Source organism: Anabrus simplex, chromosome X (assembly GCF_040414725.1).
Source record: "Anabrus simplex isolate iqAnaSimp1 chromosome X, ASM4041472v1, whole genome shotgun sequence".
NCBI classification, from domain to species: Eukaryota; Metazoa; Arthropoda; class Insecta; order Orthoptera; family Tettigoniidae; genus Anabrus; species Anabrus simplex.
This window is the reverse complement of record NC_090279.1, coordinates 150,853,016-150,908,895: the sequence shown is the minus strand read 5'-3', so window position 1 is coordinate 150,908,895 and position 55,880 is coordinate 150,853,016. Positions and strand designations below refer to the sequence as shown.

Genomic DNA, 55,880 nt, shown 5'->3' with positions numbered 1-55,880 from the left:
CAACAGTTTTTACTTTCTTCTTCTTCTTCATGTCGTTTGGATATCGTTGTTTCACCATGCTGGACACGACTTTACTAGTCAAGAGCAAATCATAAACTAACCGTTGCCTCTTGTTTCGTTTAATATATATATTACTATTACGTACTTTATGATTCAGTTATCATGAAGATTATAAAGCAGCAAGACACGCTACCTGTTACCGACATTGTACCACATCTCTTACCTAGTTCTAGTACAACTACAAGAAAACGTCATGGAACGTTGTTTCCTTTTACTGTTCGATGTATTATATCAGGTCCGTCGGGATGCGGTAAAACAAATCTTTTACTCACACTTATTACTTCTGTAAATGGTATACGCTTCGAGAATATTTACGTTTTCGCAAAGTCACTCTATCAGCCGCTATATACTATTCTACAAACTGTAATGCACGATCTAGTTAAAGATGGAATAAGATATTTTAAATTTAATTCACATGAGCAAGTACCATCACCAGACGATGTGCTTCCTAATTCTCTAATGATCTTTGATGATGTCGCAACAGAACAGCAAAACGTTATTCGTGCATTCTTTAGTATGGGTCGACATAAATATGTTGATTGCATCTATTTGTGCCAAACCTATTCTCGTGTGCCCAAGCAGTTGATACGCGACAACGCAAATGTTATTGTGCTTTTTCGGCAAGATGAGCGCAACATGCGACATGTGTATAACGATCATGTTAACACTGATATGACATTCGATGACTTTAAACGTATGTGTGCTAAATGTTGGTCATTACACCGTTACAGCTTTTTTAGTTATTGATAAAGAAAGTGATGTACAGCATGGACGATATCGCATGGGTTTCGATCATTTTATATGCATTAACACAGAATTACAGTAACTACTTGATTAAAAACCACCATCATGTTAACATCTAGCAAGGAGATCACAAAACATATCATCCAAGCTCGAAACAATATTCGACGGAAATTTAAAGAGCTTAAACGTATTCAAGCAGACACGGATTTATTTTTAAAAACACAACTAAGTACACCACTCAAAGAAATTTTTAATTCTACTTCATTACCGCAGTCTACTTCAAGTTTTGCTTCTATGCAAACATCATATCATAAAGAGAAGCATGAAGAAGAAAAGCATGAAGAAGATACGGAAGAGAAGAAGCAGGATGTAGATCAAGAAGAGGAAGATAAGGAAGAAGAAGAAGAAGAACTTAATGATGCATCACCATCTAAGCGTGTTGAGTTTTTAACTACAGATGTTATTGCAGAAACACCTACTACATCGACGCAAAATCTACCATCTTTGTCTGAGGTTATGATTACACCAGAGTATCGCAATCAGTTTAGAACTTTTATTCAAGATACCTATGGATCTCTCTTTGCACCTTATATAGAAAAACTTTTTACAGGACAAACTGACACTACCTATGGTATTCGCTACGAAGATGACTGTTTCCGGATAGGAAATTCAAATGTTAAGATTAATAGCAACAAACTCATTGTAAAAGGTGTTACCTATAAACCTACGAAAGGACTCTTAGAACTTCTTTTCTCACGAATACCTGACAAGGATATAATTTTACAAGATGATCTTAAAAAGTATAAAGCAATACTTTTTGCTACCGATGCAACACGACGTAATTACAAGAGAACAGAAGCTGTAAATGCGAATAAGAGTTACAAGTATCGTGAGTTTATTTCTAAGCTGTTTCCGACTGCACGTAGTCTAGACGTTATCTACAAGCCTTTGTTGCCGTATGTGGATGTAAGATACTGGAATGACCCAAACTTACTCGTTGAACGATTACAACTTTTAAGAGCATCGCAAGAGGCTGGTCACACTGGTCACGGATCAGAAATTCTAGAAATAGAAAGAGAACTACGTTATGCCGGTATTATTTTGTAATGGCTCGTCAAGAGAAGATCTCACCTGTAAAGGTAAACATCGCACATGAGTTACATAAACCAGCACGTCGCACCTACTGTCGCAGACGCGTTATTACACGAGGAAAAGATGATCTCTGGCAAGCAGACTTAGTAGAAATGATTCCATATGCTTCTAGTAATAAGGGCTATAAGTATCTACTTACTGTTATCGATGTGTACTCAAAGTTTGCTTTTGCACAACCCGTGCGTTCTAAAACAGCAGCTCAAGTTAAAGAAGCATTTAAACATATTGTTGAAGAATCGAAACGCTGCCCAAGGCTTCTTCAAACTGATCAAGGTAAAGAGTTTTACAACAAGGATTTTTCTTCTTACCTCAAATTACTTGGCATTCAACACTACTCTACGTTCAGTAATCTCAAGGCAAGTGTTGTAGAACGCTTTAATCGTACACTCAAAACAATGATGTGGCGAGAATTTACAGCGCAAGGTTCATATCGTTGGATTGATCTGCTACCTAGACTTTTATCTACCTACAACGATACACCTCATCGCACTATCGGAACAAAGCCACGTCTTGTTACAAAGAATACACCTCGTCTAGATGCTATTCATCTTGTAATCAAAACAGCTGATCCACGTCGCTATCGCTTTAAAGAAGGTGATTTCGTTCGCATCAGCAAACACAAGTCTATCTTTGCAAAAGGATACACACCTAACTGGAGCACTGAAATTTTTCAAATCAGAAGTGTTAAGCTTACTAATCCAGTTACGTATTTACTTCGCGATCTCAGTGGACAGCCTATTGAAGGAGGATTCTACATCGAAGAACTGCAGAAAACAAAATATCCTGATCACTATTTAGTTGAACGTGTTATTCGACGTCGTGGTAATAAACTGTATGTTAAATGGCTTGGTTTTAATAACAGCTTTAATTCATGGATTAATAAAGAGGATGTACTTTAAATCTTATGTGTGTTTTCTTTTAATCCTCTACGTTTCCTTTCTTCTAAGTCACTAGGACATGCTGTAGGATTAAACAACACCTGTAATATGTTTTGACAATTCATATTTATTTTAGACTATATACATACATTTTTATCCTTTGTTCATGTTACGGTCTTTGTCACTCAGTTTTTCGTTTTATTGCACCAACAACGACAAGTGCTGCTATATTCTTCTGAGCAGCTAAAGCACTAGGTAATAACACACAGCATAACTTTACGAAGCAGATTTTAACAGCTACACTCTATGCAGGCAGCATGTAACTACGTATCAGGCGAACGTGTTCTAGGGCCGCAGGGGAGATGAAGCACGAAGAAAAGAAGATCAATCACTCTATTGATGAGTCCACGCCCAACATGCTTCCTCATCTTTCTCCCAGCACGTTTCTTCACCTTTTCCTTGTTTACTCTCTCCACAGCCATGATAAGTGTTTATAAGCGAAGACAACTCGTTAGTTTTAGGTCCGTGATACAGTTTAATTAGTTGACATGTACGGCACTGTCTCACAGAAGGTCTTCTAACTAAACTCACGTGTTCATGATGTAAACTACACGTTTGAAGCTCTGACAAAACAGGATCTTGAGTCCACTCACGAGGCACCTTATCCCAAATCTTCTTTACAGCATTCGCAGCTACATTGACCAAAAATGCCTTTGGTAATGCATTTAACTCTTCTTCAGTAAAAGTGTTTAGTTTCTTTTTGCATGCATAAAACTTTAGATCGCCTTTTCAACTGCGTTACACTTAGTATCTGTTAGAAATGACATGATGTCTTTACTCTACAAATGTTTCTTTTACACTAAGGTTATTTCGACACTGCACTTTACATATGTTGTTCACTTCCCGGCATGCACTGCGACACAACCAATCAAAGAGCATGCATACATGTTGTAAAGACTGTTTAGTTGTTTCTCTACTATGCTCTTTCGGAAGAGTTTTAAATGATGGGCACCCCAATTCATGCATGTCGATAACTTCACATGATGATGGTAGAAAATCACGCAACCATTCTTTCTTTTCACAACCCTTTAAAAGAACAAGATCTGCTCTTGACAAATGTGCATTCATCATTAAAGGTAGAAAACGATAAGGTATTCCTTTTTCTTCCCACTTCAAACCTAAATTGTTTTCAATCCACTGAGTCTGCTTTTTATCTTCATCTGTTTGCAAACAGTAAGGGAACGGTGGACTAAATACTAAACTAACAAGTTTTGGTGCCCACAACACACAGCAATCTAACACAGCCACCTCTTTAAACACAAACTTGTTTCCGTTTACTTTAAAGCCTTGCACATCAACTATTAATGTTTTCGTCATGTTTGCACTCTACACTCTATCACTGTTTCCCCAAGACTAAAGCTTTTAGTCAACGAACGGGTTTAAACATGCATGATAACGTCATCACTGCAGCACGTGCTTACTCTAGCTTTCCCGATGCGTGATTAAACTTGTTCGAATTTACCGCCACCACATAGAGTGCAGCAGCGAGGTAAGCGATGTAAGATGGCGGTAGCTAAAGATGTCAGCACGGTGCTCTGTTGATTAAAGATGGCTGCTTGTCAAAAATATTTTTTCAAGTTATCCGCCACCACATAGAGTGCAGCACTGAGGTTTGCGATGCAATATGGCGGGTGACAGCTTGTCAAAGGTAAGTAGCTAAAGAGGGCAGCACTAAGGTTAGCAATGCAAGATGGTGGATGACAGCTGTGACGTAAAATATTACCCGCAAGATAGCACCACGATGCCCTTTTCATTAAAGATGGCAGCTAGAATTTTTCAAATTAACCGCCTCAAAGGTAAGTAGCTAAAGAGGGCAGCACTGTTCTCTCTGGATTAAAGATGGCTGCTGAATTTTTTTCAAATTATCCGCCACTACAAAGAGTGCAGCACTGTTCTCTCTGGATTAAAGATGGCTGCTGAATTTTTTTCAAATTATCCGCCACTACAAAGAGGGCAGCACGGTGCTCTCTTGATTAAAGATGGTGGATGACAGCTGAAGAGCGAGTAGAATTTGTTTCCAAATAAGAGCACGTAGAATTTGCCGCCACCACATAGAGTGCAGCACTGTTCTCTCTAGATTAAAGATGGTGGATGACAGAAAAGCGCATAGGTTTGTAAAGCACGTAGAATTTGCCGCCACCGCATAGAGTGCAGCACTGTTCTCTCTAGATTAAAGATGGTGGATGACAGAAAAGCGCATAGGTTTGTAAAGCACGTGGAATTTGCCGCCACCACATAGAGTGCAGCACTGTTCTCTCTGGATTAAAGATGGCGGATGACAGCTGTCAGAAAAGCACATAGGTTTGTAAAGCACATGGAATTTACCGCCACCACATAGAGTGCAGCACTGTTCTCTCTGGATTAAAGATGGCGGATGACAGCTAACGAAATTGCCCGCATGATAGCAGCACAGTGCTCTATTGATTAAAGATGGCGGATGACAGCTGTCAAAAAAGCACGTGGCTTTGTTTCCCAACAAGAGCACATAGAATTTTTCAAATTGCCGCCACCACATTTCAAAGGTATCTAGCTAAAGAGTACAGCACTGTGCTCTGTTGATTAAAGATGGCGGATGACGGCTGTCAAAAAAGCGCGTGAGTTTGTTTCCAAACAAGAGCATGTAGAATTTTTCAATTTGCCGCCACCACATAGAGGGTAGCACGGCGCTCAAAGATGGCTGCTGTCAAAAAAGCATTTTTTCAAATTATCCGCCACCACATTTCAAAGGTAAGTAGCTAAAGAGGGCAGCACTGTGCTCTATGGATTAAATATGGCGGATGACAGCTGTCAAAAAAGCACGTGGCTGTCAAAAAGCACGTGGATTTGTTTATCTCGAGCTAGTGAGGTTAAGTTGGTAGCACTAAGGTTTAGGCCCGCCAAGATGGCAGCACTGCCGATGACAGGTGACGAAAGAGGGCAGCACAGCGCTCTGTAGTTTAAAGATGGCGGATGGCAGCTGTCAAAACAGCACGTGGCTGTCAAAAAGCACGTGGCTTTGTTTATCTCGAGCTAGTTAGGTTAAGTTGGTACCACCGAGGTTTATTCCCGTCAAGATGGCAGTACTGAGGTTAGCGATGCGTTGTTGTCTGTCAAAAAGCACGTGGCTTTGTTTACAAATCTGTCAAAAAGCACGTGGCTGTCAAAAAACACGTGGCTTTGTTTACCTCATGCTAGTTAGGTTAAGTTGGCACTACTGGGGTTTAGGCCCGTCAAGATGGTAGTACTGAGGTTTGCGATGCGTTGTTGTCGATGACAGCTGTCAAAAAGCACGTGGCTTTGTTTACAAATCTGTCAAAAAGCACGTGGCTGTCAAAAAGCACGTGGCTTTGTTTACCTCGCGCTTGTGAGGTTAAGTTGGCACTACTGAGGTTTAGGCCCGTCAAGATGGCAGTACTGAGGTTAGCGGTGCGTTGTTGTCTGTCAAAAAGCACGTGGCTTTGTTTACAAATTCAAATTTCGCGCTAGTTAGGTTAAGTTGGCAGCACTGGAAGAGGCCTCTGGCTGAGGTGGAGGAGGCATCTGGGAGGCCACTGGCTGAGGTGGAGGTGGAGGTGGAGGTGGCCACTGGGAGGCCTCTGGCTGAGGTGGAGGTGGAGGTGGCCACTGGGAGCCTGAGGTGGAGGTGGCCGCCGAACTGTCCAATTATACTACTCATAACAGTTAAAAGGGATCGTCATAAAAGCTAATGGCATGGAAAATTATCTCTAATAGTCGATCAATTCGGACCATATGCACCACACACTTACCAGAGAGTGCTGAAAACATTTATTTATAAAGAGGAACATCACAAAATGAAATATGTCCTTAAAAATTTGTTTTAGCGAACAGAAAATCAACATTTTCAAAGTGATCCACTTTTTTTGCCGGCCAGTGTATTATAATCAAATTTAAAATAGGGCCTCCGTGACTCAGTCGGCAGTGTGCCGGCCTCTCACCGCTGTGTTCCATGGTACAAATCCCGAGATTTGTGCTTGACAAATAGGGGGGAGGACAGGGTTTTCTCCGAAGTTCTCCGGTTTTCCCTATCATCTTTAATTCCAGTATCATATCATTTAATCTGTCAGTCATTAATCATTGCCCCAGAGGAGTGCGATAGGCTTCGACAGTCGGTACAATTCCTGTCCTCGCCGTTAGGTGAGGGTTTTATTAATTCCATCCCTGACCTGTTCGAATGACTGGAAACAGGCTGTGAATTTTCATTTTCATTCCAATTTAAAGCTTGAAGAAACAATCTGTCTCTACCTAGGCAGTGTTGTGAACGCGAAAGTGAAAAAGTATCTACTGTATTTACTATGTTTACCATACTTGAAGTCCGCATCTCTGGACTCGATTCCTGGCTCTGCCAATGAAAAGTGGTACGAGGAGTAAAACGGGGTCCACTCAGCCTCGGGGAGTCAACTGAGTAGAGGGAGTTCGATTCCCACCTCAGCCATTCTCGGAGTAGTTTTTCGTGATTTCCCACTTCTTCTCTAGGCAAATGCCGGGATGGTGCCTAACTGCAGGCCAGGGCTGCTACCTTCCCTCTTCCCTGCCTGTCCCTTCCACTATTCCCATCCCCCATAAGGCCCCTGTTCAGCATAGCAGGTGAGGCGGCCTGGGCGAAATACTGGTCCTCCTTCTCTGTTGTATCCCCCGACCAAATGTCTCACGTTCCAAGACACTGCCCTTGAGGCGGTAGAAGTGGGATCCCTCGCTGAGATCCGGAGAAAAACCAACCCTGGAAAGTAAACGGATTACATATATTTTTTGAAAAATATTTGAAAATGAAAAACTCTGTAAAGTTTTAAAATTCTAGGAATTCATATTCATTGGTTTATTTCATATGTTTGCTTTCGTTGGCTTGTACTTTTTAAATTTAGAAAGTCCGTCTTAGAGACAAAGCTGTCATAGTACTATACACACGTCTGGCTCCATAGCTAAATGGTTAGCGTTCTGACCTTTAGCCCAACGGGTCCCGAGTTCGATTCCCGGCCGCGTCGAAGATTTTAACATTAATTGGGTAACTCTGATGGCTCGAGGACTGTGTGTGTGTGTGTTGTCTTTAACATAAGAATTCATGCCAGGTAGGACCCCATCCTCACAGATGCGCAGGTCATCTATAGGCGGCAATTCGGAGGATCTTCACCAGGCCCCTCTAGAGCCTACATGACAGTATTATTATTATTATTATTATTATTATTATTATTATTATTATTGACTCGTTATGCCCAACTAAGGAGTGTGTTTACTGGCACATTTATTTTGTTTTTCTTCTTCCCTTTCCAATATCTCTTCATCCTCTCGCTGTGTTCGTTTTTACGTTATTCAGTCCATCCTGTGTTTAGTCGCCCTGAAAATGGTTTTCCGTGGTTTCCCATTTTCACACCAGGCAAATTCTGGGGCTGTACCTCAATTAATGCCACGGCCGCTTCCTTCCCACTCCTAGCCCTTTCCTGTCCCATCGTCGCCATAAGACGTATCTGTGTCGGTGCGACGTAAAGCAACTAGCAAAAAAAAAAAGTGTTTAGTCGGGTGGGCTTTACAGAAAATTGTGTTTGTGAATTAAGATTCTGAATTTTATTCTATCTTGAATAGTTTCTTCATTAATGACCTTTAATTTAGGTTTTCAGTAATTTCTTTTAACCAATTATTGTGCACATGGTTATGAGGGTGTTTAGGGGTTGTAGTAAGGATGTAAAGGAGAGGGCATATAAGTCTCTGGTAAGACCCCAACTAGAGTATGGTTCCAGTGTATGGGACCCTCACCAGGATTACCTGATTCAAGAACTGGAAAAAATCCAAAGAAAAGCAGCTCGATTTGTTCTGGGTGATTTCCGACAAAAGAGTAGCGTTACAAAAATGTTGCAATGTTTGCGTTGGGAAGAATTGAGAGAAAGAAGAAGAGCTGCTCGACTAAGTGGTATGTTCCGAGCTGTCAGCGGAGAGTTGGCGTGGAATGAAATTTATAAAAGTAGGAAAGATCACAATATGAAGATGAAGTTGGAATTCAAGAGGACAAACTGGGGCAAATATTCATTTATAGGAAGGGGAGTTAGGGATTGGAATAACTTACTAAGGGAGACGTTCAATAAATTTCCAATTTCTTTGAAATCATTTAGGAAAAGGCTAGGAAAGCAACATATAGGGAATCTGCCACCTGGGCGACTGCCCTAAATGCAGATCAGTATTGATTGATTTATTGATTGATTGATTTTTTCATTGTTGAGACGAAGTTTAATATTTTCTTTGTGAGTCTGTTATTATCCATTCTATATAAGTGACCATAAAATTGTAATCACCGTTCGCTGATTGTATCTGTGATTTTTTCTGAAACTTGGTAGATTTCGTGTGATTTCTTTTTAATTCAAATACAATTTTTTCATTTTGGTCCTACGATTTTCCTGAGGATATTTTTTCTTGTTTTTCGATCATCTTTCCCAAGTAAATAAATTCAAATACCTTGGAGAAACCATTCAGACTTCTGGATTAAATCGTGAAGCAAATAAGGAGAGAATTACTAAATTACAGAAAGCATATCGAATCACTTGGAACACTAATAACAAAAAATCATTATCTCGGAAAACAAAACTTGGACATTATAACACAATAATAAAATCTGAAGCATTATACTCATTGGAAACCTTATAACACATATAAGATATAGAAAACCAAGAAATAAACATGTTACGGAAAATTTTCGGCCGAAGTCTGCACAGGGGGAGTATGGATGAAAAGGAAATCTCATGAAATTTATTGCCGTACTGAAAAAATCTCGCTCTCAGGAAAAGGAGGTTGCTATGGTCACATTCTCAGAATGAGCAATGCTAGACTGAGTAAAATAATTCTAAATCTTGCCCTCACACTGAAAGTCAAGAACAACTGGCTAAATGAAATATAATCACATCTTCAGGAAATCAACATCAACCATGAAACTGTGAGGAACCGATCTCCTTTCAGAACACTGCTTAATCATTGATTCGCGGAGCCAAAAGCTAGAACTAATAAAACCTGGACAGAAAAACGTGAGAAGAATATCATGAGAGGATGAAGAGATTTTGGGAAGAGAAATTATCAGCTAAATAAATTCAAGCGAGCTCATCAGTTAGTCATAACGATGTGAAAAATAATAATAATAATAATAATAATAATAATAATAGTAATAATAATAATAATAATAATAATAATAAGATATGGCCTTGTTTGCTGAAACAATGGAGGAAGCAACGGAGCAAGTCCTTCAGATAAGGAAACAAGCAGTGAAAATAGGTAATCACATCTCCTTCGAAAAAAACAAAATCATGACAACACAGCCACATAAATACCTCGAAGTCCAAGAAAAAAAAATTGAAATTGGAAAAGAATTCAAATATTTCGAAGAATGGATTTGTTGGCTTGGTGTGGAATGCAAAGTAATGGAACCGAGGAAAGTAAACTTGAATTGGCCTTCCAACTAACAAAAGATACACATCATCATTATACATTAAAGGCTAAGCCTTGCCGCCGCAACAATTCTTTTCTCAATCCTGCTGTTCTCTTCACTTCCTTGTAGTCTTTACATCCCATCAAGTATGTCTTCCTTGGTCTTCCTCTTCATTTCTTTCCTAGTATTTTTCCTTGAAAGACGTTTACTAGGAATTCATTATGTCTCAGGATATAACCAAAGGGTTTTATCTTCCTTCTTTCCATATCCTTTATGTCTCCATTGCTCATTTTTTCCTTTAGAACATCTCGATTCGTCTTTTTTTTTCAGTCCAGCATTTCTACGTCCTTTTCCTCCAAATCAACATTTTTCAGTTACTTCCAATCAATTTCTTTTCTTACTTTCAATAATCCAGCTCTCACAGCCGTAAAATAGCACACTCCGGACAAAGGATTTTAGAAAAGGACAATAGGGCCCAAGTAGATTGTCTAGCCTTTGCGGACGACATAGCTATAGTAAGTGAGACAGAAGAAAATGCAAAGACACAACTCTACAACTTAAGCAATATAGCCGGAAGGGTAGGACTGAGGATCGCCTACAACAAGACAAAGACATTGAATACCACTGAGGATTGGACAACCCCGGAAGGCACCGTGCAAAAGGTGGACAAATTCAAGTACCTAGGAGAATTTATAACAGGAAGGAATAGGGGAAATGAGGGAATAACAAAGAGGATAAAGGAGATGGGTTCAGCCTTCTGTATGACCAGAGATATATACAATAAAAAGAATATATCTACAGACGCAAAGATTAGACATTACAAGGCAACGGTGAGAAATGCTGTATTATATGCTGCTGAGACAATAGCACTAGGAAGAAATGGTGCGGAACATCTAGAGAAAGAGGAGAGAAAAATATTGAGGAAAATACTAGTCCCTAAGAGAGGAGGTGAGAGATGGATGAGGAGACCCAGGGAAGAACTATACCGGAACATGAGGACAATCTCAGAAGAAATCAAACTGAAAAGAGCAAGGTTTGGGGGACATTTAATCAGGATGAATATGGATAGAATGACGAAAAGAGTATGGGAAACAACAGCGAGGACACGAGGAAAGACAGGAACCAAGTGGGGCAAGGGGGGGCACTTGCCCCCCCCCCTGGAATTCTAAAAATGTTGATGTTCAATTGTTTAATATCATACTAGATTAGTTCATAAACTGAAATTACTGACAGTCAGCTAGCATATGTTATAACTGGAAGTTTCTGTAAACAATTTAATGTTGCTGACGTTATATTGTTTTTTATATTCAAGAAAATTCTTAATGTGCCCCCCCCCCCCCTGGAAAATATCCTGCGGGCGCCCATGGTTGTATTTCTTCATTCTATCTCATCTTCGTAGTCGTTCTTATTCTGAAAATATCCTTTTAGATGTTTCTCTTTTATCACTATTCTTTAATTTATTTTGTTTGATTTATTCTTTAAATCCTCTAGTGTTATGTCTAATTATTTTATGTCTTCTTTTTATTTCTTTTATCCAGATAGGCTGTTGTTTTTGTTTCCAAAGCCTTTCCTAAATAATGCGTATTAACCTGTCTTGAGGTGTTTTCAACAGATAACCAAAGAATGATATTCTCTTCTTTCTTATGGAATCCGTTATGGATTCTATTTTCTGATTTACTGATGCACTTCGGATGATACGCCATTCTCCTTACATTGTTTTGTTGTATCATCATCATCATCATCATCTGTTTACCCTCCAGGTTCGGTTTTTCCCTCGGACTTAGCGAGGGATCCCACCTCTACCGCCTCAAGGGCAGTGTCCTGGAGCTTCAGACTCTTGGTCGGGGGATACAACTGGGGAGTATGACCAGTACCTCGCCCAGGCGGCCTCACCTGCTATGCTGAACAGGGGCCTTGTGGAGGGATGGGAAGAGTGGAAGGGATAGGCAAAGAAGAGGGAAGGAAGCGGCCGTGGCCTTAAGTTAGGTACCATCCCGGCATTCGCCTGGAGGAGAAGTGGGAAACCACGGAAAACCACTTCCAGGATGGCTGAGGTGGGAATCGAACCCACCTCTACTCAGTTGATCTCCCGAGGCTGAGTGGACCCCGTTCCAGCCCTCGTACCACTTTTCACTGTTTTGTTGTATATCATTTAATATGCTACGTCAGAATTAAAACGCTTCACGCTATTTTTCACCGAAAATTTTCCGAATAACTTTTAGACTGATGTTTTACATTATGTCCGCCTCTGTGGTGTAGTGGTTAGCGTGATTAGCTGCCACCCCCGGAGGTCCGGGTTCGATTCCCGGCTCTGCCACGAAATTTGAAAAGTGGTACGAGGGCTGAAACGGGGTCCACTCAGCCTCGGGAGGTCAACTGAGTAGAGGTGGGTTCGATTCCCACCTCAGCCATCCTGGAAGTGGTTTTCCGTGGTTTCCCACTTCTACTCCAGGCAAATGCCACGGCCGCTTCCTTCCCTCTTCCTTGTCTATCCCTTCCAATCTTCCCATCCCCCACCAAGGCCCCTGTTCAGTATAGCAGGTGAGGCCGCCTGGGCGAGGTACTGATCATTCTCCCCAGTTGTATCCCCCGATCCGATGTCTGAAGCTCCAGGACACTGCCCTTGAGGCGGTAGAGATGGGATCCCTCGCTGTCCGAGGGAAAAAGCCAACCCTGGACAATAAACAGATTAAGGAAGAAAGAAAGAAAAGAAAGAAAACTAGTAGAATTAAAAATTACAGAAAATTCTTTATTCCATCGAGCAGCTACAGTAATATCTAAAGCCGGGCTGAGTGGCTCAGACGGTTGAGGCGCTGTCCTTCTGACCCCAACTTGGCAGGTTCGATCCTGGCTCAGTCCGGTGGTATTTGAAGGTGCTCAAATACGTCAGCCTCGTGTCGGTAGATTTACTGGCACGTAAAAGAACTCCTGCGGGACTGATGTTTTTTTACATTATAATTTGTTTAGTTTTATTACTTGATTAAAGGAAGGTTCATGGCCTTGTAGAAGACACACCCGATCATAGTTCCTGGAACACGGTGACATTGGCCTTACCTGATCTTGCATGCCATTAGATGTCGCAGCACGTTGCTACAGATTCCCCCTGGTCCGTGATTCGTAGAATTGTCCCTGGTGATGGGGCGGATCCTCTCCAGCAGTCATGAGATCTGTGAGTTTTTATCTCTTTCTGGGAAGAACATGCTGGAGAAGAGGAAATGCAGATTTTCTCGGAAGGTGGGATAACACGCGAATGGAATCTGAGGTCAACACGAGTGTGACAAATTATTATGCACGAATTAAAACGAACTCTTTAAGTTATTTGCACTAACTTGTCTTGGATAATCCATAACAAAGTGCCAACACCAGGTAATTACGAATGTCAATAATATTAAGTGCCAAAGACAGTGGCGTTGATAAGGTGTGTGTGTGTGTGTGTGTGTGTAAGGAGGACACTAGATGTGTGACAAACGGTTGTTTTTGTGTAACTGCTACATTTGTCATTGCTACAATAACGTAACTGCGAAAAGTAACAGTTAAACATAACGTCCAACCTTACTCGCCGTTTATTGGTCACAACCTGGTCACGGCTTCAAGCTTGTCTCCTTACAGCAGTGTTGCCGAAGACTTTCGCACTCCTTTGGGACATTGATTAATGACTGACAGGTCAAATGAAATTATATTGGTGAGTGTTGCTGGAGTGAAAGATGACAGGGAAGACCGGAGTACCCGGAGAAAAACTCGTGTCTCCTCCACTTTGTCCAGCACAAATCTCACATGGAGTGTTCGCGATTTGAACCACGGAACCTAGCAGTGAGAGGGCGGCGCGCTGTCGCCTGAACTCTTACGAGGGCGATATGAATAATAATGACAACACAAATAGCCTAATAAGTCACACTTTAAACGGATGTTTTTATTATTATTATTTAAGGGGCAATCAAATGAAAACCGAACACCCGCCATAACACACATTCTGCGCGAAAGGTGGCAACACTGTTGTTACGTATCGATACCACCATCGCTGTGGTAGAAGAACTGCATAGTAGAGGTATGACAAACGGTTATTTTTGTGTAACTGCTACATCTGTTACTGCTACAATAAAGTAACTGTGAAAAGTAACAGTTAATAATACCGTACAACGTTACTCACCTTTCATTCGTCACGGCTTCAAGCTTGTCTCGTTACAGCTGTGTTGCGAAGTCCCATTCATTCACTCGCACACGCGCGCACGCATCACTACACTGTTGAAAGTCAGTGCAGCAAACACACACATTGCTATTTGCTATACAGTTAACGAGAGGCAGACAACGGATGAAATGAGAAGACAATATAGTGTCTTTTCTGAAATCTAGAGGAGTGAGTTTGACAATGCTCTGATCAAGGGTAGAAAAGACAAGAAAACATGATGACCTGTCAGCCAAACCTCGATACAAATCGGTACAAGAGGATCAATGAAGTAAAATGAAGTAATGTCGTCAATAATATGTTATCTATAATATCAATAGGCCTATGGAAAGTGAGCATACTAATTTACTTATGGTACAAGAAAAATCATGCGGGTGAATGTTATAATACTATTATAATCTAGATATTTTGAGTCAACGATTACCAGATTACAGCAGCAGCAACTTAAACAAATACACTATAGTATATTTGACTTAAAGCAATCTCCTACGAACCGCTCTCACTTGGAAGACATGCGTACTATCTGAACTCTGAAGGTCACATTCTGTGTCTGTAAGCTGCTACTAGTGACAGTTACCACTTCTTAGTTACTCTTTTAACTAGTACGTTATTCTGTTGTCGTTACTCGGTAACCTGTTATTTTTTGTCCTCGTTATATTTGTAACAGTGACAGGCATGTAACAGTGACAAAGTAAGTGCTACGTTTCATTTTCAGCCATCTCTAGAGGACATATCACTCCTCCCCTCCACGAGGCACTGCTACTCATTATTAAAAATGGATACTAAAACATAATACAAGGGGCAGTCAAATAAAAACCGAACACATACTATAACGTTGCCATGGAATGGTTTTATTAAAAATAACTACTAAAAGCGTTAATACCTTTCTCCCGCTGGGAGACGAGACAATCAATTCCAGTTTTGTAGAAAGATGTAGATCACTGACGAATGCATAAACGCACCCACTCTTGCACTTCCTCGTGCGAATGAAACCAATGTCCACGAATGTCTTTCTTCAGGTCGCCAAATATGTGAAAATCACAAAGTGAAAGACCCGGGTTGCACGGAGGATGTTGAAGTGTTTCCCAACCAAATCGTTGAAGCGTAAACCTTTGGCCAGATTGGAAATATGAGGGGAGCATTATCGTGCAACAGGATGAATCCTTCGGAAAGCATTCCAGGGCATTTTGACTTTATGACGCGTCGCAGTTTCTGCAAAGTGTCTTCATAGCGCTGCGGGGGCGGATGACCTTCGATGTTAGGCCCCTTAAACCAACAAGCATCATCATCATCGCGCTGCCCATTGATTGTAGTTCCACGCTCGACGAAGTCGACAAGCAGAGGACTCCTGCAGTCAAAGAAGAAGGTCATCATGGGTTTACCGGAACTTGTGTGAACAGCTTTAGTGAGGGAGAATTGGGATGTTTCCATTGTTGGCCTTGCCGTTGCCCTCGGGCTCGAAATTGTGGCCCCATGTTTCGTCCCCTGTGACGATGTGGGACAGAAACGCATTCTCTTCCTCGTGGTACCGTTGCAGATGACTCAGAAAAAGTGACGCCATTCTGTCGATCTTTGGTCCGTCCGTCAGTTGATGCGGAACCCACTGCGCGCAAATTTTGCGGACATGCAAGTGATCTTTGATAATGGCATGCAGAGAGCCATGGCTAATACCGACCTGAACACGAATTCCTTCCTCCGTAATTTTCCGGTTTTCCCGGATAAGGCCATCAGTCCACCCTATCACATCAGGAATAATGGCTCATGGATCTGTCCTGGGTGCGCATCGTGAAGTGCACCCTTCTCGGAATCTCCTGTGACACTCGTACAAACTCATCATGGACATGCAGTGCTCGCCATACACAGCAGACATGCGGCGATGAGTTTCGCGTACTCCCGCACCCTCAGCCACCAGAAAACGTACCACACATCTTTGATTGCCTCCATTTCTACAGCTGGACGAACACACTAAACCAGTCCGCGCACCAACAAAGACATAACCCAACAACTGTATGCACCTGTGAGTTGTCACTATGTAGTAGAGATGGCTGAAAAATAACGTAACAGTTACTTTGTCACATTTACATGCCTGTCACTATTACAAATATAACGAGGACAAAAAATAACAGGTTACTGAGTAACGACACCTCTCTAAAGAACCCGAGAAACAAGAAAATGCCATTTGGTCCTTGTTTCAATGACGGTGAAATCCTGACATTCACCTCCCCGCGGTAGAGAGGGGGCAACGACTGCATGTAAAAATAATATTTTATATGCAGGCAGCTAACGAATGAAGGGACCGATTATCTCCCGGTATAAGGAGATACCCTATACCGAGTGCCAACAGTCTCTTGGAGAGTGGATGAGCGGGTATAGGTAAGGGCACTCTATTGTCCTGGGGACAAGAAATTGTTCCCAAAGGCGGAGGAACCAGTTTTGTCAACGGCATTAGGATGCAGAAGGCAACGGGAAACTACTGCATTAAAGATCCTGAGAGATATTCCAGTAAATCCACATGGCATGGCTGCAACGTCAAGATCGGAGCTGGCCGTGTGGATCGTTTACCTCCGTTTGGAGACGACGGGTTAAGAAGAAGAAGAAGAGTAACGACAACAGAATTACGTACTAGTGAAAACAGTAGCTAGGGAAGTGGGAACTGTCACTACAGTAGGGCCCACGAGAGTTGAAGTCTGACGTTTAGCGCCACCAGCGAGAAAAAGTTGACTAACGCTGTTCGAAAATGGCCTGTTGCTATGGCAACGATAACAGAGTTGCAACATTTTAGGACGCTATCACCACGTGGTTTGGCTTGCTCTCAGTCGTTTTTCTGATGTTATTCCGAATGGTACTGTGTTAGCTGTGCTAGTTGTTGCTGCTTAATGCGTTTGTTTTCAGAATATTACGTTAGGTGTTAGTTTAGTAGCCCCTTCTGGATGACTGACTGCTGTCGGCAAAGCAGTGAGTACTTTTTTTTACAAATATTTCGGTTCAGTGCTTTGTGTACATTACATGTCTGTACATTTTATTGCTATTTTCTGAGCAATTACGGGGGAAAGTCTAAATGTCTCCTTAATTCCATTATTGTCATTCATATTCTGACTGATTTCTTGTCTCGATGAAGTATCGTCTTCCTATTGTGTTTATTATACCGTAGTTTGTTTCTGAATTGTACAGATACCGTTAACAATCGGCGTTAAATAATAAAAAAAACTATCAGTGTGGGTAGTGTTGTTCTATACTGTAATTAACATGTGCATTTGTTGAGGTTATTGTCAGAAACTGATGTTTTTGTTAGTGATTATGAAATCTTTTATATATATCGATAATGTCGTGTTCTGTCTTAAATGCTGGAATTATTAACACTAGCTTAGGAACCGGTAAAGGGTAAATGAATTGCATTAGGCCTAGGCCTACATGTTTTATTATACACTCAGCCTGTCTGAAAGGGCGGTAGGCCGCAAATGGAGGGAACAATGACAACGCAGCGTACTTTGTAGTTACAGCTTTCGCCGCTCACCTGTCAGACTTCAACTCTCGTGGGCCCTACTATAGTAGCAGTTTACAGACACAGAATGTGACCTTCAGAGTTCAGATAGTACGCTTGTCTTCCAAGTGAGAGCGCTTTCGTAGGAGATTGCTTTAAGTCAAATACACTATAGTGTATAATTTACTCGATAGTGTATTTGTTTAAGTTGCTGCTGTCATCCGATAACTAAAGTGTAAACTGTTGTGACATGCGCATGCACTCTGAGAAGCCCTGCCATAATGGATGTGGCTGGCGTCCCAGATTGACCGGCGTCTTGGGTGGAAACGCGACCCGCACGGAACTTGTTGCAGCATTCCACAACAGTGGTATTCCACGGACATGCTGCCGAATACACAGTCAAGAACAGAATAACATCACGTTGGTCCTGTTTGGACGCATTTGGTAATAGCATCGCCATAGTTCACGGGGCCGCATTATAACACACGAACCTCGGCACGGTACGACTGCCTCACTAATGTCTTTGCCCACAGGTCCATGTCTATATACCCGCATCCGTGCCGCGCTGTGTTGCATGTCCGCTGCAACAACGCCCTCAAACGGAAACCTTTTGATCACGCCTTATATTTTCATAGAAGCGAAAAATACAACTATACAAATGAAAGTAGAAATGCTAACACAGTAGCGCAGTTGCGCAAATCAATACTGTAATAAAGTCGAACAACTCAAATTCAAAAAAGGTGAATTTTCTTGTTGACATAGGCCTAAATATATCTTAGAGCTGGAGTCATCCGAAAATTTGCGTAACGAAATAGTGTCATGTGTCAAAATGTGTGACGTGATGTTACCTAGCAACAGTACCTTGAGGGATGTACAAGTCATGGATCTGTATAAAGAGAGTTGTACAGGCCATGGATCCGTATAAAGTGGATCTGTCTAAAGAGAGTTGCATAAGCCGTGGATCTGTATAAAGAGAGCTGAACAAGCCGTGGATCTGTATTAAGAGAGCTGTACCGGCTGTGGATCTGTATAAAGAGAGAGCTGCACAAGCCGTAGATCTGTATAAAGAGGGAGCTGCACAAGCCGTGGATCTGTATAAAGAGGGTTGAACAGGCCATGGAACTGTATAAAGAGGGAGCTGCACAAGCCGTGGATCTGTACAAAGAGAGAGCCGTACAAGCCGTGGATCTGTATAAAGAGAGTTGAACAGGCCATGGAACTGTATAAACAGGGCTGCACAAGCCGTGGATCTGTATAAAGAGAGCTGCACAAGCCGTGGATTTGTATAAAGAGAGCTGCACAAGCCATGGATCTGTATAAAGAGAGCTGCACAAGCCGTGGATCTGTATAAAGAGAGAGCTGTACAAGCCGTGGATCTGTATGAGAGTTGAACAGGCCATGGAACTGTATAAAGAGGGCTGCATAAGCCGTGGATCTGTATAAAGAGAGCTGCACAAGCCGTGGATTTGTATAAAGAGAGCTGCACAAGCCATGGATCTGTATAAAGAGAGCTGCACAAGCCGTGGATCTGTATAGAGGGAGCTGCACAAGCCGTGGATCTGTATAAAGAGAGCTGCACAAGCCGTGGATCTGTATAGAGGGAGCTGCACAAGCCGTGGATCTGTATAAAGAGAGTTGCACAAGCCGCGGATTTGTATAAAGAGAGTTGCACAAGCCGTAGATTTGTATAAAGAGAGCTGCACAAGCCGTGGATTTGTATAAAGAGAGTTGCACAAGCCGTGGAACTGTATAAAGAGAGCTGTACAAGCCGTGGATCTGTATGAAGAGAGCTGCACAAACCGTGGATCTGTATGAAGAGAGCTGCACAAGCCGTGGATCTGTATGAAGAGAGCTGCACAAGCCGTGGATTTGTATAAAGAGAGTTGCACAAGCCATGGATCTGTATAAAGAGAGTTGCACAAGCCGTGGATCTGTATAAAGAGAGCTGCACAAGCCGTGGATCTGTATAGAGAGAGCTGCACAAGCCGTGGATCTGTATAGAGGGAGCTGCACAAGCCGTGGATCTGTATAGAGAGAGCTGCACAAGCCGTGGATCTGTATAAAGAGAGCTGCACAAGCCATGGAACTGTATAAAGAGAGCTGCACAAGCCGTGGATCTGTATAAAGAGAGCTGCACAAGCCATGGATCTGTATAAAGAGAGCTGCACAAGCCGTGGATCTGTATAGAGGGAGCTGCACAAGCCGTGGATCTGTATAAAGAGAGCTGCACAAGCCGTGGATCTGTATAAAGAGAGTTGCACAAGCCGTGGATCTGTATAAAGAGAGCTGCACAAGCCGTGGATCTGTATAAAGAGAGCTGCACAAGCCGTGGATCTGTATAGAGGGAGCTGCACAAGCCGTGGATCTGTATAAAGAGAGCTGCTCAAGCCGTGGATCTGTATAAAGAGAGTTGCACAAGCCGTGGATCTGTATAAAGAGAGCTGCACAAGCCGTGGATCTGTATAGAGAGAGCTGCACAAGCCGTGGATCTGTATAGAGGGAGCTGCACAAGCCGTGGATCTGTATAGAGAGTCTGCACAAGCCGTGGATCTGTATAAAGAGAGCTGCACAAGCCATGGATCTGTATAAAGAGAGCTGCACAAGCCGTGGATCTGTATAGAGGGAGCTGCACAAGCCGTGGATCTGTATAAAGAGAGCTGCACAAGCCGTGGATCTGTATAAAGAGAGTTGCACAAGCCGTGGATCTGTATAAAGAGAGCTGCACAAGCCGTGGATCTGTATAGAGAGAGCTGCACAAGCCGTGGATCTGTATAAAGAGAGCTGCACAAGCCGTGGATCTGTATAAAGAGAGTTGCACAAGCCGTGGATCTGTATAAAGAGAGCTGCACAAGCCGTGGATCTGTATAGAGAGAGCTGCACAAGCCGTGGATCTGTATAAAGAGAGCTGCATAAGCCGTGGATCTGTATAGAGGGAGCTGCACAAGCCATGGATCTGTATAAAGAGAGCTGCACAAGCCGTGGATCTGTATACAGAGAGTTGCACAAGCCGTGGATCTGTATAAAGAGAGATGCACAAGCCGTGGATTTGTATAAAGAGAGTTGCACAAGCCGTGGATCTGTATAAAGAGAGCTGCACAAGCCGTGGATCTGTATGAAGAGAGCTGCACAAGCCGTGGATCTGTATAGAGGGAGTTGCACAAGCAGTGGATCTGTATAGAGGGAGCTGCACAAGCCGTGGATTTGTATAAAGAGAGCTGCTCAAGCCGTGGATCTGTATAAAGAGAGCTGCACAAGCCGTGGATCTGTATGAAGAGAGCTGCACAAGCCGTGGACCTGTATACAGAGAGTTGTACAAGCCGTGGATCTGTATAAAGAGAGCTGGACAAGCCATGGATTTGTATAAAGAGAGCTGCACAAGCCGTGGATCTGTATAAAGAGAGCTGTACCGGCTGTTGATCTGTATAAAGAGAGCTGTACCGGCTGTGGATCTGTATAAAGGGAGCTGCACAAGCCGTGGATCTGTATAAAGAGACTGCACCGGCTGTGGATCTGTATAAAGAGAGAGCTGCACAAGTCGTGGATCTGTATAAAGGGAGAGCTGCACAAGCCGTGGATCTGTATAAAGAGAGCTGTACCGGCTGTGGATCTGTATAAAGAGAGCTGCACAAGCCGTGGATCTCTATAATGGGAGTTGAACAGGTCATTGAACTGTATAAAGAGGGTTGTATGGGCCGTGGATCTATATAAAGAGAGCTGCACAAGCCGTGGATCTGTAAAAGAGAGAGCTGCACAAGCCGTGGATCTGTATAAAGAGAGCTGCACAAGCCGTGGATCTGTATAAAGAGAGCTGCACAAGCCGTGGATCTGTATAAAGAGAGCTGCACAAGCCTTGGATCTGTATTAAGAGAGCTGTACCGGCTGTGGATCTGTATATAGAGAGAGCTGCAGAAGCCGTGGATCTGTATAAAGAGAGTTGCACATGCCGTGGATATGTATAAAGAGAGTTGCACAAGCCGTGGATCTGTATGAAGAGAGTTGCACAAGCCGTGGATCTGTATAAAGAGAGCTGCACAAGCCGTGGATCTGTATAGAGAGAGCTGCACAAGCCGTGGATCTGTATAAAGAGAGTTACACAAGCCGTGGATCTGTATAAAGAGAGAGCTGAACAAGCCGTGTATCTGTAAGTCGCGGCTAGACATCGGATTTGCCTGCAAATGCATTGTTTGCTGATATGTAGACCTTCAAAACCGGCAAGGAGTGCGTTTGAAGGTGAAAAGGGATTAATTATTAAGTTTAATAGTGCATATATATGCATACATATCAAATTTTGGATTTATTGTGCAAATTTTCTACTTTTATTGTGCATATTTTAACATCCTCTACAAGCAGTCTTCAAGAGAATGTAAAGTAATTAATGCTGAGAATTATTTCGGCAATGAAGGCGGTTCGAAGAAAACTAACACTTATCGAGACACACTTCCAAATCATGCCAGAATCAGTCAACAACCTAGAAACACGTGGATCTGGGCTACATCATGGTAGATATTAACAAATATTGGGCTGGTGCTGATGAAGTGGAATGTTTAACACCCACACTTGCTCCCGAATTAAGTACTGTACTGTCACATTCGTAGATGTAGAGAATGAAACGAAGCTAGTTTTAAGAGACAAACGCCACAGGTTTATACCAGAAAGCTTTCAGAAGACTGTTGTCGAGTACTGCCAAGCAAATTATGGACGGGGAAAGTAGGGTGTGCAGTGTAAAATGGAAGAGGAATGCGTATTTAAGTGTTTTCCTTTACTTTTGTATTTTTTTTCACGGTTTTCTAATGTGTTTTAATTAAGACACTGTGTCTTATCTGGGAAACATGTGCATATTATTTTAACAGTCAACACTGATAGATGTATTGACTAGCGTAATTCGATAAAAGTAATCCTTCCTCAGGAGTGCACTAAGACATTGTCAGTCCTTACCCCCCCCCCCCCCCCACACCCCATCTACGTCGATTTTCCGAAGACAAAAAAAAAATACGTGTTTATTTTTAAAGGAGATTCCAAACACCAGTTATCACGTCTGTAACATTTTCAGTTTTTGAAATATATAAGTATCCTCATAAAATCAATTCAACTAATTTTTTAACTTTCTTCACCCTCGTTAAATGGCTTTTCCGGAAACAAAAAGTACATGTTCCTTTAATTGTCCAGGAAATTCCAAATACCAGTTTCTACATGTGTAACATGTTAAGATTTTGAGTTATACAGTAGATATATTCATTTAAAAAATACACCCGTTTTTTCTGTTCTTTTCACCACCTGAGATGAATTTCCGAAAATAAAAATACATATTTCTTTAATTTAAAGGCGATTCCAAATACCAGTTTTCACGTCTGTAACATTTGTCTTGTAGATATTCTCATTTTAAAAATTCACCAATTATTCAGGTCTTTTAACCCCCTCAAGTGGATTTTCTGAAAACAAAAATACGTGTTTCTTTATTTTTAAAGCAGATTCCATGTGCCAATTATAACGTCTGTAACATCTTCAGTTTTTGAGATAAAAGAATCCTCATGAAAAGGATTGAACCCCTTTTTTGACTTATTTTAGCCTTAAGTCGATTTTTCGAAAACAAAGTCCGGCTCCATGGCTGAACGGTTAGCGTGCTGGCCCGGGTTCGATTCCAGGCACACCATACGTCAATTCATTTTTTCCGAAAACAAAAACATCTTTGTAATAACAATAATAATAATTCATAATCATTGCAATATGATTAAAATAATCAAATATAAAAAAAATAAAATACTTAATCGCCTCACGATTGGGCGTCAGTTGTAATCTAATTCAAAATATATGAATAAATAACTGAATAAATTACTAAAATAAATTAAATTAAAAATAATTAATCGAAATATCCTTAGTATGAGCGCCAGAGTTCACCAGAATGCATCCGTCAAATTTTGATAGAGCATGATAATTCTCTCTCCCAGGGCGTGTACCTCGGGTATCTTCGAGATTCGTATTGGCAACCTTTGAAACACAAACTATGAATCGCTTATGCATCGCTGTGTGACATCTGGCGTACACTTTACGTACTAGTACCGTTGTTGTTTACACAGCAAAGCCAAACTATAGAATTCATCCTGGGAACAAGTTTCGCATCGAGAAATGTTATATAATGTTACATAATGTGTGTATGACACAGTTGTTGGCTTAAGATGATAAAGGTTTAGAAAATTCATATCGATCGATCATATTAGCGATTCAATTCAGATTTCATTTCCATTCAGTTGGTAGTATTACCGGAACCGAGAGAGCTCCCTCCTTACTCCTCACCCCGTATAAAGAAATATCGCTAAAAGGTGCGCGGACTATACATAAAGCTGCGTACTTGCACATCTGCTTCAGGCCTTTCCTGACCTTCTGAAAACGACTAAATAGGTAAGAACTGCACCTAGGTTCATCAATAACTAACTATATACTAACTATAACTATATAACTATATAATTAACTATACTCTGAACAATATCCGTACATGAGTACCTCATCAACACACCGAAATAAACATAAAATACACTCACAAAGTACCACTGGAAGACTCCATATTTACAAGAAGAAGAAGAAGAAGAACGACAACAACAACAACAACGACAAAAACAGTGGGAAACCAAAAGCGAGGACCAAGCTACCATTTGCAGTCAGTCCGTTGAAAGTTCATTACAAAACATATATATATATATATATATGGATGATACCCTTCAATGTCTCTGTGTATCAACACAACTTGCATATTCTCATTATAATAACTTGTTATATCACACAGATACTGTACCTTATAATACTGTCTTCACTGACGCTAACAGTTTAAGATACATTCACTCGAGCAACACACGCTTGCGCTTCCAGATCATAAATTATGGAAAGTCTGAGATACAGTACTCCATAGCTTTCACCAACATATAATACCAAGCCGCCACAAGTGATACAATACCTTGTGCCTAAGCACTCCACAGTTGTAGGTTAGTACCACACTTCACATTTCACAAGACCACGTTCCACTGAAGTTACATCTCCTCCTCCTACCAAAGTATGAAGTCAAGTACTCTACGCCGTTTTCGCACATGCCTATATAGAACTCAGCCTTCCTCTACTCTTTTATAATACGTCTAGATTGATGTTGGCCATCCAGTCACGAATGGAAGATCCTCTTGTCATTCCAAGACAATAAGAACGTCAATGGACTCTGGGGTGTTGCACATGACTCATACAAAGTTTCCGAGTTGAAAATAGCACTGTTTTCCCATACGTTTGTACAAAACAAATTACTGATATAACATATGGAGACCTTCCAGCTTAAAATATTAAGAACAAAATATACAACTGAAATACTAAATCGAAGACTGCGAATAATAACTCTTTCTTCTGAATACAGTGTGAGGGTGTGATATATGTACTATCACAGTGTTTCTTTATTTTTAAAGGAGTTTCCAAATACCGGTACCAATTTTCACGTCTTTATACTGTTAAGTTTTTGAGCTATAGATATACTCATTTTAAACATTCGCTCTCTTAGCGACGGAATATCCGAAATTCCTTCCTTAGTGAGCGCCTACACTGTAATATAAATATATCCGTAAAATTTCATTTCTTTATGTCCAGTAGTTTTGGCTCGGCGATGATGAATCCGTCAGTCAGTCAGTCAGTCAGTCAGTCAGTCAGTCAGGACATGCTATTTTATATACAGGGCTATTCACCTAAGATGTCACACGGAAATAACTTCTAAACCATTAAAGATATCGGCATTCTGTTTTCATATTCGTAAATGGTACCCAGGAACTTGTAAAATAATGTGCTACGTATTCTCATGGATTGATTAATAACCGAGATATTGTTACTAACTCCATATTTTTAAATAGAATGGCACAAACTCATACAGCTGGTCTAAAAGTTCAACTGCGTACAAGTTCAAATATGTAAGTATTTTCAAAATCGGACAGTTAGTTTTTGAGATATCAATAAGAACAGAATGCGCTGTTTTGCATCCCGCATTATACAGCGTGAAGTCGGGCAAGGACATATTGACGCGCAAGAAGGTTCTTGGGTGTGATTCCAGCCACAGAATGGATACCAAGAATGTAAGCATATCATACACATGGGACACATGTGATGGGTTTGCAAAGTGTGTATGACAGGCGAACTCATGACAGGACAGGGAGGTGTGATGTTTTTAAAAAGGAAAAAAAATAATTACTTTGACTTCAAAGGAACATGACGAAAGATATAATTGTCACTGATTTGAGTGTACAGTAAATACTACTGTATGAATTGAGAAGTAAACATAATACAGGACACCGGAAGAGCTCCTTCTAGAAAATAAAATGAATAATGTCCGAATAATCTCCCTTCCCCGTTGTGTGTTTGCCAGTCATACAATAAAGTTACACTCCCAGGGTATGTTACGGTACATCACATTATGCGTACGATAGTTTACAATACATGCCTGGTATCCATTCTGTGGCTGGAATCAATGCCAGAAAACAGCTCGCATGCCAATACGACCTTGGTCGACCGTACGTTGTCTGATGCGGCACGCAAAAGCCCAAATACGTTCTTATTCATATCTCAAAAAGTAACTGTTCGATTTTGAAAATATTTAGATATTTGAATTTGTTCGCAGTTGAATTTAGGCCAGCTGTATGCTTTCCTGCCAGTCTATTTAAAAATATAGAGTTAGTATCGATATCTCGGTTATTAATCACCCCATGAGAATAAGTAGCACGTCATTTTACAAGACCCTGGGTCCCATTTACGAATATGAAAACAGAATGGCGATATCCTTAATGGTTCAGAAGTTATTTCCGTGTGACATCTTAGGTGAATAACCCTGTATATAGAGATGTGAGTGAATCGCGCGATTCTAGCAAAGCAATGTTACGTTTGCATTTCATAAAAATATTTAATGGCATGAAAACAGGTGCATAGTTAGTTTAAGAGCATATTTCACCAGCACCAGCACAGTTGCATGTTTATATTGGTGATTTATACAGCATATAGATCCGATGTCTAGTAATGGCTATCCGTCAATACTTCACATCACAAGCTGCACAGTTGCTAGGTAACACCGGCTCAAACATTTTACTGAAAGACATATTTATGATCATTTGATTTCCACGCAAAGAGGAATTTAGGGCAACACGAGCCAAAAGCCGCCACTGCTTATGGATGTTGAAGTGTTCACCTATCCCTATTTCTTCTAGAGTATTCCTGCCACGTAAAGATTCACGTCGCCGTAGGCACCATTCTAAGAATAGTGGATGACATTTCTGATGCCATGTGAGGCTCTGTTTTTATAAACACATGTTGTATACAGTTTCTTGTTCCGTTGTCTTGTCCACACAAACTCACATGTTTAATAACACACCATGGTATCATGATCTAGGGCCTCCTCCCTTCTCTCGTCCCTCACCACAGAACACCACAACATGACAAGGCCTTCTTGAAATGACTTGCAGTCTTCGTTTGTTATGTTTGTTCCAAACACAGACTAAAGAGACACACTGGAGAGACCTGTATATACCCTCGTAAATGCACTGATTGCGTTGAGAATCTATGGCTATACTACTATAGGACACGCCGTGAAATAACATCTCCAACCGTAATGTTCATTTATTTCCCTCTTTACACAGTTAAATGCAGGAATTATTAATGCACAAAACATACACCTATACGTCTACTTTATAGACCCTTCTTTGACGGAACGATCATCTATGGGAGATGAGTGGCAGCAGAAGAGACAAATCCACCGCCGTCTCGATCCTCTTACCAGGTGTATGCATAAGTCTTCTCCGGTTTCACTAAGAGATGACGCCAGCGAACAGTACGCAGTGTATGAAATTGACACATACATCAGTTTGTTCGTCTGACATTAACCTACCAACACATACAAGTTTAGTCCGCCAAAGTCTAGCGTCTGTGCTCATGTCGACGTTTGTAACTGAAAAAGAACATTTGCGCCACGCATTGCTTTTCTTATTTAATCAAAAGAAAACGGCTGTGGAAAGTCATCGTTTGCTGGTAGTAGAAACATGTGGTGAACACGCTCGATTGACTAGAACATGTGAGACATGGTTTTTGACAATTTAAACGTGTCAAGAAGACCATGCTTTGAGACCAGAGCGGTATTGTGTATTATGAACTCTTGAGGCCCGGCAAACCCTTTATTGCACAACGCTATCGCCTACAAATCACGCATTGATCGAATGACGACCGGAATGGACTAGAAGACATGTCGAAGTGATTTTGTTACACGCCAATGCGCCGTCTCACACAGCAAAACCAGTGAAAGATAATCGAAAGCGACTTTTCTTTTTTGCTACTGGCTTTACGTCGCACCGACACAGATAGGTCTTATGGCGACGGAGGGATAGGGAAGGCCTAGGAGTGGGAAGGAAGCGGCCGTGGCCTTAATGAAGGTACAGCCCCAGCATTTGCCTGGTGTGAAAATGGGAAACCACGGAAAACCATCTTCAGGGCTGCCGACAGTGGGATTCGAACCAGCTATCTCCCGGATGCAAGCTCATAGCCACACGCCTCTAACCGCACGGCCAACTCGCCCGGTGAAAGCGACTTTCAACCTATTAGGTCGTGTTACGTACATTTAGTACGTGATGAAGAGATGTTAAGTACAGAACAAAAATGGCCAACCAGACACCAATGGGATCCGAACCCACAACCTCCCGATTTCGCGTCGGCCCTCAACGGGCAACTTAAACGCACTCTACAGTGTAATGGTGGTAGTACCAGACCTGTAGCTTAGATCCTTTCCAACTAAACAAAGTTGGCCTAGGCCACCATAGCTTAATTGGTAGAGCAACCGACGCAAAATCGGGAGGTTGTGGGTTCGGATCCCACTGGTGTCTGGTTGGCCATTTTTGTTCTGTACTTAACATCTCTTCATCACGTACTACATGTACGTAACACGACCTAATAGGTTGAAAGTCGCTTTCGATTACAATGTGGTCGTGAAAATTCAATATTCATTGACTTGACCCTCAACGAGCAACTTAAACGCACTCTACAGTGTGATGGTGGTAGTACCAGACCTGTAGCTCAGATCCTTTCCAACAGAACAAAGATGGTCTGGGCCACCATAGCTCAATTGGTAGAGCAACCAACGCGAAATCGGGAGGTTGTGGGTTCCGATCCCACTGGTGTCTGGTTGGCCATTTTTGTTCTGTACTTAACATCTCTTCATCACATACTAAATGTACGTAACACGACCTAATAGGTTGAAAGTCGCTTTCGATTACAATGTGGTCGTGAAAATTCAATATCCAGGGAAAGATACCTTCAAAATTGCTTGGATGGGGCATCCTTCCACACTCGCCGTTCATCTCCGATCTAGCGCCATCTGACTCTTGCGACAACTACCGACGTATTGAACTTTGTTCCTTCCTTCCATAATTTTTTTTTTTTTTTTTTTTTTTTTTGCTAGGGGCTTTACGTCGCACCGACACATATAGGTCTTATGGCGACGATGGGATAGGGAAGGCCTAGGAGTTGGAAGGAAGCGGCCGTGGCGGAAGTGGCCCCAGCATTTCCCTGGTGAGAAAATGGGAAACCACGGAAAACCATCTTCAGGACTGCCGATAGTGGAATTCGAACCTACTATCTCCCGGATGCAAGCTCACAGCCGCGCGCCTCTACGCGCACGGCCAACTCGCCCGGTCCTTCTATAAACTGCAGGCAGGAGCCAGTTAGGTTTAGGTCAGATTTACGGCTTTATCGTCTCAAGGCTCTGTATATATCACTATTCTCCTATACCAAAGACAAGGGTCTCCTAACCAAAAGCAAAATCAAGAGTATACCTGAGTGAAAATCAATAAACGTCATTATTTAGAAATTATCAGCAAAATTATCCGCACTGCCATACAGTTTGTGTTCACCAAGACCCTAAGGTAGCGGATATCTGTGATCTATAAGATCATTAAGGAATTCTTGTTCCAATTTGCCCCATTGTTTTATTTGTTGGTCTGCGTAAATCTTGCAGTGTGCGTTACTGCAATTTCAATTGATGTCCGCTCAGTGGATCGTGTTTACTTTCCAGGATGGCTAGAATTACAACATAACTTCCACTCGTCGGAGTATTTCATGCGAACATGTATGACTTACTAGCTATATCGTCACCGCTGATGCTTTCTGCTATGCGATGGTCAGATAAATACTGACTAGCAGGAGAGTAGCGTGGTATTCTACTTAGATAAAGCTGTCGACCGAAACATGTTATAGAATTCATTTACGATATTCGTTAAAACTAACACAGTAGTTTTTCTTTTTTTTTTTTAAGTTTTTAAACAGTTACTCAATGGTTATGAAAGCATTTAAGTAAAATACTGATTACCTTTCGTTTTGTAAACTAGATCAACTCACCTCTTCGCATCAATGCAGCACGCGCTCGCAGAGCAACATGAAGTTGGAAATGGCTCGACGAATGGTTTGCCGCATAAGACAAGCAGGTTTTCTGGCATGTTATTCATAACTTACCTGAAAGATGGGCGAAGTGTGTAGAAGCTGATGGCCAATAGTTTAAATAAACAAAAAATGAATCTCCCTTGAAAATTACGTGTTTTCTTTACCACAAAAACCAGCAAAAACTTATGCATACACCTGGTAGACCATCAGCTGTTGTACGTTCGTTGATGCGACAATCATATAGAATGTGCAAAGTTGCTAACACCCCAGCTACTTTCCGCCAAGGGGCCGATGGCCGTCGATGTTAGGCCCCTTAAAACAACAAGCATCATCATCAACTTTCCGCCAATATTCAGAAATGCTGCTTTTACTCCGGACGCAACAGTGATCCCATCTATCGAAGATGAGTGTCAGCAGAAGAGACAAATCTCATCACAACAATGATCAATGTAATGTTATTGTTGATCAGTTTTTGTGAGTTTTCGATGTTGTAGGCCTTCGCACAATATTAGGGCATGTGGCAATCCTTCCTTTTTTCGCGACTCCTTCTTGTATTATTCTTCAATCGACCGTTCTTGTACGGTCTTTCTTCTTCTTCTTCTTCTTATTCTTTATCTGCTTACCCTACAGGGTCGGTTTTTCCCTCGGACGCAGCGAGGAATCCCACCTCTACCGCCTCAAGGGCAGTGTCCTGGAGCGTGAGATTTTGGGTTGGGGATACAACTGGGGAGACCAGTACCTCGCCTAGGCGGCCTCACCTGCTATGCTGAACAGGGGCCTTGGAGGGGGTATGGGAAGATTGGAAGGGATAGACAAGGAAGAGGGAAGAAAGCGGCCGTGGCCTTAAGTTTGGTACTATCCCGGCATTTGCCTGGAGGAGAAGTGGGAGACCACGAAAAACCACTTCCAGGAGGGCTGAGGTAGGAATCGAACCCACCTCTACTGAATTGACCTCCTGAGGCTGAGTGGACACGTTCCAGACCTCGTAGCACTTTTCAAATTTTGTGGCAGAGGCGGGAATCGAACCCGGGCCTCCGGGGGTGGCAGCTAATTGCTACACTAACCAATACACCACAGAGGTGGACCGGTCTTTTTCTCATTTTTTATAACTACTATCTTCACTATTTTCCTTGTCGATCTGGGCCGATCACCGCACGCTTTTACACCTTCAGACAATCACAACAAAAACCATTGTCAGTTAACACGATTAAACAATTTTCCATGTTAACAATACTCGGCGTTGAGATGGACTGAACAACAAAAATCTAAATTCATGATTATTCTATTATCATAGTCGGTATGGTAAAACTGTATAAGATAAGTAATCGGAACTTGTATTCTCTAAAACTTTTGTTTTGCAATACATTTATAAAAATTTAGTTACCTTCCCCTAAACTACCATTTCATACAGAGTGAATAAAATTATTTACAGCCTATAGTGCCTCATTTCTCGACTTTACATACCGATTTTCATTAAATTCTCTTTAGCCATTTTCTCGTAATGCACGTACATACAGTACATACATAGATGACGGAAAATTAAAAAGTACCGGGCGAGTTGGCCGTGCGGTTAGGGGAGCGCGGTTATGAGATAGTGGGTTTGAACCCCACTGTCGGCAGCCCTGGAAATGGTTATCCGTGATTTCCCTTTCTTTCTTTCTTTCTTTTCTTTTTTTTTTTTTTTCTATTTTGCTTTACGTCGCACCGACTCAGACAGGTCTTACGGCGACGATGGGATAGGAACGGCCTAGGAATGGGAAGGAAGCGGACGTGGCCTTAATTTAGGTTCAGCCCCAGCATTTGCCTGGTGTGAAAATGGGAAACCACGGAAAACCATCTTCAAGGCTGCCGACAGTGGGATTCGAACCCACTATCTCCCGAATGCAAGCTCACAGCTGCGCGCTCCTAACCGCACGGCCAACTCGCCCGGTGGTTTCCCATTTTCACACTAAGCAAATGCTGGGGCTGTACCTTAATTAAGGCAACGGCCACTTCTTTCCCACTCCTAGGCCTCTCCTATCCCATCGTCGCCATAAGGCCTGTCTGTGTCGGTGCGACGTGAAGTAAATAAAAAATAAAAAATTAAAAAGTGCATTTCCTTGTTACTGTAGACACGACCGATACTAAAATACCATTCGTTTTTACATTCTTAGCAATGTACAGACAGAGCGCTTATTTTATATGTAGGTCTATAGAGAGAGAACAAAACGTAAAATTTGTCGACTGCCCATGGTTATGATCGAAGTGCTGGTGGTGTGTTATAAACACACTGGCCTACATGTTCTCATTTCATAGCGAGATGGATCTTCAGTATAGTTCTAAGAATTAGTTCTCTTCCTCACGAGTGCGCTTGTTCAAGGCTTGTAGTCTTTCGAGCAAGTCATGGCGGATAATATGACGATACAAGCAAGGCCCCCTATGAACCTGTCACGAGATATCGCACCTTACAATTAAATGGCGGTGAGCAGTAGGCTTAGGATGCTCTTAGCATTGTAAAAATTACTTCGTGCACAGAATGGAACGAACATACTAAGCAATATCCCATGTCTTAGGAGAAACCAGAATGGCGAAGTTAAGTGCGTAAGGTGTATGATGCAGGATAAGTAGCATCCAATTTTACATAGAATGTTATTATACCTATTCCCAAGAAAACAAGTTCTGACAATTGTGAAAATTACCGCACCATTACTTTAGTGTCTCACGCTTGTAAAATTCTCTCTTATTTTCGGAAGAATGAAAGGAAGGGGGAAGATCAGTTTCGATTTCTCTTTCTTTCTTTCTTTCTTAATCTGCTTTCCCTCCAAGGGTGTTTTTTTTCCCCTCGGACTCAGCGAGGGATCCCACCTCTACCGTTCAAGGGCAGTGTCCTGGAGCGTGAGACATTGGGTCGGAGGATACAACAGGGGAGGATGACCAGTACCTCGCCCAGGCGGCCTTACCTGCTATGCTGAACAGGGGCCTTGCGGGGGGGGGGATGGGAAGATTGGAAGGGACAGACAAGGAAGAGGGAAAGAAGCGGCCGTGGCCTTAAGTTAGGTACCATCCCGGCATTTGCCTGGAGGAGAAGTGGGAAACCACGGAAAACCACTTCTAGGATGGCTGAGGTGGGAATCGAACCCACTTCTACTCAGTTGACCTCCTGGGGCTGATTGGACTCCGTTCCAGCCCTCGTACCACTTTCAAATTTCGTGGCAGAGCCGGGAATCGAACCCGAGCCTCCGGAGGTGGCAGCTAATCACACTAACCACTACACCACAGAGGCGGACTCAGTTTAACTTCTGAAGAAATATAGGAACTCTTCAAGCAATGCTGACTTTACGTCTGATCTTTTTTTTTAATGCTATTTATTCGGGACTTCAACCTAAGAAGATCTTTTGCCCCTACTTTGCAGAATATGTTGTGAACCTGCGTGTATTTGGAAATTTCGGAAGTGTAAAGTGTTGAATGTGAGGAAAGGAACATTAAGGACGACACAAACACCCAGTCCCCAGGCCAGGGATATTAATCATTTACAATCGGGAATCGAACCCGGGGCCGCCAGGTGACAGGCGGACGCGTTGCCCCCTACAGCGCGGGGCCGGGCAAAGGAGAACGGAGCCAACGGCACGTGGTGTTCCCAAGCGGTCACCCATCCAAGTACCGGTACTGACAACGTCCAATGTTGCGTAACTGCGGTGATTGGATGAGAACCGGTGCATTCATCACGGTACGGCCGTTGCCTGCGTCTGATCTTACAGGACCGAATTAAGAACAAGTCCACGTACATGACATTCGTACATCTAGAAAAGGCATTCAATAATTTTGGGTGGACCAAGCTATTTGAGATTCTGAAGGTGATCGGAATCAGATACCTAGAACGAAGAATTATGTACAATCTGTATAAAAATCAGTCTGCAGTGATAAGAATCAAGAGCTTTGAAAAAGAAGCAGCAATCCAGAAAGGAGTGAAGCAAGACTGCAGTTCCCTTTCAATGTTTACGCAGAACAGGCGATAAGGGAAGTAAAAGAGGAATTTGGTCCACCTCTGTGGTGTAGTGGTTAGCATGATTAGCTGCCACCTCCGGAGGTCCGGGTTCGATTCCCGGCTCTGCCACGAAATTTGAAAAGTGGTACGAGGGCTGGAACGGGGTCCACTCAGCCTCGGGAGGTCAACTGAGTAGAGATGGGTTCGATTCCCACCTCAGCCATCCTGGAAGTGGTTTTCCATAATTTCCCACTTCTCCTCCAGGCAAATGCCGGGATGGTCCCTCACTTAAGGCCACGGCCGCTCCCCTCCTCCTTCCTTGCCTGTCCCATCCAATCTTCCCATCCCCCACCAAGGCCCCTGTTCAGCATAGCAGGTGAGGCCGCCTGGCCGAGGTACTGGTCATTCTCCCCAGTTGTATCCCCCGACCCAAAGTCTGAAGCTCCAGGACACTGCCCTTGAGGCGGTAGAGGTGGGATCCCTCGCTGAGTCCGAGGGAAAAACCAACCCTGGAGGGTAACAGGTTAAGAAGAAGAAGTTATGCCGATGATACTGCTATTTTAACTGAGACAGCAGAAGACCTGGATAAATTACTGGACAGAGTCTTGGTGAAGAAGTACAAGATGAAAATGAATAAACCCAAAACAAAAGTAATGGAGAGCAGTCGAATAAAGTCAGGTGATGCAAGAAATATTAGATTAGGTAATGAAGTGTTAAAGGAAGTAGATGAATATTGTTGCTTGAGTAGTAGATAGCTGAGGATAGCAGAAGTAAGGAGGACATAAAATTCAGAGTAGCACAAGCAAGGAAGGTCTTTCTTAAGAAAAGGATTTTGGTCATTGATATAGGAGTTAGGCAGATGCTTTTGAAGACTTTCTTCTGGAGCGAGGCATTGTATGGAAGTGCAACATTGGCAATAACTAGTTGAGGAAGAGTGAAATGCGGAGTTACAGAAGAATGATGAAGGTGAGATGGATAGATCGAAACATGAATGAAGATATACTGAATCGAATTAGTGAGAGGAGATCGACTTGGAGAAATTTGGATTCAACATTAATTTCGGTCATATAGGATATTTTATTTTTCAACCCTTCTCACCCTCCACCCCGCCTTCTTGATAGGGGATGATGTTGGACTTAAACGGCATCCGGTGTGTTACAATTCATCCCAGCGACCCCGTAAACTATCAGTCCAAGTTTGGTTGAAATAGCTCCACGTGATACAGAGCTATGCTGGAACATACACACATCCATTTTTATAGATTACAAAGTGTTCATCCCTCTCCCCTCCCGCAGTGTGTGGTAGGAAGAGTTTTATAGGAACTTTTAGCAAGTTCTAAAAATTTCTACCCAAATGTTTTATAATGTTAACCTTTGAGGGTTTTCGGCGAAGTAAGGATGGGAAACGGCTAGGACTGGGAAGGAAGCGGCCTGTACTAAATTAAGGCCCAGCATTTGCCTGGTGTGAACATGGGAAACCACGAAAAACCATCTTCAGAGCTGCCGACAGTGGGGTTCGAGCCCACTAACTCCCGGATTCGAGCTCACAGCTGCGCGCCCCTAACCGCACGGCCAACTCGCAGACAACAAATGATCAGCAGTTTCTTCAAACCAGTAAGCGTGTGAAGTGTAGCCAGTGAAGGTGTGCCTTGATTGCCATATTCTAATTCTGTCCTGCACTAATTATTCTGTATTTCGTAGTGCATTATATCTTGTAAGTTACGGTATACTAAATAACGTTTGTATTTCTTCTTCTTCTTCTTAACTGTTTACCCTCCAGGGTTAGCTTTCCCTCGGACTCATCGAGGGATCCCACTTCTACCGTCTCAAGGGCAGTATCCTGGAGCGTGAGGCATTGGGTCGGGGATACAAATGGGGAGAATGACCAGTATCCCGCCCAGGCGGCCTCACCTGCTATGCAGAACAGGCGCCTTCTGGGGGGGATGGGACGATTGGAAGGGATAGATAAGGAAGAGGGAAGGAAGCGGCCGTGGCCTTAAGTTAGGTACCATCCCGCCATTTGCCTGGAGGAGAAGTGGAAAACCACGGAAAACCATTTCCAGGATGGCTGACGTGGGAATCGAACCCACCTCTACTTATTTGACCTCCCGAGGCTGAGTGAATCGCGCTCCAGCCCTCGTACCTCGGGCCTCCGGGGGTGGCAGCTAATCACACTAACCACTACACCACAGAGACGGACTTGTATTTCTTAAATTCAAAACACTGTATTGTACACGTTCTTTTTACTAAATATAGTATTTAAATATGTACTATAGCTCATTTCATAAGTTAATTAGTTTAATACGGACTTTCATTAATTCGGACAACCTGGAGTCTTAATTAGTCCGGATTAATGAGGATCTACTGTACATACAATGACCTCCGTTTATATTACTGTAACATGGATGTATGTGTATGTATGTAGATCTGGAACATATGGAGAAATTTCAACCAAACTTGGTACACATATGGCTTACTATCTGGAAAACAAAAATACTGTGGGCTTAAGCCACCCCTAGCATCCCTAGAGATTAGTCTTGAATCCACAGTATTTTTTACAATTTTGTTTAATATCGCACTGTCTTATGGCGACGATGGGTTAGGAAATAGCTAGGAGAGCGAAGGAAGCGGCCGTGGCCTTAATTAAGATACAGTCCCAGCATTTTCCAGATGTGAAAATGGGAAACCACCGAAAACCATCTTCAGGGGTTGGAACCCACTATTTTCCAAGTTCAAGCTCACAGCTGCGCGACCCTAATCGCATGGCCAATTCGCTCTATTGCAACGAGTCGCCGCCTTCTTGGATCTGTAAGTAACCTGTACTTGACGAACCGGGTATCGAGTTTTACCAAGAACGACATGGGTATATTGTGTATCTACAGCTATAGAATTCTCGTTCCTCGACGTCCTGAGGAGAATGGAATCCAGGCAATTTCACATTAACCTTTTTGTCACTACGAAAGTGTGTACACATGGCATATTACGATATCAATGAGGCTACAGTGCCTGTCTCGGTACATGTTCCTGACCACCATTTCATGAGATATGTAGGTCATGTGAAAGTTATTACCTAGCTAATATACGGGTAGAATTACCTAATGTTATTCTCAGAACAGCGCGATTAACATTGGCTGGTTATTGATAACAATAATTAAAATACTTTCCAAAGATGTCTACTATTCTCATACGGATTATTATTATTATTATTATTATTATTATTTACATATTTTATGCCCACATTGGAGCAATTATATCAAACTATATGCATCTTCAAAGAATCAACTGGGAATTGAGCTTTCATTATCTTTCTCCGCTCCCAAAACCTCTTCATTCCTTCCGACCTGGCTGCCTTTTCTTCATCAGATATGACATATTGTTTTCGTTGCAGAGTGTTTAGTGTAAGTCTTAAATGTTTTGTTATTATTATTATTATTATTATTATTATTATTATTATTATTATTATTATTATTATTATTATTCCTTTCTTAATTCCTTTTACACTCCAGGGTTGGTTTTTCCCTCGGACTCTGCGAGGGATCCCACCTCTACCGCCTCAAGGGCACTCTCCTGGAGCTTCAGGCTCTGGGTCGTGGGATTCAACTGGGAAGGATGACCAGTACCTCGGCCAGGCGGCCTCACCTGCTATGCTGAACAGGGGCCTTGGAGGGGGATAGATGATTGGAAGGGAAAGACGAGGAAGAGGGAAGGAAGCGGCCGTGGCTTTAAGTTAGGTACCATCCCGGTATTTGCCTGGAGGAGAAGTGGGAAACCATGGAAAACCACTTCCAGGATGGCTGAGGTGGGAATCGAACCCACCTCTACTCAGTGACCTCCCGAGGCTGAGTGGACCCCGTTCAGCCCTCGTACAACTTTTCAAATTTCGTGGCAGAGCAGGGAATCGAATCCGGCCTCTGGGTGTGGCAGCTAATAACACTAACCACCACACCACAGAGACGGACGGTCTGAAACATCATCAGAATGTTGGCCGGTATGCCAGGACAGATGGTGGTATACAATTTCTAATCACTGGATTGCGTGCCAAAAGCCTTGATTACATTCCAAACCTCTGTGCAGTGCTCATATGGAGTGAAGGCATATCATCCTGTTGATGGCGATTCGTCCGTCGGATGCCGACATAAAGCCACCGGATGGTGTTATTCGACAGGAGTAGGCTATCTGCCGGGATCGGGTTTCACCCTCTCCCTTGCTCCTATCGTATATCACGTCATTAATTTCATTTCATTAGCTTCTCTGATGAGGTTGACGTCGGGAAGGGCTTCCGGTCGTAAAAACTCTCTACGAAGATTCTTCTCACTTCATATCCGACCCTATACAGAAACGGGACAAGGGTTGGAGATATTAAGTAGCGAGTGGTGCGATGGGCAGTGTTGCCATCTTAGCGGATTTTCCGCTAAATTTGGCGGAATTACTAGACGGTCGGCGGAGAAATATATCATTTAGCGGACAGCGGATTTTTCGGCGGAATTCTAGATTTATTATAGCGGAATTTAGCGTTTAATCCATTTTAGTTTTTTTTTTTAATTTGTACTCCAGTCTGTCTCCGAGCTATTCCGCATTTCTTCTGAGGAGCAAGCAGTCACATGAGGAAAATATGTTATTTGGATTTGTTGTTATGAGATCATGATATCATAAATTTGTAATATGTGGGGAAAGGTTACTTATCTCTTAGTTGACGAATGACGACAGATAATGAAACTGTGAGAGAGTAGCATTTATATTTATGCTAAGAAGGAAGACCGTTTAATGAACTGGCCTGTTCTGTGTGTGGCCCCTGAGGTAGGGGATTCACCTAGTTTGCACCCGGCAGTAAAACGCCAACAAGTTCTAGCTCGCCGGCTCGCAGGCAGGGGATTAATCACAGTGAAACTCACAGATCAGGTGAGTGCAGACATTTACTTTTATTATTATTATTATTATTATTATTATTATTATTATTATTATTATTATTATTATTATTGCTCATTATTTGAGATCAGATTTCTTGGCGGAATTTTAGCGGATTTTTAGTAGTATTTAGCGGATCTTGAAAATATAAGTACCGGGCGAGTTGGCCGTGCGCGTAGAGGCGCGCGGCTGTGAGCTTGCATCCGGGAGATAGTAGGTTCGAATCATACTATCGGCAGCCCTGAAGATGGTTTTCCGTGGTTTCCCATTTTCACACCAGGCAAATGCTGGGGCTGTACCTTAATTAAGGCCACGGCCGCTTCCTTCCAACTCCTAGGCCTTTCCTATCCCATCGTCGCCATAAGACCTATCTGTGTCGGTGCGACGTAAAGCCCCTAGCAAAAAAAAAAAAAAAAATATATAAGTTGGCAACACTGGCGAAGGGTGATCCAAGAATGCCTGCGAAAATCAAAGGCAAGGTTTATAACACTGTGATCATACCAGCAAAGTCATGGGCCGGACGGCCAAGCATAATCAGAACCTGCACGTAGCGGAAATGAGAATGCTAGCTAGCAGTTGCGGCTGGTGAATTCTCTGAATAAAATAATCTCGTGTCCTCGTTTTTTCAGGCACACTCTCATTGCAGTGTACCATTTTATCCACATACCAGTTCTCCTGTCATTCTTAAATTTCTGGCAGTAGCGGGAATCGAACCTAGGCTCCCAAGGACAGCAGCTAACAGTGCTGCTAACCGTTACCCTACGAACGCGGACAATTCTATGCCTGTTTGTCACTTTTACCCAAAGTTAACAATTGCATAACGTCCGCCTCTGTAGTGTAGGGGTTAGTGTGATTAGCTGCCACACCCGGAGGCCCGGGTTCGATTCCCGGCTCTGCCACACAATTTGAAAAGTGGTACGAGGGCTGGAACGGGGTCCACTCAGCCTCGGGAGGTCAAATGAGTAGAGGTGGGTTCGATTCCCACCTGAGCCATCCTGGAAGTAGTTTTTCGTGGTTTCCCACTTCTCCTCCAGGCAAATGGCGGGATGGTACCTAACTTAAGGCCACGGCCGCTTCCTTTCATCTTCCTTGTCTATCTCTTCCAATCTTGCCACCCCCTTCCCCGCCGCAAGGCTCCTGTTCAGCATAGCAGGTGTGGCCACCTGGGAAAGGTGCTGGTCATCCTCCCCAGTTGTATTTAAGACCCAGAGTCTCACGCTACAGGACACTGCCCTTGAGGCGGTAGAGGTGGAATCCCTCGCTGAGTCCGAGGAAAAAAACCGACCCTGGAGGGTAAAAACAGATAAAGACGAAGAAGAATATAATCGACAGCGTATGTCTCTTTTCTCATAAATCTATTTTGTTACTTGCTTTACGTCGCACCGACACAGATAGGTTTTATGGCGACGACGGGACAGGAAAGGCCTAGGAATGGGAAGGAAGCGGCCGTGGCCTTAATTAAGGTAAAGCTCCAGCATTTACCTGGTGTGAAAATGGGAAACCACGGAAAACCATCTTCAAGGCTGCCGACAGTACGAATCGAACCCACTATCTCCCGGATGCGAGCTCACAGCTGTGTGCCCCTAACCGCATGGTAAACTCGCCCGGTTTCTCATAAATCACGAATTCACGATGTTTTATTTAATTTTCCAACTAAGAAGGTATTTTTATGAAATCAATCAATCAATCAATCAATCAATCAATCAATCAATCAATCAATCAATCAATCAATCAATCAATCAATCAATCAATCAATCAATCAATCAATCAATCATCACTGATGTACATTTTGGGCAGTAGCCCAAGTGGTAGATTCCCTATCTGTTGTTTTCCTAGTCCTTTCTTGAATAATTGCAAAGAATTAGGAAAATTATTGACCATCTTCCTTGGTAAATTATTCCAGTCCCTAACTCATCTTCCTGTAAATGAATATTTGCCCCAATTTGTCCTTTTGAATTCCAACTTTATATTCATATTATGCTCTTTCCTACTTTTAAAAACACCACTCCAGCTTATTCGTCTACTAATGTCATTCCACGCCATCTGACAGCTCAGAACATAACACTTGGTTGAACAGCTCGTCTCCTTACTCCCAAGTCTTCCCAGCCCAAATTTTGCAACATTTTTGTAACGCTACCCTTCTTCTTCTTCTTCTTCTTCTTCTTTATATGTTTACACTCCAGGGTCGGCTTTTCCCTCACACTCAGCAAGGTACCCACCTCTACCGCCTCAAGGGTAGTGTCTTGGAGCTTCAGACTCTGGGTTGGGGGATACAACTGGGAAGGATGAACAGTACCTCGCCCAGGCAGCCTCACCTGCTATGCTGAATAGGGGCCTTGCGGGGGGATGGGAAGACTGGAAGGGATAGACAAGGAAGAGGGAAGGAAGTGGCCGTGGCTGAAAGTTAGGTACCATCCTGGCATTTGCCTTTACGAGAACTGGAAAACCACGGAAAACCACTTTCAGGATGGCTGAGATGGGAATCGAACCCACCTCTACTCAGTTGACCTCCCGATGCTGAGTGGACCCCGTTCCAGCCCTCGTATCACTTTTCAACTTTTGTGTCAGAGCCGGGAATCGAACCCGGGCCTCCGGAGGGTGGCAGCTAATCACACTAACCACTACACCACAGAGGCAGTCTAGATGATTACCAATCTACATAATGGGAAGATTTTTAATGCATGACCGTGATGACAACAAACATGGACAAATGCCAACTATGAAAATATATAATTATTATCCAATTCAGCTAAGAGTTGATACATTTTATATTAGAAACATCACCAAAGTCCAGGTTAGATCATAGCCACATGGGCTTGGATCAGGCGAATAAGGCAGGTGTGGAACAACCTCCCATCCCCACCGTTACTCCTGCTTGTTGACTTCCAATTTGTGACGCTCTCACTCACACACTGAACTTGGGGGCATGGTTGGACCCATACTGTTGTTTACATACACCATCTAGTGGCATCATACGCAAGTACATACCGTACATTTCCAAATGCATATCTTGGATTTTCCGTGTTGTCTCCTGTTTGCGAGAAAAAAACTAGTTGCCATGAGTTATGACCCGACCTAGGTATATTTTAATTATCTTTTATTAAACGCTAAGTATAACTATAACCTGTAAATATGTGTTGTTCATTTCTACAACCTCAAATACGTATTGTGAATACGGCTAAATTCAAAATCTGTGTAGTCGAAAACTGTAGAAAGCTCTGTAATATTCATTTATTGGGAATAGTCTACTATCATTTTGACACATATGGAGGTTTCTGGAAACTCACAGTAATGACTTATTATCCAGATACATGTAGAAACATTAAGGAATGTTATAGAGGTGTCCATGTGGTTTGTGTATATGTAATAAAATATTTGATTTTGACCTATTCCAATTGAGAGGCTGGTCGATCGATTGTTTTTTTAATGTTTGGATGTGTTCCACTTAGCGTGTTGCAAGAACATTTCCAGAAATCAATATTTCTAGACTGTTTGTCGAACAGTATATATATATATATATATATATATAGATATATATTGAGCTGACAGGCCGACTAGCAAACTTGCTAGATGTATTCTTGGTTAAACCATGGGAAATTGTTGATAAAACTGAGGTAATTGAAGGAATAGGTGACCATAGGGCTGTAATAATGGATGTAGGACTTGTACCAAAAATGATTAATAAGAGGGTCACAAAAGACAAGAAATTATACAGAAAAACTAAAGTTGATGAATTTGGGACTTACCTTAAATCACAATTCAGTTGTTGGATAAGTGAAGGGAATAATGTGGATACACTTTGGGCTAAATTTAAAGGAATCATTTGGGAAGGAGAGAAGAGATTTGTACCTGTTAAGAAGGGTAAAATGACCTCAGACCCTGTTTGTTATACAAGGGAAATAAGAAAATTAAAAAGAAAATGTAGAATAGTAAACAGGAAAATCAAAGAAGGTAGGGAGAGTAGAGAAAGTAGAAAACAGCTAATGAGGGAACTGAATAGAGTGAAAAAGGAAGCAAAAGAGAATTATATGAATGGCATTCTTCAAGAGGGTAATGACCACAAAGGGAAATGGAAAAAGCTGTATTCATATATTAGGAATCAAAAAGGAAAAGGAATCCAAATTCCTACAATGGTGGGAGAAGGGGGTGAACACTATTTAACAGATACTGAGAAAGCAAACCTCTTTAGTAGGGAATTCTGAGATTCAGTAGAAGATTGTCAGGAGTTGGAAACCATAACAGAAGATAGAGAGGGAGAGACACATAGGGAAACAAGAAGCTTCTCATTCACAAATGAAGATATTTTCAGAGAAATCCAACTGCTTCAGCAAGGAAAAGCAGCAGGAAGTGATCAAATTACTGGGGAGGTATTAAAGACAATGGGGTGGTATATAGTGCCTTATTTAAAATTTCTCTTTGACTATGTCATAAATAATAGTGTAATACCAAAGGAATGGAAGGAATCTATAATAATACCAATTTATAAAGGAAAGGGTGATAAAAGGAAACCAGAGAACTACAGACCAATCAGCCTGACCAGTATAGTTTGTAAAATACTGGAGAGTTTAATAGCAAAGTACATCAGAGGGATATGTGATGATAAAAATTGGTTCATGAGGAGCCAGTATGGATTTAGAAAGAAACTTTCTTGCGAGGCACAACTGGGGGGATTTCAGCAGGATATATCAGATCAGTTAGATTCAGGAGGCCAGTTAGATTGCATAGCCATAGATCTTTCCAAAGCCTTTGATAGAGTGGAACATGGAATATTATTAAAGAAATTGGAGGGAATAGGATTGGATGTAAGGGTTATACGTTGAATAAGAACATTTCTAAATTCAAGGGTTCAGAAAGTCAAAGTAGGAAATAATATATCACAGGAAGAGAAAGTCTGGAAGGGAATTGCACAGGGTAGTATAATCGGTCCGTTACTTTTCTTAATATACGCAAATGATTTAGGGAACAATATAACATCGAAAATAAGATTGTATGCAGATGACATAATTGTTTATAGGGAAATAAATAACATTGAGGATTGTTCAGAATTACAAAGGGACCTTGACAGTATCCAAGAATGGGTTGAAGAAAATAATATGAAGATTAATGGAGGCAAATCAACTGTTACAACATTTACAAACAGGAGCTTTAAAACTGAATTTGAATATACTTTGGATGAGGTAGTTATCCCAAAAAATGGCAAGTGCAAATACTTAGGTGTGAGATTTGAAAGTAATTTGCACTGGAAGGGTCATGTTGATGACATTGTTGGGAAAGCATACAGATCGTTACATGTTATAATGAGACTACTTAAAGGATGCAACAAAGAATTAAAGGAAAAAAGTTACTTAAGTATGGTTCGTCCATTATTGGAATATGCAAACAGTGTTTGGGATCCTCACCAAGAATACCTAATAAAAGAACTAGATGGTGTGCAGAGGAAAGCAGCAAGGTTTGTAACAGGGGATTTCAGGAGAAAGAGTAGTGTATCAGAAATGTTAAAGGAACTTGGGTGGGAAACTTTAAGTAAGAGAAGGGAGAAAACTAGACTTATAGGATTATATAAAGCCTATACAGGAGAAGAAGCATGGGGAGATATCCGTGAGAGGCTTCGGTTGGAAAATAATTATATTGGTAGAACTGACCACAAGTACAAAATTAGAAGAAATTTTAGCAGAAGCGATTGGGGTAAATTTTCTTTCATTGGGAAGGGTGTGAAGGAGTGGAACAGTTTATCAGGGGTAGTGTTTGATCCTTTTCCAAAATCTGTACAGATATTCAAGAAGAGAATAAACAACAACAGAGAAAATAAATGAAATGTTAGAGGGCATTCGACCAGTGCAGGATATTGCAAATAATAAATGTGTGTGATTAAATTAATTCCATCCCCTGGTCTAAGGAGTTTGGACAGCCCAATTTGGGGACTGCCTGTAGGGGTGAAGTACAGTGGGGACTTCGAGGGCCCTGGGACTGCTACGGTAGCTGTGAAGGCCCTTCAGGAACTCTGAAAAGTGGTGGCAAAAGGGGCTCTGGTTAAGATGCAGCAGGTCGTTATGCTACTTAGGTTCCAAAATGGGTAAAATATAAATATGTAAATAAATTCAGTGTTAATTTTAATCTTATACCAGTTGTATAGTATTATTAGAAGTAATTTCACATACTGTATATGAGTTGACTATGTTTGTAAGATATTATAAGTAGAATTTTGTAAACAATATAAATTTATTAAGGATGATGTGTGTGTTTAATAGAAAAAATTATTAGTGTAAATTGTATAATATTGTATTCTAGGAAAATTTTCTTCGTCTCCTGTTAATTTAAAATTTAGTGCTTGACAATAATGTATTTTAGTGTACCATTTGCCACCGAGGTAGACACCTCATTTGCAAATAAAGAGATGTTGATTGATTTTTTTTGAGTCTGTCAGTCAGTGCAGTAAGAAAATGTTTTTTTTTTTTTTTTTGCTATTTGTTCTAAGTCGCACTGACACAGATAGCTCTTATGGTGACGATAGGACAGGAAAGGCCTGGGAATGGGAAGGAAGTGGCCATGGCCTTAATTAAGGTACAGCACAAGCATTTGCCTGGTGTGAAAATGGGAAACCACGGAAAACCATCTTCATGGCTGCCGACTGTGGGGTTCGAACCCACTATCTCCCGGATACGAACTTTCAGCTGCGCGTCCCTAACCACACTACCAACTCTCCCGCTGTAAGAAAATGTAGAGTGTGGGTTAGAGTGAGTGTTACAGGGAGCAGAGGAGCTGGTTGATATTTGTATTTGTCAGAACTGACTTGAGTGAGAGGGTAGTCAGATTTGCCTTGTGATCGGTAAAGTGAATGACCAGAGTATGTACTTGCTGATATCTGTACTTATCAGAATCGGCAGTAAATTTCTTCAGTGTGTTTCCCTTGATAGTGTAGTGTTGTGTATAACTGTGTGTTGTTAAGGAATACACATAGCTGCAATAAAGTGGTTTTATGCAAGGAAGTGATCATATCTCGTGTGATATTTATTTACACCAAAATAAAATCGCATTGAAAATGATAAATTGGCCACTGTGACAGGACTCTTGGACACTATTTGACTAAAAAATGAAGATCGACCAGATGACCGTGGTGATGTTCACATAGTTTCAAGAAATAAATACCAATGTCACGAAATAAGGAACCAAATCAGTTCTTTGGGCAAAGAAGCAAGGAAAGCAAGTACCCTGCATGAAAGTACGAAAAGTGGAGGAAAGGGAACCAGGGTAGAGTGTTATCCAGGAATTAGGTTAAGGCAGATATTAAGGAAAGTAGAAGAGAAGGAGGAGGCAAAGGAGAAGGTGGTAGTATTTCACATTGATACCAACAACGTAAGGCAAGCAGGTATAAGTGCACACATAGTTGGGGATGTGTGGGATCTGTTAAATGCAGCACGGGTGAAGTTTAAAGAAGCAGAGATTGTTATCAGTGGAATACTGTGTAGGAGGGATACTGACTGGAAGGTGTCTGGGGATTTAAATGAGACTATGGAGTGGTTATGTGGGAAACTGGGAGTAAATTTCTAGATGCAAATGGGTGGGTAGGAGATAGGGATCTGCACTCAGATGGACTTCACATGAATTACAGTGATACATATAAGTTAGGAAATTTGTTAAGAAGTGTTATGGGAGGTACATTCAGGGAAGTGGGGTGGTCTAGGGAGTGGTGATAAGGCTAGTGGCTTTATGTCGCACCGACACAGATAGGTCATATGGCAACGGTGGGATAGGCAGCCGTGGCCTTATTAATGTACAGACCCAGCATTTACCTGGTGTGAAAATGGGAAACCACAGTAAAATATTTTCAGGGCTGCCGACAGTGGGATTCAAACCCACCATCTCCTGGAGCGGTGATAAAGGTACAGGGATCTGGAAGTCAAGTAGGGATTATATAAAAACATTAGTGTTGAACTGTAGAAGTATTGTAAAGAAAGGAATGGAATTAAGTAATTTAATAGATATATATACTTGCCAGATATTGTAATAAGAGTTGAATCATAGCTGACAAATGATATAATGGATGCAGAAATTTTCTCACAGAACTGGAGTGTGTATCATAGAGATAGGATAGGAATGTTAGGAGGGGGGAGCATTAATTCTGGTGAAAGAAGAATTTGTAAGCTATGAGAAAGTTAAAGATGACAAACATGAAATTCTGGGTGTAAGGTTCATTTCTAAAGATTGCAGGCAATTTGATGTCTGGAGTGTACAGACTAGAAAAGGGTAGCGCAGTGGTACGTATAAGTTAGGAAATTTGTTTGGAAGGGTAATAGGGAGGTACATTCAGGGAAACGGGATGGCCTAGGGAGCGGTGATAAGGGAACAGGGAACTGGAAATCAAGTAGGGATGATATAAAATTGTTAGTGTTGAACTGTAGAAGTATTGTAAAGAAAGGAATAGAATTAAGTAATTTAATAGATATATATTTACCAGATATTGTAATAGGAGTTGAATCATGGCTGAGAAATGATATAATGGATGCAGAAATTTTCTCACGGCACTGGAGTGTGTATCGTAGAGATAGGATAGGAAAGGTGGGAGGGGGAGTTTTCATTCTGGTGAAAGAAGAATTTGTAAGCTACGAAAAAGTTAAAGATGAGACACATGAAATTCTAGGTGTAAGGCTCATTTCTAAAGATAATAGGCAACTTGATATATTTGGAGTGTACAGATCGGGAAAGGGTAGCACTGATGCGGATTCGGAATTATTTGACAGGATAGTCAGCTATGTGGGAAACGACATGGAAAGAAATGTGATTGTAGCGGGAGATCTGAATTTGCCAGATGTCAATTGGGAAGGAAATGCGAACGACAGGAAGCATGACCAACAAATGGCAAATAAGTTAATATGGGAAGGACAGCTGATTCAGAAAGTGATGGAACCAACCAGAGGGAAAAATATTTTGGATGTGGTGCTGATAAAACCAGATGAGCTCTATAGGGAAACTGAAGTAATAGATGGTATTAGTGATCATGAAGCTGTTTTTGTGGTAGTTAAAAATAAATGTGATAGAAAGGAAGGTCTTAAACGTAGGACTGTTAGGCAGTACCATATGGCTGATAAAGCAGGTATGAGGCAGTTTCTAAAAAGTAACTATGATCGGTGGAAAACGGTAAATAAAAATGTAAACAGACTCTGGGATGGGTTTAAAGAAATTGTTGAGGAATGCGAAAACAGGTTTGTACCTTTAAGGGTGGTAAGGAATGGTAAAGACCCACCTTATTATAATAGAGAAATAAAGAGACTAAGAAGGAGGTGCAGACTGGAAAGAAATAGAGTTAGAAATGGCTGTGGAAGTAAGGAGAAATTGAAGGAACTTACTAGAAAATTGAATCTAGCAAAGAAGGCAGCTAAGGATAACATGATGGCAAGCATAATTGGCAGTCATACAAATTTTAGTGAAAAATGGAAGGGTATGTACAGGTATTTTAAGGCAGAAACAGGTTCCAAGAAGGACATTCCAGGAATAATTAATGAACAAGGGGAGTGTGTATGTGAGGATCTTCAAAAGGCAGAAGTATTCAGTCAGCAGTATGTAAAGATTGTTGGTTACAAGGATAATGTCGAGATAGAGGAAGAGACTAAGGCCAAAGAAGTAATAAAATTTACGTATGATAACAATGACATTTACAATAAGATACAAAAGTTGAAAACTAGAAAAGCGGCTGGAATTGATCAGATTTCTGGGGATATACTAAAGACAATGGGTTGGGATATAGTACCATATCTGAAGTACTTATTTGATTATTGTTTGGCCGAAGGAGCTATACCAGATGAATGGAGAGTTGCTATAGTAGCCCCTGTGTATAAAGGAAAGGGTGATAGACATAAAGCTGAAAATTACAGGCCAGTAAGTTTGACATGCATTGTATGTAAGCTTTGGGAAGGCATTCTTTCTGATTATATTAGACATGTTTGCGAAATTAATAACTGGTTCGATAGAAGGCAATTCGGTTTTAGGAAAGGTTATTCCACTGAAGCTCAACTTGTAGGATTCCAGCAAGATATAGCAGATATCTTGGATTCTGGAGGTCAAATGGACTGTATCGCGATTGACATGTCTAAAGCATTTGATAGGGTGGATCATGGGAGACTACTGGCAAAAATGAGTGCAATTGGACTAGACAAAAGAGTGACTGAATGGGTTGCTATATTTCTAGAAAATAGATCTCAGAGAGTTAGAGTAGGTGAAGCTTTGTTTGACCCTGTAATAGTTGAGAGGGGAGTTCCTCAGGGCAGTGTTATCGGACCTTTATGTTTTCTTATATATATAAATGATATGAGTAAAGGAGTGGAATCGGAGGTAAGGCTTTTTGCGGATGATGTTATTCTCTATAGAGTGATAAATAAGTTACAAGATTGTGAGCAACTGCAACGTGACCTCGAAAATATTGTGAGATGGACAGCAGGCAATGGTATGTTGATAAACGGGGCTAAAAGTCAGGTTGTGAGTTTTACAAATAGGAAAAGTTGTCTCAGTTTTAATTACTGCGTTGATGGGGTGAAAGTTCCTTTTGGGGATCATTGTAAGTATCTAGGTGTTAATATAAGGAAAGATCTTCACTGGGGTAATCACATAAATGGGATTGTAAATAAAGGGTACTGATCTCTGCACATGGTTATGAGGGTGTTTAGGGGTTGTAGTAAGGATGTAAAGGAGAGTGCATATAAGTTTCTGGTAAGACCCCAACTAGAGTATGGTTCCAGTGTATGGGACCCTCACCAGGATTACCTGATTCAAGAACGGGAAAAAATCCAAAGAAAAGCAGCTCGATTTGTTCTGGGTGATTTCCGACAAAAGAGTAGCGTTACAAAAATGTTGCAATGTTTGGGTTGGGAAGAATTGAGAGAAAGAAGAAGAGCTGCTCGACTAAGTGGTATGTTCCGAGCTGTCAGCGGAGAGGTGGCGTGGAATGACATTAGTAGACGAATAGGTTTGAATGGCGTCTATAAAATTAGGAAAGATCACAATATGAAGATAAAGTTGGAATTCAAGAGGACAAACTGGGGCAAATATTCATTTATAGGAAGGGGAGTTAGGGATTGGAATAACTTACCAAGGGAGATGTTCAATAAATTTCCAATTTCTTTGAAATCATTTCGGAAAAGGCTAGGAAAGCAACAGATAGGGAATCTGCCACCTGGGCGACTGCCCTAAATGCAGATCAGTATTGATTGATTGATTGACACTGATTCAGAATTATTTGATAAGATAATTAGCTATGTGGAAAATGATATGGAAAGAAATGTGATTGTAGCAGGAGATCTCAATTTACCAGAGGTCAATTTAGAAGGTTATGCAAACAACAGAAAGCATGCCCACCAAATGGCAATAAGTTAATATGGGAAGCACAGCTGATTCGGAAAGCGATGAAACCAACTAGAGGGAAGAATAATCTGGGCATGGTGCTCGTAAAACCAGATGAGATCTATAGAGAAACCAAAGTAATAAAAGGTATTGGTGATCACGAAGCTGTTTTTTGTTGTAGTTAAAAAAAAGATGCGATAGAAAGGAGGGTCTTAAAAACAGGACTATATGGCAGCACCATATGGCTGAGAAAGCAGGCATGAGAGAGTTTAAAAAAAGTAATTATGATTGGAGGAAAACAGTAAATAAAAATGTAAACAGACTCTCGGATGGGTTCAAAGCAATTGTTCAGGAATGGGAAAACAGGTTTGTACCTTTAGAGCAGGGGCGTATTCTCCTTGAATGCAAGGCATTCATTGCATGCGTTATGATAACACAAAGAACTGTCTGATGTACGATTTTAGGTTGTTTCAAGTCAAATATTAACGATTTCATCTCTCAGAAGTTCAAAAGGTCCGCGCAACTGTACTGGTTCTGTTGCTTGACTACGTGTGGTGCTGGTGTAGTCTCGCCATCTACTCCACTCTAGGAAGAAAGAGACCGCAAATGGAGGAGTTAAGGATGTAAGGCATTCAATCTTAAAATTGCATTCGGTGGCAGATGTAGTTCTGAAACCCTCCGAACGATGTCGCTGCAATTGAAACTTGGTCAGAATTTGTCACCCCATACCCGTACTACCCTCTGCCATCTGTTAGCAACTTGGAGAAAGTCGGCATCTTTACAGCGAAAGGGACCCACAAATTACCCCCCAGCGAGAACCCAACGTGACGAAACTGACCAATGCCACTGGGGTGACTTACCTCCAGTGCTTGAGTTGTGGCTAACTAGTGAGTTAATTCATTGTGTTTTCGGTGTTTTATTATATTTTAGTCAGAATTTGTCACCCCATACCCGTACTACCCTCTGCCATCTGTTAGCAACTTGGAGAAAGTCGGCATCTTTACAGCGAAAGGGACCCACAAATTACCCCCCAGCGAGAACCCAACGTGACGAAACTGACCAATGCCACTGGGGTGACTTACCTCCAGTGCTTGAGTTGTGGCTAACTAGTGAGTTAATTCATTGTGTTTTCTGTGTTTTATTATATTTTACGCACGTGTGGTATTAACGATGGACGAGTCTAAAATGGATATAACTTAATTGTAAATCAGTTTGAAAAGCCATTTACTGGCCGTTCGTTTGATGAAAAGATTCAAATAGTTAAAGCCGAGAGACCTCTACCTTCCCTCGTAAATTTCTTCTTCTTCTTCTTAATCTGCTTACCCTCCAGGGTTGGCTTTTCCCTCGGACTCAGCGAGGGATCCCTCCTCTACTGGAGCTTCAGACTCTGGGTCGGGGGATACAACTGGGGAGGATGACTAGTACCTCGCCCAGGCTGCCTCACCTGCTATGCTGAACAGGGGCCTTGCGGGGGGATGGGAAGATTGGAAGGGATAGACAAGGAAGAGGGAAGGAAGCGGCCGTGGCCTGAAGTTAGGTACCATCCCGGCATTTGCCTGGAGGAGAAGTGGGAAACCACGGAAAACCACTTCCAGGATGGCTGAGGTGGGAATCGAACCCACCTGTACTCAGTTGACCTCCCGAGGCTGAGTGGACCCCGTTCCAGCCCTCGTACCACTTTTTGAAATTTCGTGGCAGAGCCGGGAATTGAACCCGGGCCTCCGGGGGTGGCAGCTAATCACACTAACCACTACACCACAGAGGCGGACCCTTGTAAATTTAAAAACAGAAAACAAGAATTGTGTACGCACGTTCAATCCAGAAACTTACAGTAAAACTGTTTGGCTTGAGTTCACCTACATGTAATTAGGGTGAGTAGAATTGAAATTTACTTAATACATTGTGTTAACTGCATGGTTACTAGTTGCATGCCTCAGTGGAGATTCCAGGATACGCCACTGCTTTAGAGGTGGTAAGGAATGGTAAAGATCCACTTTATTATAACAGAAAAATAAAGAGACTAAGACGGAGGTGCAGGTTGAAAGGAAATAGAGTTAGAAATGGCTGTGGAAGTAAGGGGAAATTGGAGGAACTTACTAGGAAATTGAACCTAGCACAGATTTAGCTAAGGATAACATGATGGCAAGCATAAATTGGCAATCATACGAATGTTAGTGAAAAATGGAAGGGTATGTATAGGTACTTTAAGGCAGAAACAGGTTCCAAGAAGGACATTCCGGGAATCATTAATGAACAAAGGGAGTGTGTATGTGAGGACCTTCAAAAGGCAGAAGTACTTAGTCAGTGATATATAAAAACTGTTGTTTACAAGGATAATGTCCAGATGGAGGAGGTGACTAATGCAAAAGAAGTATTAAAATTTACCTACGATAAAAACAACATTTACAATAAGATACCAAAGTTGAAAACCAGGAAACTGGCTGGTATTGAAAAGATTTCTGGGGATATACTAAAGACAATGGGTTGGAATATATTACCATATCTGAAGTACTTATTTCATTACTGTTTGCATGAAGGAACTTTACTAAATGAATGGAGAGCTGCTATAGTAGCCCCTGTGTATAAAGGAAAGTGTGATAGACATAAAGCTGAAAATTAGAGGCTAGTCAGTTTGACATACATTGTATGTAAGCTTTGGGAAAGCATTCCCTCTGATCATTTTAGACATGTTTGCAAATGTAAACTTAGTTTGATAGAAGGCAGTTCAGCTTTAGAAGAGGTTCTACTCAAACTCAACTTGTAGGATTGCAGCAAGATATAGCAAATATCTTTGATTCAGGAGGTCAAATGGACTGTATCGCGATTGACCTGTCAAGGGCATTTGATAGGGTGGATCATGGAAGACTACTGGCAAAAATGAGTGCAATTGGACCATACAGAAGAGTGAGTGAATGGGTTGCTATATTTCTAGAAAATAGATCTCAGAGAATTAGAGTAGGTAAAGCTTTTTCTGACCCTGTAATAATTAAGAGGGGAATTCCTCAAGGCAGTATTATTGGACCTTTATGTTTTCTTATATATATAAATGATATGAGTAAAGAAGTGGAATCAGAGATAAGGCTTTTTGCAAATGATGTTATTCTGTATAGAGTAATAAATAAGTTAAAAGTTTGTGACCAACTGCAAAATGACCTCGATAATGCTGTGAGATGGACTTTATGATGATAAACGGGGTTAAACGTCAGGTTCTGAGTTTCACAAATAGGAAGAGTCCTCTCAGTTTTAATTACTGCGTTGATCGGGTGAAAGTTCTTTTTGGGGATCATTGTAAGTATCTAGGTGTTAATATAAGGAAATATCTTCATTGGGGTAGTCACATAAATGGGATTGTAAATAAGGGGTACAGATCTGTCCACATGGTTATGAGGGTGTTCAGGGGTTGTAGTAAGGATGTAAAGGAGAGAGGCTATATTAGTCTCTGGTGAGACCCGAACTAGAGTATGGTTTGAGTATATGGGACCCTCACCAGAATTACTTGATTCAAACACTGGAAAAAAAAAAAAAAAAAAAAAAAAGAAAAAAAGAAAAAAAAAAAGGCAGTTTGATTTGTTCCAGGTGATTTCCGATGAAAGAATAGCATTATAGAAATGTTGCAAAGTTTGGGCTGGGAAGACTTGGGAGAAAGACGACGAGCTGCTCGACTAAATGGTATGATAAAATTAAGAAACAATGATAGGTTTATGGTCCACCCAATCATTACATATAATTTTCATTCTTCCTCAGTCAACACACTGAAACTACCAGATACCAGCATTGCTTGTACCATCTTCAAGTAAGATGATATAGATGTTGATTCCCATAGGGAACCTGAAATATTAGTCCCGAATGAGTAAATATAAAATACCAATATAAATGTTCCGTTATTGGACATTATAAATTTTCCAGCTAACTCATTCCTGGTTGCCAGCGTTTCACCCCCATGTTCTAGGTTGGGCTCATCAGTTGGTACCTAGCACACCCACGAAGACGCTGGCTAGTGCATACCATGGAGGCCACTGCATAGGCTACTTGGAGCCACCGGCAGTGCCAGTGCCATATTAGAGACTTCGTCTCTTTACCAAAGAATTGATGCCTGCTTGGTGTGCTAGGTACCAACTGATGAGCCCAACCTAGCACACAGGGGCAAAGCGCTGGCAACCAGGAATGAGTTAGCTGGAAGATTCATAATGTCCAATGATGGACCATTTATATTGGTATTACAAATTTACTCATTCGGTACAAATATTTCAGGTTCCCTACGGGAATCAACATCTATATCTTCTGATGGCCAAGCAGGCATCAATTTTTTGGTAAAGGGACGAAGTCTCTCATAGTGCATTGGCACTGCCTGTGGCTCCAAGTAGCCTATGCAGTGGCCTCCATGGTATGCACTAGCCAGCGTCTTGGTGGGTGTGCTAGGTACCAACTGATGAACCCAACTTAGCACACAAGGGCGAAATGCTGGCAACCAGGAATGAGTTAGCCGGAAAATTTATAACGTCCAGTAGACCATTTATATTGGTATTTTCAAGTAAGGTCATTCAAATTTAACATTAAGTGGTATGTTCTGAACTGTCAGCGAAGAGATGGCTTGGAATCACATTAGTAGACGAATATGTTTGAGTGGTGTCTTTAAATGTAGGAAAGATCACAATATGAAGATAAAAGTTGGAATCAGAGGAGGAATTGGGGCAAATATTCGTTTATAGGAAGGGGAGTTAGAGACTGGAATAACTTTTCATGGGAGATAGTCACTAAATTTCCAAAATCTTTGAAATCATTTAAGAAAAGGCTAGGGAACAACAGATAGGGAATCTGCCACCTGGGCGACTGCCCTAAATGCATATCAGTATTTATTTATTGGTTGGTTGGTTGGTTGGTTGGTTGGTTGGTTGGTTGGTTGGTTGGTTGGTTGGTTGGTTGGTTGGTTGGTGCAATTGGACTAGACAAAAAAGTGACTGAATGGGTTGCTATTTTTCTAGAAAATAGATTTCAGGGAATTCATGTAGTTGAAGCCTTATTTGACCCTGTAATAATTAAGAGGGGAATTCCTCAAAAGTATTATTGTATCTTTATGTGTTCTTATATATATACCGGGTGAGTTGGCCGTGCGCGTAGAGGCGCGCGGCTGTGAGCTTGCATCCGGGAGATAGTAGGTTCGAATCCCACTATCGGCAGCCCTGAAGATGGTTTTCTGTGGTTTCCCTTTTTCACACCAGGCAAATGCTGGGGCTGTACCTTAATTAAGGCCACGGCCGCTTCCTTCCAACTCCTAGGCCTTTCCTATCCCATCGTCGC

General features: G+C 41.8%; 1 non-coding gene and 1 pseudogene across 1 annotated transcript; one reads left to right on the top strand and one right to left on the bottom strand.

The window, feature by feature from the left end:
* The first annotated feature begins 28,757 nt into the window (after window positions 1-28,757).
* On the top strand, window positions 28,758-28,831 carry TRNAL-CAA (transfer RNA leucine (anticodon CAA)). Its single transcript has one exon. It is a non-coding gene; the product is annotated as a tRNA-Leu (tRNA).
* A 5,147-nt stretch (window positions 28,832-33,978) lies between these two features.
* LOC136886932 (5S ribosomal RNA) lies at window positions 33,979-34,103 on the bottom strand (annotated as a pseudogene).
* Between the last annotated feature and the right edge of the window lie 21,777 nt (window positions 34,104-55,880).